Source organism: Odocoileus virginianus, chromosome 15 (assembly GCF_023699985.2).
Source record: "Odocoileus virginianus isolate 20LAN1187 ecotype Illinois chromosome 15, Ovbor_1.2, whole genome shotgun sequence".
Lineage (NCBI taxonomy): Eukaryota > Metazoa > Chordata > Mammalia > Artiodactyla > Cervidae > Odocoileus > Odocoileus virginianus.
Window position 1 is genome coordinate 27,210,674 of NC_069688.1, and position 72,089 is coordinate 27,282,762.

General features: G+C 39.9%; 1 protein-coding gene across 2 annotated transcripts; it reads right to left on the reverse strand.

The window, feature by feature from the left end:
* Positions 1 to 23,674: 23,674 nt before the first annotated feature.
* On the reverse strand, positions 23,675 to 38,834 carry PEX2 (peroxisomal biogenesis factor 2). 2 transcript variants are annotated; one of them, XM_020916417.2, is made up of 3 exons: positions 38,697 to 38,834; positions 27,471 to 27,664; positions 23,675 to 24,968 (listed from the first exon to the last, which is right to left on the reverse strand). In XM_020916417.2, exon 3 carries the CDS (start codon positions 24,950 to 24,952, stop codon positions 24,035 to 24,037), a length of 918 nt encoding a protein of 305 aa, XP_020772076.1. In that variant the 5' UTR covers positions 24,953 to 24,968; positions 27,471 to 27,664; positions 38,697 to 38,834; the 3' UTR covers positions 23,675 to 24,034. The 2 variants fall into 2 exon arrangements, with proteins under 2 accessions (XP_020772076.1, XP_020772074.1); XM_020916415.2 differs by lacking the exon at positions 27,471 to 27,664.
* Positions 38,835 to 72,089: the final 33,255 nt, after the last annotated feature.

The window sequence follows — 72,089 nt, forward strand, 5'->3', positions numbered from 1 at the left end:
TTTGAATCTTACTATAAAGCTCCCAACAACACTTCCTAGGTGGGAACACAGTTTTAAGGGCATTACTGCTGTGACTCCCTTTCCCCTATTGTTGTTGTTAATCAGTCACTCAGTTGTGTCTGGCTCTTTGCAACCCCATGGACTGCAGCACACCAGGCAAGCCATTCTTTTCTACTTCCCTGCAAACTCTGTCTCTGAGGCTCAGTTCTCTATGGGAGGGTATTGAGGCCGAATTTCAGCGTCAGTCTCAGTCCTACCACAGCAGAGTGTCATCCCATGGTATCTCCAGGGATTATTTCCACCCACTTTGATTTTGCCCTGGTGAGACCTGTCCTGGGCTTATGGTCTCTAGAACTGTGAGATAAAAGACTTATGGATGATGCTTAGGCCACTAAGTTTGTGAGCATTTGTTACAGTAGCAAAAAAAAAAAAAAAAAAAAAAACCCATTCAGGGGCCATTATCGAAATAAAGACTTCATAGCAATTTTCTGACCAAAAAATGGAGATTTTAGAGAAAACACAGACAATATTTAGGAAGATAGGAAGACCTCTCAGGTTGCAAAAAATGCATGAATAATTTACTTTTTAAAAATCATACACTGTTTCACAAAATTATACAGAGGTGAAGGATCTCACATTATATGCTTTAAAATAGATATTTATATATATATATAATGAATATATAAATTATAAAATGTAAAATGTCAGTTTGACAATTAGTCCTAAAACTGTTTTTATAAGCTAACATGAATAATATTTTATATTAAAAAAACTGCTTTTTGTAAGTAAAGAAAGACTTTTTAAAAAATAAAATGGGGTGAATTTCCATTGCAGAATATACGTTTTGTTCCCTATAATCTTAAGTCTTATAGGACCGATGGAATTAAAAAGGATTGACCTCTTGTCTACTCTTTAAATCTAGAAAAAGTCCAGAAAAGGCTTGATCTTAACACTGTAGTTTAGTCTAGCTCATAAGATAGTTAGTCTTGATAATTGTTCAAAAAAAAAACAAGAAAGAAAGAAAAAGAAAGCTACCTCTTTCGCCTTTTCAATTTCATAGCAAAGATAGGTTTAATCCATCCTGTTTCCATTCCAGTCTACATGCCCCACTGGTCTGGGAAAATTGTTCCTGACAGAGGGATGAAAACAGATGGGAACTTGCCTGCATTTTGCTGATGTGCAGGCGAGATCTTTCCCAGAATTTCCTTTTGGCAGAAGAAGATCTTTCAATTTACATAAAAGTGACTGTGTTTTTCCTTTAACTTGTACCCTTTTGATTTACATTCTTCCGTATTGACTCACTTCTTCCTGGCGTGTTAAAAATCACTCCTCAAATTCTAGAATGACTAAGAGCCCTTTTTGGCTCTTCTTCAGGCTGTGCTTCTTCATGACCACACTCTCTTTCTAATCCCAGCTGTTTCACCCCCACGACTGGCCTGAAGAATGGGGCTTATCCTGGGGTGGTCCCTGAGGACCGCCTCTCTCTGCATGTGGGGGAAGTAAAAACACATTTATGGCACAAGACCTTGTATGGTATTTCAGTGCTTAAAGTACTTTTTCAAAGTATTATTTTTGTTAAAGACAAAAATGTGTTAAAGTTTTGGTACACAAGATAGCAAAAGGTCTATTAGGAATAATGAATAAAAGTGGTGTGAGGAAGACTTGGAAACAAAATTAATTCAGTTAATTTCTGTCTATTTAAACTGATAAAGGAAAGTAGAAAGTTATAATAGAAGGACCATAGGTTTGGCCATTAAATATTAATAGAACTACCTTTGATGTGAATGTAAGTTTTATAACATTGTAATGTTACAAGCGACTGTAACATTGTAATATATTAACTCTGTGAACTTGGACTTAACTATTTCACCTTTCTGAGGCTTTTGTTGTTCCCATCTGTAAACGGGGATGGTGACAACTGCGCTACAAGGCAATTGGAAGGATTCAGACACAGTAATTCCTGATGCATTCAATAACGGTTTGCCATCTTGTGTGCTTGTTTAAGTTGGGAACAGTGTCTTCTCATTTTGTTTTTCCCATGCTAAAGACAGCAGCCAATAGATACACAAAAGATATACATTGAATGACTGAGCAAGAGCAGCAATAATCCAAAATAACAAATTGTTGGAATGAATGTATTCCTAGTGGGGAAACTTACAGGTGTCTTTCCAAGGAATCAGGTTCACATGATTCATGGATAGCCAATATTTGCAATTAGACTGCATTCCATGGGAACACACTGGTTGAGCAGAAAGCCACCCAAGACTTTGCTGAGCAATTAAGGGACAACTGGCCTGGGACTAACAACCCTTGTAAAAATAAATAGAAGTCAATAACAATGCCAGTCCCTTTATATGCATTCTTTTCTTCTTTTAAGCACCAGAATCAATGGATCTAGGCTGTCATCCACTTACTATTATGCCGTATTGGGAGCTTAGACCATGGAACTCATTGTTTGGAACACTCAAATACAGGGGGTGTATTTAGTAGGGTAGTTTGGTAATTTGGGGGTTTAGATTTTTTTTCTCTCTCTCTCTGAAATCTCTGATCCTAGAGTCTGGAAAAAACTAAAAGTTAGAATTGAGCAGAGATTAATTGGAATGGTGGCTTCAATTTATTCTGTCTTGTTCCCACAGTTCTTACAACAGGCTATTAACTTTTTTGGAATCCTGTAGTGAGAACATCTTTGAGCTAAAACTTGATATCTCTCTAATAAATAAAGATGATAACTAAGAGTAAGAAAACTATTGTCAGTGATCAGGAAAAGACTTATCTTGAAAAGAATATTATGGATTGTTACTCATATTATTTTTAGTGTACTTTTTGTAACCTATATGGCTTGCTGTGTTTGCATTCAATGAAAAATGACTAATAAATATTTTAAGGCCATATGCTTTGAGGATAGTCAATCAAATTTAAATAAAGCACTTGTTTTAAAATGGCATAGTTAAACGTTTAAAGGTGGCTCAGTGGGTAAAGAATCTGCCTGCAATGCAGGAGACACATGAGATGTGGGCTCAATCCCTAGGTTGGTAAGGTTTCCTGGAGGAGAGCATGGCAACCCGTTCCAGTATTCTTGCCCAGAGAATCCCATGGACAGAGGAGCCTGTACAATCCATACAGTCGCAAAGAACTGGACATCATTGAAGCAACTGAGCATGAACACACAAATGTTTAGCTGAAAGAATGAGGGCTTCCTTTAACCCTAGAATAGCATCCTACTTTTTTAAAAAACATTTTTTAATGGAGTATAGTTACTGTACAGTGTTGCATTTGTTTCTACTGCACATGCTTCCCTGATAGCTCAGTTGGTAAAGAATGTGCCTGCAATGCAGGAGACCCCAGTTCAATTCCTGGATTGGGAAGATCTGTTGGAGAAGGGATAGACTACCCACTCCAGTATTCTTGGGCTTCCCTTGTGACTCAGCTGGTAAAGAAACCCCTTGCAATGCGGGAGGCTGGGTTCGATCCCTGGGTTAGGAGGATCTCCTGGAGAAGGGAAAGGCTATCCACTCCTGGAGAATTTTGGCCTGGCCTGGAGAATTCCATGGAGTGTATAGTCTATGGGGTTGCAGAGTCAGACACAGTGAGCGACTTTCACTTTCATACTGTTGTACATATATACATATATTCCCATTTAGGTCATCCCAGAGCACTGAGTAGAGTTTCCTGTGCTATGTAGTATGTTGTCATTAGTTATCTATTTGATACATAAGAGTGTGTGTGTGTGTGTGTGTGTGTGTGTGTGTGTTTGTGTGTGTGTCAATTCCAACCTTCCAAATCTTCCCATCCTCCTTTTCCCCTCTTGGTGTCCATCCATTTGTTTTCTATGTCTTTGTCTCTGTTTTTGCTTTACAAATAGGTGCCTTGTGCTTCCTTTAGTGAAGCAAGTTGCACCAGGGAATGCATATGAATCACTCTTAATTTCATTAATGTATTTATATTACTGCTCATTCTCTGAATCATCAAAATATGACACTCCTCAGGCTTTTAATGAGCATGATGTTTTGTACTCTATTTTGCAGTACTTTAAGAAATTCATATCATATATTACTGTGAGTGCCTTGTATGAGTGGGAAAAGTAATTAAAGACTTGTGATGGAAAACATTTCTGTACCTGATGGCATAATCTCCATGGATTTTAGTTATTTAAAGGACTTAGCTTGTTATTTTGTAGAAATAAATATGATGAAGAAGAGAATTGGATTATAGTTTTTAACAGAAAGCAGAATAAACTTGTTTATATCTAATTAAATTGATTCATTAGCTATGTTATAATAACTATCACACTAAGGAAAGCATTGTTAAATTATTAAATATAGAGACACTCAATATTACAATATTGCATTGTTTTAATCAAAGTGTCAGCTCCAATAATGTAGATGGCACAGGGTTGCGGACCTGGGACAAATAAAACTGGAGGAATTTAAGGGACAGAGATGGTGCAAAAGCAGAGAAGTAAATAATTAATGGATGATTTCATGGTCAGGGCTGAGCTAGTGGTCTGAAACCAGGTCCAAAAGTTTGGCAAGATAGGAGGAAAGGGGAGAGGAGGTTTGTAACTTTTATTATTAAAAGAAAATGTGCCTTGGAGTTTGACCTCCATTGGTTGAAATCTTAGTTCCACTAATAGTTTACAGCCTGACCTCAGGGTCATATCAAGGCCAGTTTTCTCATTTGCAAAAGGGAGATAACACTTGCCTCTGATGGTGGCTTCCTGTGTTCCCATTATGAGGCATTATCTTTGGAGTGATCTTTCCTCTCCAGGAACTTACATTTGAAGAGATGTGAGAATGTGCACTCAAGTAAAGACAAGTGAGTGTGGTGTAGGCAATGTGTATGCAAAGTCCTCAAATGATTGAAAGATTGCTTGGACAGGTGAGGGCAACCTGCACAGAGGTGACATTTAATGCTATGTATTATTATTGCTTATCCAAGGTAGGCACCGGTCTTAGTTTCTTGGGCTGCTGTAACCAAACATCACAGGATGAGTGGCTTCAACAACAGAAATTTATTTTCTTACAGTTCTAGAGTCTGGAAGCCTGAGATCAGGGTACCAGTATGGTCAGATTCTTGTGAGAGCTTCTCTTTGTAGCTCTGGGGCTTCTCATTGCAGTGGCTTGTGGAGAATGGGCTCTAGGATACATGGGCTCAGTAGTTCGGACCCATGGGCTTAGTTGCTCCTCAGCAAGTAGAATCTTCCCAGACCAGGGATCAAACCTGTGTGCCCTGCATTGACACGTGGATTCTTATCCACTATACCACCAAGGAAGTCTCTCACATTGCCCAGATCATGCTGGAAGGGTTCTTCTCCACTGTCTCTTCCTCTTCTTGTAAGGCCACTGGTTCCCTGGTGGCAAAGATGGTAAAGCGTCTGCCTGCAATGCCGGAGACCTGGGTTCAATCCCTGGGTCAGGAAAAAATCTGGAGAAGGAAAAGGCAACCCACTCCAGTACTCGTGCCTGGAAAATCCCATTGACAGAGGAGCCTGGCAGGTTCCAGTCCATGGGGTTGCAAAGACTTTCACTTTCACTTATGACCTCGTGGATGTGTGCATGCTAAGTCACTTCAATTGTGTTTGACTCTGTGAGACCCTATAGACTATAGCCCACTAATCTTCTCTGTCCTTGGAATTCTCCAGGCAAGAATACTGGAATTGGCTGTCGTGTGTTCCTCCAACAGATCTTCCTGACCCAGGGATCGAACCCACGTCTCTTACATCTGCATTGACAGGAGGGTTCTTTAACATTAACGCCACTCCCTTAAAGGGAAGCCCCTTTCTGACCTCACTTAACCTTAATTTTTTCCCTAAAATCCATACCTCCAAACACAGTCCCATTGGAGATTAGAGGATCAACATAAGAATTAGGCTTGGGGTGGGGTTGGAGAACACAATTTAGTTCACATCAGCAGCTAGTTAGAGGTAGGTCCGAGGCTGTAAAGACTGAGGGACAGTGAATACAGAATCCACCGAGAGGCTGAACTAGAGGAATTTGAAGTTCAGACAGGTAGGCTAGTCCACTAGCAGTTCTTCACCAGAGTTGAAGTTCTTCACAGTAAGGTAACAGTTTTTCTCAGATTAGGACATTTTGCATTTTGGCAACTTTTTAGGACAAAAAGCAGTCTCTAAGTATGACTATGTCAGGCCTCTGTCATAGCTCAGTGGGAGGATGAGGCTGAAGAAATGATGCTGATACAGAAGCAGATGACAGGGAAATGGAAAGAACCACCCTACCCTCTGTCTTTGATTCTTCCATAGGCCAGAATACACACTCTGATGTTCAGTTTGTGTCTGTTTAATTAACTTGTTTTAAAATCCAAAAACATAGAAACCAACTTGTGTTTTTGGTCCAGTGATGACAGGAAGTACCTATTTTTTCAGAAAAAGAAAATAAAATTGCTGCCTAATATCCCTGAAAGAGTGCGGTTTTTGCTAAAATACCTAAAATACATATACTACAGAAGCTCATCCATGCCAAACTCAGTGAAGCATGGGTGTAAACAGAGTGCTGTGATATAAATGTCATTTCCACTGTCTCTTTTTTTGGAGACTTTTTTTTTTTTTTTTTGGTATATGAACCTTTTGTGGGGGGTTGCATTTTTTTAATTTATATTTTAATTGTAGTATAATTACTTTTCTGCCATACATCAACATGAATCAGTCATAGGTATACATATGTCCCTTTCTTGTACTCCCTCCCACCTCCCTCCCCCTCCCACCTCTCTAGCTTGTCACAGAGCACAGGCTTCAAGTTCCCTGTGTCGATGATGTGGACCATTTCAAAGTCTTCATTGAATTTGTTACAAGAGTGCTTTTGCTTTATGTTTTTTGGCCACGAGGCATGTGGGCTTTTAGCTCCACAATCAACCCCACCGCCCACTCCCCTGGATTGGGTCCTAACCACTGGGCAGCCAGGGAAGTCCCTCTGCTGTCTCTTCTAGATGCACAGGAGGACTGCACTGTACCCCCTTCCAGCAAGTCAGATTGTGGCCACGCGACCCAGGGCAGCTGTGATGCGAGCTGCTTCCAGGCCTGGAGCTTAAATTCTCCTTGGGTGGCCCTCAACCTCTCTCTTCATTGTGGCAGCTGACACCCTGACCTGGAGACCACGTGTGCATTGTGAAGTTGTCAGATAGAGGAGGCTCACCTAGCCTGAATTGGCTTTATATGAATGAGAAGAAAATATTTTATTGTATTAAAGCCACTTAGATAGCAAGTATAGGTTAGCTTATTGTAATACATGACCCCTCCCACAGTGAAGAAATGTGTTTTCTGCTTAGTTCTATTTTATGTTAGTTTTCCAAAACACTCATTCCAGCTAATTAAAAGGATTTAATGACCCCTAGTGGGTCCTGATCTCTAGTTTGAAAAACACCCTTTTAAAGAACGCTAGCATTCAGATAGGAGAAGGCAATGGCACCCCACTCCAGTACTCTTGCCTGGAAAATCCCATGGACGGAGGAGCCTGGTGGGATGCAGTCCATGGAGTCGCTAGGAGTCGGACATGACTGAGTGACTTCACTTTCCCTTTTCACTTTCATGCATTGGAGAAGGAAATGGCAACCCACTCCAGTGTTCTTGCCTGGAGAATCCCAGGGACAGGGGAGCCTGGTGGGCTGCCGTCTATGGGGTCGTACAGAGTCGGACACGACTGAAGCGACTTAGCAGCAGCAGCAGCAGCATTCAGATAAGGCAAAGCAATGCTCACCATTTAAACAGTGAAAGAAGTCACATTCTTTAAGACTTTGGGCCTATGGTTCAGACTGATCACAATTAGTTGGTTCCGTCGTCTCCTTAAGAAGCTAAAATCCTATAGCAGCCTTCTCATCAATTGCTAACAATAGGAAACACCTCTAATAACTTGCATTCTTCAAAATGAGGCAAATACTATTAAAACATCATGCATATTAATGACACTGTCCATAGAAAGGACAAAGGAAATGAGGTATCAATTTCTAAATGAATGTTTGTTTGTTTGCTTTTTTTCTTCTTAATCTGTGATGGCTCAGACTGCCTTACTGGGTTTTATTTTCATGCACCATCTTCTTCCATATAGGATTTCCAAGCTCTCACTCGTATCTACAGCTTCCTCGAGCAGCCTGGCTGGGCAAATCCCCAGGAACTGCTACAAGGCCAACAGCTCTTCCTCTTTGAGGCTTAAATCCTCCAGGATAAACTTGAAGCCTGTTAGGTCTTGACCTTTTAATAGCATTTGCCTTCAATGCAATGTTCAGTCCCTGAGTTGGAAGGATCCCATCGAGAAGAGAATGGCAACTCACTCTAGTATTCTTGCCTAGAGAATTCCGTGGACAGAGGAACCTGGTGGGCTACAGTCCACAGGGTTGCAAAGGGTTGGCCATGACTGCCTGGCTAACACACACATGCACACATAATTAGCTTCAGTACTTAAGCTCCAAGAAAGGTTGTCCACTCACTGGGGAGCCAAACGCTTTCTCAGTGTGCTCATGGCATCCTCAGCCATGAAACCGTTCCAAGAAACTTTGAAAATGTTTTCAAACAGAAGAATGTTGGCAAAGTAGCACTCTCACCCCTTTTGTTTGTTTTTGATTCTTTGTTTAAAGTAATATGTTGGTCAAGCAAGATGGTATTGGGCTTGGAGTTGGCAGGTCTCTATCACTTCTGAAAAATGTAGGAAGTCTGGATAGCCGGTGTATTCTAGGCTTAGACCTGAGTCAATCCACCCTTCTATCTGTCAGTTTCAAATGATTTTAAATGGACTTCCCTGGTGGGGCAGTGGCTCAGAGTCTGCCTGCTTATACAGGGGACATGGGTTCCATTCCTGGTCTAGGAAGATTCCACATGCCATGGGGCAACTAAGCCCATGCCCCACAATTGCTGAGCCCATGTGCTGCAGCTAATGAAGCCACTGCAATGAAAAGCCTGAGCATTGCAATTAAGAGAAAGCGCATGCAAAGCAACCAAGACCCAGGGCAGTCAAATATAAAAAATAATAAATAAAATTAAAAAAAAATTTAAACACTAAAATTTTTTTGGTCTATCCTGTCTCTACTTGAACTGTTGGGAAAGTTTGATAACAAGGAGCCAAGTAAACTTTCTGCTGACAAGAACTTTTATTCTTAAATTTTTTTCATGAAGCCATCTTAATATTTCAACATAACATATTAGGAGCAAATTTAAAACAGATTCTGACCTAACTTCTTCACAAGTTAAAATACTCTGATGTTACTTAGTTTGTGGGGGAAATGGTTAGTAAATGTTTTCACCCACATAGTTAAAAGCATGAGGTCATGCTCTTATGTGAAGATTCCACATTCTGTGGACTTGCCGTATATGAAAAGAAATGTAAGAAAATATATGAAAATCATAAAGTGTTAGATAACAAGCAAAGGCATAAATAATTAACACTCAACAGGGCTTCCCAGATAGCTCAGTTGGTAAAGAATCTGCCTGCAATGCAGGAGACCCCGATTCGATTCCTGGGTTGAGGAGCTCCCTTGGAGAAGGGATAGGCTACCCACTCCGGTATTGCTGGGCTTCCCTTGTGGCGCATCGAGTAAAGAATCCACCTGCAATGCGGGATTTGATCCCTGAGTTGGGAAGATCCCCTGGAGAAGGGAATAAATAGTCCATGGGGTTGCAAAGAGTCAGTCACGACTGGGTGATTTTCACTTTCACTTTGATGTTACCGTTTACAGCAAGACTAAGACTTCATTAAGAGTAAAAGTGATCACTTATGTCAGACATTTAAAAACAGAAAGGCAGAAATCATGGTAAAGTTAAAGTGCCACCTGGGAGGACTTATTCTAGTTACAATAAATTAATCCCTATCACTAGTTCCTATATGCACTGTGAATGATGATTATTGTTTATGGTCACTGATAACTGGGATGAACTACAAAGATAATTAGGCTGTTAGAGCCATGGGTTACTACTGTTATTTGGGGAGAAGTAGAAAGCACCAGGACTTTCCTGGTAACTCAGTTGGTAAAGAATTCACTGCCAGTGCAGGAGACCAGAGGTTGATCTCTGGGTTGGGAAGATCCCCTGGAGAAGGGAATTGCAACCCGCTCCAATATTCTTGCCTGAAGAATTCCATGGACAGAGGAGTCTGGCCAGCTATGGTCCATAGGGTTGCAAAGAGTCAGATGCTACTGAGCAACTAAGACACACATTTAATATGTATATATATATATATATACATATAACTGAATCACTTTGCTGTGTACATGTAACGTTGTAAATTAATTTTGCTTCAGTTAATAAAAAAAAGAACACAGTAAAGAGATGGATTTGGGGATAATGATGATCAGTTCAGTTTTGAACCATTTGAGTTAAAATTTTAAGTTAAACCAAATTTATGATAGTCTTTGAAAATCAGGTTCAAAAGATTTAACTTTGATACTGCAATTAGACAAGGACACATGAGCAAAATTATGGAATTATAAAGATGGCATTAAAATATAATTGATTGTATATCCATGTATCACTTTTAAGAAAAAAATAGATTAAGAGAAATCTATCTTTGAGAAACTAATGATATAATCATCGTGATAGCAACAGAAAAATTGAGGAAGAGACCACAGAAGGCAGATTTGACATCATGTCATGTAAGGAACACAGAGTCTGGGACCTATGTAGCATCTGTACCTGAGGAAGAAGAAGGCCACTTCTCCAGGTAAAGTAAGTCCAGCAGGTAGAAAGCTTGGCACGTGGACCTAACTGGCAGGGTGGGGTGGGGGGGTTGGTTGGGAGCTTCGTGCATGTGTAGTCGCTCAGTCGTGTCAGACTCTTTGCAACGCCATGAACTGTAGTCTACCAGGCTCCTCTGTCCATGAAATTCTCCAGGCAAGAACACTAGAGTGGGTTACCATGCCCTCCTCCAGGGGATCTTCCTGACCCGGCTGTGGAACCTGTGTCTTCTGCATTGCAGGCGGATTCTTCGCCACTGAGCCATCAAGGAAGCTCTAATGGGGTGGGGGAGGGCTTCATGAAAATTGCAAAAGACACCCCTCCTCTGGTTGCCCACAGCCCCAGGCTGGAGCTCGACACCTAGCACAGAGCCTGAATTTCAGGCTCTACTCACCTGTTTGACCTAACTACCCTTTGCAGCGCAGGTGTTGGTGCTAGAGTGAGGGTAGGTAAGCCTGGAGGCATTTGATGAGATAAGAGAAAAGAAAGGGAGCCAAGTTTTGTTTTTATTTTAAGTAGATAAAAGGAGCTTCCCTGGTGGTTCAGACAGTAAAGAAACTGCCTGCAGTGCAGGACACCAGAGTTCGATCCCTGCATTGGGAAGATCCCTGGAGAAGGGAATGGCTACCCACTCCAGTATTCTTTCCTGGAGAAGTCCATGGACAGAGGAGCCTAAAAGGCTACAGTCCATCAGGTCGCAGAGTTGGACACGACTGAGCGACTAACACTTACTTGCTTAGACAAAAGACACTCTTGGGGGAGGAAGATTAGACTTTTTCAATTGGGTTTACTGGATGTAATCATGACCAGCAGACCACTATTTTGAAATAGCAGGTAAATATTTTAAGTAAATAAAACTGCTCAGAAGCATGACTAAATTTCTTGAGAGACAGTGAACTCAGTCATCGGAAGTAATAAAATGGACTCTGGATACCTAATTGATAAATATTTTATAGAGGAATTCTTCAAGAAAATTCTTTCAAGCCTGTGATTTGATGATTACTTGAGTGTTATGACCAATAAATCTGTGACCACAGAGGAGAGCTAACTGGCTGGAACGGGGGAGACAGAACTTGGTTTGGCCCTTATAAGAGGAATATTTTCTCAAATACAAAGATTCGGGGAAGAAATAGAAGAGCCCCTTCCCCCACTCCTCAGTTATTTTTTTCATATTTGTATAACTGCATAATGTTTGTTACAGTTGACTATGATTTAACAGATCAGCTTCATCCTAAACGTCCTGGATTGGATTGATGGATTATTCTAGTAGAAGCTGGTGTGGATGAAATCTGGATTTAGCTTGGGTTAGATTATGTGTCTATATCCCCCAGACTTTCTAATGTAGATAACTGGATAGCTAATGTTGTTTGCTTTCTGTTTCTGCATTCAGTTGCTTTTGATTTGGTATATCTCACATCTAATACATTAATTTTATTTCAAAAGGGAGGTCTTCATTATGATCTAGGTGTAAATAAGTATATAGGTATCAAGTATTTGTATTTAACTGAAATAAGAAAGCAAGAATAATAAATATCAAAGACCTAGTTTTCATTGAATATTAAATTAATTGACAAACTAACTTAGGGGAAATAAACTGTTTTTGTAAAAAAAAGTATAAGCTAATAAAAATCGAGTTTTGGGACTTTCCTAGCAGTTTGGTAATTAAGATTCCACACTTCCACTGCAGGGGCCAAGAGTTTGATCCCTAGTCAGGGAAATAAGATCCAGCTTGCCAAGCAATATGGCCAAAAAAAAACTGAAAAAAATTGAGTTCTGTTCAGACTTCAGCAGTAAAGAAAGTTGAAAGAAAATGGAGAAAGGAACACAACTCACTAAGAAGGACAAAGAGGAATCTGAACCAGCAGGTTAGTTTCACAGCTAATGTTGTTTCTGTCATTTTAAAGGATAAATAGAAGATCAGGAAGACAAATATACAGTTTCCTGATTCAGGGGGTTACTGCACATCTTGGAACATAGTCTACCCTCCAAATAACAGTTCTCACTGAAGATTAGAAACAGATTCTAACAGATCATTGTGTCTAAGAGTTAATAGTTTCAGTAAAGTGGAACATTGGGTCTAGTAATTAGGTAAACCAATGCTTGGCTGGATCATGGTGCCCAGCTAGTAGGTCAAACATTATCCTGGTGTTTCTGTGAAGGTGATTTGGATGAGATTAATACTTAAATTGGTGGACTCTGAGTAAAGCAGCCTGCAGTCCCTAATGTAGGTAGGCCTCATCTAATCAGTTGAAGACCTGAATAGACCAAAAAGATCAGCCCACTCAGAATAAGACAGAATTCCCCAGCCTGCTGACTTTCAGATTGGAAACGTGGCACTGGCTACGGTGAGTCAACAGCATACTGGTTTACCTGCAGAGTTTTAATTTTCCACCCACTATTATACAAGTCTATTATAATAAATCTCTTATATATATTTAAATATATTTATATCTATATCCATATTTATATACACACATCCTACTGGTTCTGTTTTTCTGCAGAATGCTGACTAATACACAGCATCATACTTATTTCGTGAGGGTGGCAGAACACTGGGCCATTCCTTCTCTCACCTTGGCTCCAGGGCATAAATCCTCTCCATTCTCTTCTTTGTCTCAGTTAAACTCCTCAAGCCATTCAATATGCACATCCCTAAAGTTTATTCTTAGCTGAAGCTGAAACTCCAATACTTCGGCCATGTGATGTGAAAAGCCAACTCATTGAAAAAGACTCCGATGCTGGGAAGGATTGAAGGCAAAGGGAGAAAGGGGTGGCAAAGGATAAGATGGTTAGATAGCATCACCAACTCAATGGACATGAGTTTGAGCAAACTCCAGTAGATAGTGAAAGACAGGGGAGCCTGGTGTGCTGTAGTCCATGGGGTCGCAAAGAGTCAGACATGACTTAGCCATTGAACAGCAACAACAACAATCCAGTTTGACTGGTGTCCTTATAAAAAGTGGAAATTTGGAGAGATGTACACAGTGGAACACCATGTGAAGATGGAGACAGAAGTCAGAGTGATGTTTCTCCAGGCCAAGGAAGGCATGAGGTTGCCAGCAAACCACCAGAAGTCAGGTGAGAGTCATGGAACATAATTCAAAGTCTTTGGAAGGAATCAACTAGACTGACACTTTCTGATTTCTGGCTTCCAGAGTTGTGAGACAACAAATTTCTGTTGTGTCACCCAGTCTACGGTGCGTTTTGAAGGCAACCCTGACAAACTAATATAAGATTGCAGGAAAAAAGACAAATGTACAAAGGATAGTTGACATTGACGTTGACTTTTCCTCTCAAGTATCCATGCATCACAAGGATACACTGAACCTCCCCTATTTCTCCATTTTGGTATAGGTACTCAAACAGGACATGTTGAACAGGGTCTGCTCTATTATGGCCAATACTCTGAAGGATAGCTTCATCTGAGTAACTTTTTATTCTGATACATTCTTAATTTTTGTTGAGATCCATGTGATACAGGAGGCATGGGCAAGCCAGTTGAACAATGAGTCTCTGGGAGAAGCTGAAAGAAAATTGAAAGGCAGTTTCACATATAAAGAGAATAGATTTTGAGTAAGAAAGATATTGGGGCTTACCTGGTGAGTCGGTGGTAAAGAAGCCACCTGCCAGTACAGGAGATGTGGGTTTGATCCCTGGGTCAGGAAGATCCCTTGGAGAAGGAAATGGTAACTCACTCCAGTGTTCTTGCTTGGGAAACCCCATGGACAGAAGAGCCTGGCAGGCTACAGTCCAAGAAGTCACAAGAGTTGCACATGACTTACCAGCTAAACCATCATCACCAAGAAAGATACAAGTTCTAACACCTGAACTGTAACTTTGGGCAAATTAGTCACCAAAGTTTTCTTTCACTAATCTCATCTGTAGTTTTGCTGCCCTGTGTCTTCTGAGAAATCCTTAACCCACTCTGCTGGCCCTATAAATTGCAGATCTCCACTTGAGATTATTCACCTGTGTTTTCTTCTCTAGATGATGTCTTATGTTGCAAACCTGTCTTCACCTCGCTCATATGCAAGCCCCTGCTCCGACCAGACTCTCTTTTCCACAGAGATAAAATAGTTTCAGGGAAACCTATGAGTTCCTTGTGCACAGAAAACATGGCCTGTGGTTTCATCCTCAGTGCTTACCTTGTACAGTATCTGGCAGCCTACAGGTCCTTGATGATTACTGCCGAATGACTTTTCATCTGATCTTGGACATGAGGGGTTCATGTGTTAAATCTCAAGAGTAATTTTATTTTTCTCATTTTAGTGTTCTTCATTTGTTTCATCTGGAGACCCCACTTACCCATCAAGACTGAAACCCTATGTCACCCTTCCTGGGAGGCCTTCCACAGGTCCCTGATGGAACAAATTACTCATTTCTTCATGTTCACCAAGCACTTTGACTATTTACTCTCATCATCTTCTCCTTGGGTAGTCTATGATCTCCTATTCATCATTGGATTCCCAGTGCTCAACAGATTGAACAAAGTGTTCAGTAATTGTTGAACACTTTCTTCAACAATCAAGTTGAATGGGAAGGGAGGCTATATTTAATTATTCCCATGACTTTCAGTTTCAGATTGTTTCAAGGAGAAGCTGATTTAAATAAAGTTGAAGGACAGTCAGTAAAATAGGCATGTGCAATAATTGGGACACACAGGGGATGGAGGGATAGACTAGGTTTTATTGGTGGTTTTGAAGTTTACAGGTGTATGTACTGAGACCAACTTTTCCCTTTCTTGGCTGCCTCTGATTTCTGCCTGGTACCAGAAGGAAAACCACGAGAGATGGCAGCACATTCCATAAAAGTTAGCAAATTAGAAATCATGCTCTAAGTTTAGAGACATCCATTGATGATGGAATTCCAGGCCCCATGGCCGACTTACGCCAGATATTTATAACTTTTCAAAACACACTTGGAAGCCTCTGAGTGGAACGGTCCTGCTGAGACAAGTCCATGGGCCTTCCTTATGTAACTCATTAAAGGAAATATGTGAGTAACCAAAGCTGCAGTGGAAGGCAGAGGGGTAAATAAGGACCAGCTTCAGAATCAAATTGGTTATCTTGAAAATCTGTCACTTCACCCTTGTGATACCTCATAACTTTCTGTTATTCATAAATTTAATTATCATGCTTTTGATTCCACTTCTCAATCCAAAGATTGAGGTGTTTTTAAAAAGACTGGACTTCAGTTTCCTAAGTTTTGTTTTGAAGATATTTAACCTTTTCCTTTTTTAGCATTTCTGAGAAATGTTTCATTGATCATATATGGTCTTAATCCATCACAGAATCTGCAGGCATTTTCTTTTGCTTTTCACTCCTTATTTTAAACTTGAATACCCTAGTGGTAAAGAATCCCTCAGCCAATACAGGAGACATAAGAGACACGGGTTCTATCCCTGGGTTGGGAAGATTTCCTGGAGAAGGAAATGGCAGCCCACTCCAGTATTCTTTCTTGTCTGGGAAATCTCATCGACAGAAGAGCCTGGCAGGCTATAGTCCATGGGGTTGCAAAGAGTTGAACACAATTGAAGCGACTTAGCAAGCCCATGTGCACCCATTTTCTAGTTTCTACTTTGAAACATTGAACAAAACTAAACTCAAGAATTGGTGGATGCAGTTTTTCCAAGGATCACTGTCAAGAATTTCATTTTTTAAAAAAAATTTATTTATTGATATTTATTTTGGCTGCGTTGGATCTTAGTTGTGGTTACTGAGACTTCTTAGTTGGGTATGTGGGATCTAGTTCCCCCATGAGGGATGGAACCTGAGCCCCCTGCATTGAGAGCAGGAAGTCTTACCCACTGGCCCACCAGAGAAGTCCCCAGGAATTCCATTGTTAATAGAAAGACCCCTAAACTCCTCCTTCACTGTGGGGTTGAAAAGAGAAAGTAAACATTGTTGAGGAAAAAGGATTTAGTCTTGGAAAAATTTTGTTTCTCTCCGTATGTCTGGTTTGACCTCGGGAAAAGGAGTAAATGTTATTGTTTTCAGACGTCAAGTAATCTGTGGGTTTTGAATTTTCTGCCAGTGACCTATCCAAGTGTGGAATCAACATATGAAGGAAAGGGAAGAATAGGAGACTGAATATTTAATTTTTTAAAATAAAACTGATGAGACAGCAAATGATATTCAATCCTATTAAAGAGACTAAGCACAGACCTTAACAAAAAAAATCCTTACATTCCTCGCATTGGGATTGTGTGATATGGTTCCACAATTCAGGGAGATTGGAAATTACAGAACATCTGCAATGAAATTGGTTTTCTGTGGAAAACTGATGAATCACTTACTGCCAATGACTAGAAGGAAAAGCACTTGTTTATGCCCTTATGTAATGAATTTTTATGAGGTGAAGTTTGCTGTTTATAAAAAATACACTTTAAGCTGCTGTAGATGTAAAATAATAGAATTCAGAATTTGGAGCAATGCATTACTGCAAAGACAGTCACTAGCAGAATATTATCTGCTTACAAAACACCAAAACAGGGCTATTACTTCTATAATGGAATTAAAAAAAAAATCTCATCTACCCAGTTGGATTCTAGAAGAAAAAGTATTTAAAGAGACATAGCTGAAATTGACAGCTCCAAAATTGCATGCATTTTCAAAGAAAAGTTATTAATTCTTATTGTGCTCCTGAATTCCAACTGTTTCCCCTCAAAGCAAGAATACCACAGAATATTTTAAATTAAAAATGGTACTCCTAAGATTCACCACAAAGACAAACTGGGGGTGCTGGCCTCTCTATGGTGTTATAGAAATGTATGTAGAAATCTTCTCACAATAACACCATTAGTTGTTTAGCTCCATGCTTGCGAAAAGCATGATCCAACCCCAAAGTCTCCTGCCTTCTTCAAACACTGAGCATTTACAACGTGCCAGTCACTATTTTTGGCTGCGGTGTCACAAAACAATGAGCAAGATACAGTCTCTATCCTCACAGTCTATTTTGACATTTGAGAAAGTCATCTGACTGAAATTGAGGACTATTCTGGTCGCTTTGAGAAGGGGCACTAAGAAATATTGCATACAACATTAGATGGGGGCTTTCCTGGTGGCTCAGATGGTAAAGAACCTGCCCACAGTGCAAGAGATCTGGGTTCAATCCCTGGTTTCAAAGATCCCCTGGAGGAGGACATAGCAACACACTCCAGTACTCTTGCCTGGAAAATCCCATGGACAGAGGAACCTGGTGGGCTCAAATCCATGGGGTCTCAAAGAGTCGGACACGACTGACTTCCAATTCTTGCTCTCAAAGAATTTATCTGCCTTTTGTATTTGGTCTGGAGCTAAGCATTTTTAAAACAATTAACTATAATTTCCACGAGTGGAAAACAATTGTATTTTAGAATTTTGTTGACTAAAAAGGCACTCTTACAAATTGATAGGGGTTTGAAAGGAAAGAGGCTGTTAGGAAAAGACACTATTTCCTGAGTGCTTAGGGAATATGTTTATCAGGGAATCATCCTTGACATCTTACAAGACAGTAAAGCCTCTGGGTCCGCTAATTCAGGACTGTGACTATTTAGATAAAGTATGAGCAGAAGTTCATTTGTATTATGTCTTATTGGCAACCAGATCATAAAAATATCTTAGAAATGCCAGGATTTCTGTGTCCACATTTGGAAGGAATACAAAATCCTGAGTCAGACTCTGTCTTGACTCTTAGTTGAGGACATATGGTCATTTTACAGGCTTAGGTGAATTGCTAATATATTTATGTCATTTGTTTTGATCTGCTGTACTAGTTCTAGATATTTTAAAGTAACTGAACCACTTTCATTTACAACTACATTACATGTATTTATAAGTATCATACAAACACTTTTGGAAAAGGGTGTGGGGAACTTTTTACCTTTTTGTTGCCTACATACTTCTAAGTGGTTGAAAAAAATGTATATGCTATAAGGAGTCAGAGATTTAATATGTAATTTAAAATGTATGAAATAATTCAGACTATTTTAAGAGTTGCGGGTGGTTGGCCATAAAAAAAGACAGACATTATTTATTGTAATGCAAAAATAGGTACTCTAAGGTTTTTAGGATATCTCCTAAATTCATATTGTTCAAGGATTTGTTTACAAGCTGTTTACAAGGTAAACATCTGTTTACCTTCAAATTGAACTGAAGCAAAGCTGGCCAGGAGATTTTAAAGAAATAAGTAACTTGTTTTGGTGTGATGAAAAAGTATTACATGCTCCTTGTAGAAAATTGAGGAATACAGAAAAGTATTTTTTAAAAAAAGCAAAAACTGAATTACTTAGACACTGATTGTAAGATATATGTGCATGTTTATCTCAAAATTGAGATCACATTATACTTTATATCCTCCTTCTTTCATTTTAATAGTATACTGTAAGCATGTTCCCATGTAATAAGATTATTTGGGTATATTTTTACATAAACTTTTTCCCATGGTATTTATAACACTGACTTATTAAACAGCTATACCATTTTACTCATTTCCTTATTTTTGAACATTTGTGTTATTATTATGAATAGTGCTATATTGAACATCATTTAAATAAATCTACATCTAAAATCTTATTGTTTCCTTGAGACAGATTCTTAAAGTCAATGGTATAAACATGTCCATATCCATTTGATTTTAAATTCAGCTTTACCTCAATAGATTTGTTTTATTGGTTTGGGGAATTCAGCAGTGGCATGACCCAAAACCTGTTAATGTGAATTTACTTTACTGCTGAGAAGGAAAGAAGAGTACTATCCACTGAATACTGTACACATGGATTTCCTGGCTTCAGCAGTGACTTGGTTTAACCTCATTTGACTTGTTTTAATTGCCAGAATAACAATTCAAAGACAGGTTTCCATGAAGGCCCTTGCTCAAAATGGTGCTTCCTTTTTTTAAAATGACATTTTAAAAACCATAAGATTTAAAAAAAAAAATCCAGAAAAAATAAGAGATGACCTGCAAACATAAAGGCCTATTTTGCCTTGTTACATGATTTACATATTCTTTGAAGGAAAAAAAAATACACTCGAAATACTTGCCAACTTACTGGTGGCGATGAATATAAATTTACACAGTAATTTTAGCTGCAGAGAACCATGGAGCATCAGTTCTATAGACAATATGGCCTATTGGCTTGGCTAAAAAGTCTGTTTGGAATTGTTCTGTTGCTGAAAATATCTTTTCTTAATAGAGTAACATTTCACTTAGGGAGTGCTGTTAGGAAAAACAGCTTTTTAAAAGCAAATGTTCCAAATGAATCAAGTTTTTGCTTTGAGTACCAACACATTTTGAAGGCTTCTTCAAATAAAACAATGCTAATGTCATTGCCTTCTTAATCAAATGATACAGATTATATGGTAGTTTTTATCGGTGATCTAAGGTAATTTTAAGCCACAATTTTGCCGTTGTTGTCGTTTAGTCTCTAAGTCGTGTCCTACTCTTTTGTGACCCCATGGACTGTAGCCCGCCAGGCTCCTCTGTCCATGGGATTTCCCAGGCATGCATACTGGAGTGGGTTGCCATTTCCTTATCCATGGGATTTTTGCACTCAGGGATCAAACCTGCATGCCCTGCACTGGCAGGCAGGTTCTTTACTGCTGAGTCACCTGGGAAGCTCCAAGCCAAAATTACTATTCAGTTATTCTTCAAAGTCCATGGGTCCCCACTCTAAATATTACCAGATTGGTTTTTAAGTTCTTTTTTCCCATTGATATCAAGTTTTCTATTATTTCTTGTTATTGTAAACAGGCCTGCGTTTTACCAGTGTCCTCTGTCTCACATCTCTTAGTTTTCACCCGTTGGTGAAAGTTCATAGAAATCTAGTTAAAAGAAAGCAGCCTCTAAATGGGGATTCAAGGAACCACCCCATAGGTAGAACTTTGGTGCATGAAATCTATCAACATTTATTTTAGTTTCTCATGGCTTTGCTGGTTTCCATGTCTGTGACCATTTCAGAGGGTGATGCTGTTAATGTACCACAAGCCTAATAGAAATCGTAACAATTGTGGCTTGTTATTTGCTGTAGACTTTGAACTGGTTTTCTTGCTTTTACTCATAACTCTACACACATCAGTCATTGTGATCCTTTAAAAGAATGTGTTTGATGCCATTTCTTGGTTTAAAGTCTTCTGGTGGTTTCCTCATACTTAGAATGTGTGTCTGAAAGTCACGCAGTGATGCCTGACTCTTTACAATCCCACAGACTGTAGCCTGCCAGGCTCCTCTGTCCATGTAATTCTCCAGGCAGGATTATTGGCGTGAGTTGCCATTCCCTTCTTCAGGTGATCTACCCAAACCAGGGATAGAACCCGGGTCTCCCATATTGCAGGCAGATCCTTTACTGTCTCAGCCACTAGAAAAATCTCATACTTGGAATAAATTCAGGTACTTTTTCACCGTGGCCTGCATGGGCTGGCCCGGCATCCCCTCGTCTCATTGCCTCATGTTCCAATCTTGCTCGCTCTGATTTCTTGCTTTCTCAGAACAGGTAATGGATGCTTATCTGAGACCTGGGATACTTGCCATTTTCTTATCCTGGCACCCTTCCTCTGCTTGGCTTTCTCTCTCTTTTCATTCAGATCTCTTCAAGCTTCAGCTTCTCAGAGAGGACTTCCAGGAGCATGTAATTCAATACAGCATCCCTTGTCACTCTCCATTCTCTTAGTCTATTTTATTTTTCTCTGAGTATTCTAACATCTGAAACGAACTTACAACATGTGTTTATTGTCTATCACCCCTCCAAGAATGTAAACTCCATGAAAGCCAGGGTTTTGTTTTATTCATGAATGCATCTCTGAGTACCGAAGAATGCCTGTAGGGCCTTGAGAAATAATTTTTGAAAGAATGATATGCTATTTAATTCCCCATTACAGTCTCAGTGAGGTCACTCAGTCGTGTCTGACTCTGTGACCCCACGGACTGTAGCCCACCAGGCTCCTCCGTCCATGGGATTTTCCAGGCAAGAGTACTAGAGTGGGTTGCCATTTCCTTCTCCAGAGGATCTTCCCAACCCAGGGATCAAACCCCGGTCTCCCGCATTTCAGGCAGACACTTTACCGTCTGACCACCAGGGAAGCCTGTTACAGGCTTAAGAGGTCAACATGACTGAATGTCCATTTCATAGGTTGGGCAAATTGAAACTCAGGAAGTTAAATAAACTTGTCCAAACCCCACGGACACGAAGTGCTGAAGGCAGCGGAGCTGAAAATGAGGGAACAGGTCATGGCTTGTGTTCCCCTGGACTGATGTCTTCCAGGTCAGGTCACTGAAGCCACCTGGACACAGCAAACTCACAAGGAGCAAACCTGACTTGAGAACAGGCTGCACAGGAGGGAGAAGAAAAATGTTAGTGGAGAAGTTATTTTCCCAAAGGAGGACACTCAGGGCTGAATACTGGGTTCTGAATGCTGAAGTGGAAACATATGATGTAGCTAGATTCGACCCAGTGGTCATGAACTTGGAGCCCTGAAGCCACTGGGGAGGGGGAACGGAAGCACCAGGGTTCACCCGGGTCCCCTGCCAGCAGGGGCAGCAGGGACTCGGTGGCATCGGGCTCACCGCAGCTTGGCCAGCAGGCCTGTCCCTGGGGCGAGGGGAGACTCCCTCAGGCGGCCCTCAATGTTCATGTCGCCCACCAACGAGAAGCTGCATACCAGCTGCCCTCAGGGTGCTCTTTGCCAAGAATCCTCACAGGCAGGAAAAACAAATGTGGGCAAACTATGAAGAAAAAGGATGGAGAGACAGGGTCAGGTGTGATACCCAGCTAGCCCTTCTTTTAGGAATGGCTTTCTGGCCCAGCTGTGTGTGGGGGGGGGGGGTGGGAATCAAGGCAGCAGGCTGCCTTGGGGACAGAGCTGCCAGGCCTGAGGTCATGCCCTCCTGCGTGGCCACCGCCAGCATCTGACAGGTGGAGGTCAAAAGCCTAACTGCTCTGGCTCCACCTAGGACATCCAGGCCTTCAAAATGCTCCAGGGCTCTCCTCTTGGGTGGACAAGGTTCCGTCAGCTTATTCCTGCTCTTCACCGCTTCCGTTCACAGGCATGGATTCCCTAGTGAGTATCTTGCACTTCAAACCCTTTCCCACCACAGAACCCAATGTGATAGGTTTCGTCACTGGCTCACAAGATGTCTGTCTTGGTACCCAGGAACAAGCGGCAGGGTCTCGCTATCCAGTGATTGGCAGAAGAGCTCCAGTCTCTGACCTCATGGGGGGTTATCTCTTAGTGGGGGTGGCAGATGTTAAAAAATATGTCTTGTACTAAGTACCATGAGGGTCTGTAGAAAGTATCCGCCCCCATCCATAATACTGACAACTGTTAGCATGTGTGTTGTGTTTTCATGTTAAAATTATAATGTGGACACCTGCTCGGAAACTGCTATCAAAATAACACTGTAACAAAATTGTTGGTAGAACAAAATCTTGTTGACCTTATTTCATCCTTTCAAATCTACAGTCTAAGATGACCATTCAGCTGCTTAGTAATGTACTTGTCAGATTAGATCACTGGTAAAATTAAGAGGCTGGAGTAGACCTCCAGGATAGAGGGCAAACGGAGACTGGTCAAGATGTATCGCCTCTCCCCGGCCTAGTGGCCACCATGCTCCTAACTAGCACCTGTGGTCAGCTGATCCTGTCCTGTGTTAGGTTCATGGGGTGTTTGTGAGGGTGCATCATCCACAGTTGAGGGACTGGGACTGGTATTTCTCCACCGTGGTTTAGGAATGTGTACACAATTTCAGGCTGACCAATGACTGTGGGCTCCTGGATTTTGCCAGACTATTAGGAGAGAAGCTCTTTGGCTAGTGGGATCAGGAAGCTGGTAGGATGGAAGTCTTGAGCCTCTGGTGGCTGTCATTAGCCCTGAGAATGAAGCAGAAAGAACCCCTTAAAAGCTGGCTTCAGAGAAAAGCTTACAATTACAATTGGGACACTGGGTCTGAAAGTTTCAAACAACAGGTCTTACTCTTGTTACTGTATAATGTTCTGGTGTCATTTCTGAAAATAAATGCACCCTCAGCCCAGAGTTTCCACAATCTTTTATTTTTAGTCTCACCTCTTTCCAAGAAGTGGCAGAATGGAGCATTCTTAGTGGTCATTTATTTAAAAACAAAAAACAAAAAACAAAAAACTGCCCATTATTCTTGGCGTTAAAAATTAAACACAATGATTAAAAAAAAAAAATAGCATGTTACCATTTATATCACATATTTAGGATCATGTGGTTTCCAGTACGAGTAGAATGTAGTTGTGCCTGGGAAGGAACAGAAGGCAGTGGCTGAGAAGCACATGTCCTCATAAAACATATCTAAGTAGTACACTCAGGATGACTCGTGCTAAGGAGTTAGACATAATACGGTTCTCGGAGGAACCAACTTGAGTTTCTATGGGACACTCACTTCTGCCATCTCGATGCCTGATTTCAAGGGTTGCAGGCTATGGACTTCTGTGCCACACTTGGGACAAGTGAAGGACATGTCAAATAAGAAGCTACTCTTCACGCAGTAGTAACAGAAGACATGCCCGCAGCCAATGGTGTGAGGCATGGTGGGCCACTCCCCACACAGAGAACACTGTCTGCCACTGGCTGCCAGCGTGCTGTTGCTGCCTGGGGCTCCGGTCAGTGGGACACACCATGAAGACAGCTTGGCTCTCAACTTCTGGACATTGACAAGGGGGAGGAGAAAAATCAGAAACTCCGCAAAGCCATGCCAGAGGAGTTCCCTATTCATATACTCAAAGCCCACTTCTCGGACACTTTGGGGCTTGTGAAAGACAGAACGGATGCCCAGCAGACGTTCGGTCAAAGTTGCAAACTTGCCCCTTTGGAGGAAGATCAAGAAATTAATCAACCCGCCTAACTTCAGAAGTCCAACCACCAGATTCACACACTGCTTGGCTTTCCTGAAGGATGCAATGTGATGGTTCCGAAACAAATCATAGCATCGTTCTTCTAACCACTTGCCACCAATAGTACAGAGAGCATACCACAGCTTCTGATTTCTGCTCAGTGGCTGGTAGCTCAGGTTTGGGGATAGATCGTTCTGGTACTGAATATTCAACACTGACTGTCCCACTGTGGCATTTTTAGAGTAGATGGTGAATCTCCACAAGAAAAGCCCCAAGAATGCTTTCAGCTCTGGTTCAAAGCGGGCTAACAGCCCTGGCTTAAATCCATGAAAGCACTGAGTAAACTGGGACCAAACGAGCTGCTCCAGGGCCTTGTTTAGTTCAAGAGCATCCAACTGGCTGATTCTCAGCACTCTGTCTGTCCGCTCTGCACTCTCGTCTCTGGAAGCCATGCCTCTCTGAAGGTCTCTAGGAAAAAGTACAATTAGAAACCATCACTGACGGAGCAGTTTCTCAGAGCTATCTAAAATGCTGTCTCCCGGGCCGCAATCCTCATTTTGCCCCAGAACTGAACTCCCCCCAACACAAAAAGAAATCATCCAACAGTCGCAATCTTGTACTGTCTGCCCAACTTAGAGCTGCAAAACTGTGACACACACGTGACAATGGACAGAGGAGACAGGCATTCTGTGAAACCCTTGCCTCACACTAGCCAAGAGCTGCAGGGAAAGGAAGAAACGGCTCAGGACAGAGTCCCCCTTCATTTTTTTAATCCACTCATGCCTCTACCCCTCCCAGCCTTTCCTCACTCTGGCTGCTCTGAGCTCCCCACTGGGTGCTATCTGATGGGTCTGTCTTCCCTTCTGCCTCCTTCAAGGCCTGTCCCACATTGCCACACTTTGAAAACACAAGCCTTCCCAAGTGGGCCCCGAGGCTGCTTTCCTCAAGCTTCACCCTCTAGTTATCACGTGCTCCCTTCTCTTGTTCACTACTGGACATTTGTTGTCTGCTCCCTTCACCTGGAACAATCTGCTCCCATTCTCTAACTGGAGAGCTCACATTGCCTGGAAACCCCATAGACAGAGGAGTCTGGTGGACTATAGTCCACGGGGTTGCAAAAGAGGTGGTTGTGACTCAGTGACTCAACAACTAAGTTTTTAAGTACTAGCTTAGGGACCACTTCTAATTTAGCTGCCTCTCTAGCTGTTTCTTTAGCTAGAAAGAAAGTTCTGTCTCTCTGTCCTTCCTCTTTCATGATTTTATGTCCCTACTATATATAAACTACTTTTCGATTGTCTATTTCCTCCACTAGAGGATAAAGCCTATGGCAAAGACTGAGTCTTTTTACAGCTGATTCTTAGCAAATAGCCCAGTGCATGGTATAGAGAATGCTTCCCACAAATTTGAGATGAGTGGACAAGGAACAGGATGAAACTCTGGAGTGGGTGAGTGGTAGAAAATACAAATTCCCACCCAATAACCTTTCAAACGATTTTGAGTTACCATATCTCGACAGCTGACTACCACATCTTTCAACATGTTTGTTGCTCACCGGCTTTTTCCCAATGAATGTGTCAGAAGCCCATGATAAAACGGGAGAACCCAGTCCCTACCCTTGTGGAGATCATAATCAAGTGACTGGGAAGAGGGATGAAGCAAGAGTGTACTGCAGAAAATTATAAATACGCAATTACAAGATGTGAAAGGTGCTGTGCAAGGGGAACAGCACCTAAGCAAGGGAACCGTGCTTACAATTAGACCTCAGAAAGTCCAAGAAGCCTTCATGGAAGAGGAAAGATCTCCTGAAGGTAGCCGCCTGAAGAATCAGCGGTGTCAGGGGGTGAAGGTAAGTAAGAAAACCACTCCTACAGAGGGAGCAGCGTGTGCCAAGGATAGGAGGAGCCAGGACAAAAGATCAGGCTGGAAAGGAAAGTGAAAGACTGATGCTAAAGGCACTAACAGCCAACTTGAGGAGGCTGTATTTTACCAAGAAGGTAATGGGGAGACACTGTAGAATGGTAAGGAAAGAACCGATCAACTCTGCACTTTAAACAGCGAGTTCTGGCCACACGGAGAACGGATTAGAGGCTGAAAGACTGGAGGCAGAGAGACCAATTAAGATGACTGTTAACATGATTTAGTGAGAAACTAATGATGGTCTAAATTAGAAAGGTATCAGTGGGGATGGAGAAAAATAGGTACCTTTGAAAGCTAGGAGGTGGAAGGATGGACACGACTCAGTGAGAAGTAAGCCAAGAATAACTGACTTGAGTAATGGAATGGATGGTAGTCCAATTCTCTGAAATAGGAAACATATGCAGAGATATAGGTTTGAAGGGAAAGATAATAAATCTGGGCTGTTTTAGAGAGCTGAGGCCCCTATGAGACAGCGAAGTGGAAATGCTCAGTCGGAAGTTCTGAGGATATATGGGAGAGAGATTTGGGGAGGAGATTTTGTGTGAGCCCCTCTGATGGGACTGATCTATTTTAAATCTACTTGATCTATTCAGATGCTAAGATCAGGAAGACAGTTGTCTAAAGATAGGCAGGTCCTGCCTATTCACAGCACATCCAACTTTCTTTGTACAATATAATCTTATTCCCCTGGTTTCCTTCTCCAGTCTCTGTGGCATTTCATGGGTCACGTTCACTGCCATCATCAACCTTTGACCTTTCAATCTTTCTCTGCTGGGGTCTGTGTATCACAGTCCTGTTCTCTCTCCGTGCCTGTAGTCTAGTGGCCTTCACACCTGAGCATTAGTCACCATCACATGTAGGACTTGTTAGACTGTGCCCCTCAGTTCCAGAGTTTCTGATGTCCTCTGGAATGGGCACCAATAATTTGCATTTTTAGCAAGTTCCCTGGTGATATTGCGAATTACTGGGCTAGTCCACTTCCAGGCAAAATTCATGGTTTTGTGGGCATATCTATCACCCACACAGCTCAATGCGGCATGCCAGTCCTCCTACCTTTGTTGCTTGGTTATCGTCCATAGATCTGCAGAGGCTCTTACAGATCTCACCCTGATGTAGTTTTCTCTTTTTGCTACTATGCAGTCCTTGTGAGACTGAGACCACTCAGAGATTTTACAAAGTTTATGAGCATCAATGTATCCTAGCTCTGCAGGTGCTTGGAATGCAAAGATGAAGACGCCAACCTGGGTCTGCATAAGAAAGCAGGCAAATGGATGGACAAGTCAGGCAGCAGCAGAATTACATGGTATTGCAAGATTCTCAAAGATGCTGCATAAAATTTCAGCACTATCTCAACAGAGAAAGACTTTCAATATTTATGCAAAAAAAATCATTAGTGATTATTTTTCTCACATTTTATGCAATTTAAAGTCTTCTTTAAACTTATCATTTATGTAATTAAATAAAGGTCCATATAGTCAAAGCTATGTTTTTACCAGTAGTCAAGTATAGATGTGAGAGCTGGATCATAATAAAGGCTGAGCACCAAAGAACTGACACTTTCGAACTGTTGCTGGAGAAGACTCTTCAGAGTCCCTTGAACAGCTAGGAGATCAAACTAGTCAATTCTAAAGGAAATCAACCCAGAATATTCATCGGAAGGACTGATGCTGAAGCTGAAGCTCCAGTACTGTGGCCACCTGATGCAAAGAGCCAAATCACTGGAAGAGACCCTGATGAATTTAAGAAATGTAATTAAGGAAAAACAAAACAAAACAAAAACTCAAACATCACTTAAAAAACCTCATAGGCAAACCAAAATCTATAAAATTATTTGTTCAGATTTACCAAATCTCTTACCTCACTGACCCCAGGATAAAGCACAAACTTCTTAGATCTAGTCTAGCCCAATTCTGTGTCCTTCTTAGTAACTATGTAATCAGTTATTCACTGAAGTCTTTATTTTACTTCTAAAAGATTTTTTTGATGTGGATAATTTTTTAAAGTCTTTACTGAGTTCGTTACATTATTGCTTCTATTTTATGGGTTTTTTTTTTTTGGGGGGGGGGGGCTCAGAGGCCTGTGGGATCTTAACTTCCTGACCAGGGATGGAACTGCACTCCCTGGGTTGGAGGATGGCAAAGTTTTAACTACTGGATCACCAGGCAAAACCAAAGAAATTTTAACTGACTCTCTTTCGGTCCTGCCTCTATGCCTTTTCTCACGTACCCGGAACACTTACCTTTTCTACCATCTCCTCCTGCCACCCTCAAGTACACTGCAACCCTATTTGAACATTCTGCTTCACAATTCTCTCTCCAATTCCCACTGTCACCACTTTTAACTATAGCAGCAGCTGCCTGGGCCATATGCTGGAGTCCTCATCCGTCGTCTGCACACACCTTTCCCGAACTGAACCGTAAACTAGCAAAGGGAAACTGCCTCACAGCTGCTTCTCAAGGTACCTGCCGTCCACAGAGACTCTGACACCTAACTCATTTCTCATGCAAAATTCTATCATCGCTCAGGATAGGTGAAAACATGGTATACACAATTCCTCTCCTGTGACAGTCTGGACAACTCGGCATGCTTCCCAGGTTTTGTACCCTGTGGTCAACAAGATAAAGGAAGTTCTCTTGTTTGTCAAAGTACTCTTGAAGAGCTCAGGCTGTGCTGGACCTCAACGCCAACGCTTCGGCCTTCTCCCGTCACCCCATCGCGCCTACTGAACCGGATGGATCGGCAACTTTTTCAGCTGTGCACTCAGTGTCTCAGGAGTGTTCAACTCTTTGCGAGCCCACGGGCTCCCATCAGGCTCTTCTGTGGAATTTTTCAGGCAAGAATGCTGGAGTATGCTGCCGTTTCCCTCTTCATTTCAGTTGAGTAGCAGATGAAATTTATGGTGTGTGTTAAGAGGGCCAGTTGTGCCAACTTATGTATCTTCAGATATCAGAGTCACAACCAGTTCTTGGTAATCTTTAGAGAACTTACTGCAAAGATGGGCCAGCTGTAGCAGCTGCTCAGTAAAGGTCTGCTGAACTCACACGTGGTGGAGTGAGTAGTTTGGTAGTGAATCAATGTTCAGACTGAACACTGCTGATAAACTGCAGTCTGAGGGCAGCTCTCTCGTTTCAGGTTCCTTACTTGTATGCAGGAAGAAACTGGTCAGAGAGACTGGCTTCTGAGAGGAATCACTGATCTCAAATCCCTCATTTCTGGAGGAATTATACTTAAGTACAGTTAGTAAAGACAGGAATTTTTAATGGCTGCCAGGAAAGAAGACTTAACACACTCTCTAACCAATCCAATATTTAACAATCCTTATCATCAGAAAATTCTTTCTTATACCTTCTGTTACAGTTTAACTTTTTTTTTTTCTTTCCTCTTCTTCACCCCAGGCCTGGCCTCGGTGTAGATTAAGAACAGCTGGGCCCGATCTCCTCTCTACAGAAGACTCTTTACTAGAGCAAAAGACTATTATTAAACTGTTCTTCCAGATGAATAATTTCTTTTGTTTTGTTTCAGGTTTCAGTATCCAACATTTTAGTCATTTTTGTGACTTCTTTTCATTGTAAACATAGAACAGGCACTGTCTATTATGCATCAGAGTGTGTTAGTAGGAGCATAGGCTTCCTATTGCTCTGTAATCCTGTTCAGGCGACGGGGACAGAGTACAAAGACCAGGTTTAAAATCAGATAGACTTAGGCTCAAGCTTCAGCTTGGTCTCTTGGCTGCTAAGTCATCTTAAAAAAATCATTAGCAGCAGATTCTTCTAAGAGTTGGAAATGAATGGCTACCTCAAGATGTTGCTGAGATTAAAGCAGACAATGTTGTGTAAGTGGTTTGGAAACGGGCAGGCAGTATTACTATCACATTATTGCTACTTTGGCTAGGGATGAGCTTTAGAAGAAAAAGACTCGGTTGATTTTGCCAAATTTCATTTCACAAGACTGAAATCTTCATTATTACTAATCTAATGCCTCAACCAACCTGTGGTAAAAGGATTCCCCCTGTCCCCCCAGGAAATACTGACTACACCATTAAAATATAAACTGTGGCAGTCATACAGTGAACACTATGTCACCATAGTGGGCTTGTGTGGGGGTCAGATGGGAAGGGGCAGAAACATGGTCTAGTGGAACTCATGCATCATATCAGAGGAGATGCTGGGGTGGGAATCCTGAGAGGATGGGGGGATCCCAGCATGACCTGCTCTCTCGGTTGTCTCACCTCCATCCACATGGCTGTGCCTGTTTATCTGGAAGCAAAGAAACCTCTCCAGATGCACACTGATAGCCTTTAACTCAAGGGGGCTTCACCGAACAGGGCCTGGTACCGGCAGTCCGAAACAAGCACCCAACCTTGGTTTACCATCAACGTGCTCCGTTCAGTTCCTCCTCCTTCCCCCTCCTCTTTCTGGCAGGTACAGGTTTTCTAGGATATTGGCTTTAGAGAAGGGCACTGCTCAGGAGTAGAAGAAACTGATGAGATTGAAGTAACTACAAGTTTAATTCATCTGATTATGGAACTTCTTCCCTCCACTGCTGGACAATAATATTTGGCTGAAGTAGGTGTAGGACACAGAAAAAATGCCATAAGTGCTTTTAGATCACATAAAGTTATTCTCAATCTAATGGAAGAAGTTTGTGTTTCAGTGAATCTAACTCTCTGACAAATCACTACTCAATTTAATATTTATTGAGTGCCCATAAAATGTCAGGCATTCTCCTACATTTCAGGGGTTCGATCCAAATAGTTAACTCTTAGTTAACTTTCTTTTAGTAAGGCATTTCTAAAGAAATAGGATGTTACAATAATCAAGACTAGCCACTTATCTCTGAAGAAAAGAATGGATCTTAAAATACGAAAACACTTAAGAAGGATCACAAAACTCCCTGGGGCAGAAAAGAGAAAACTTAGATTTAATACTGTGCAAATTGCAGAAATATGCAAGCACTGACCCCAGCCATGGTCCACCTGGGAAACACGGGGAGATGGTTTCAATGGGAGCTGTGTCCTCATGAAACCCCACTAACGTGGTTGCGCTTGTTTGGAAGTAAAGAAAGAAGCTGTCTGCTGTGACCAGAGCAGAATGGCTTGGCAGGAGACTGCTGAAGAGTTAAACCCCTGCAAAAAAGACTCTGTTTTAAGGAAATTGCATTGATTTTGTAGCCATGAGTAACTGAAGAGAAGGGACTGAACCGGATATAAATTTTAGAAGATTAACCTGATTGCAGAGTTTAAGCAAAGGAAAACTGCAATTCTGCAGGACCAGCTCCAGCAGCTGGCCCCCAACCTTTTTGGCACAAAGGACCAGTTATATAGAAGAGTTTTTCCACGGATGGGAGTGGGGATGGTTCAGATGGCAAGTGATGAGGAAGGATGAGGCGCAGCGGCAAATGAAGCCTCACTGTTCACCCCGCCGCTCATCTCCTGCCACGCGGCTGGGTTCCTAACAGGCCACAGACTGGTACCAGTTGGTGGCCTGGGAGCTGGGGACTCCTGAGTCATACGACTCCTGCGACCTTTCCAGGACCTTAACTGAGGTGTTGATTAATAACTTTCCGAACAAGTCTGGTAAGTTGACCTGCTTCACTGACAACTATGAAAATAAGAAAGATTACAGCATCCTCACGTTTTTGAATCAAAAATCCCCAACTCTTCTGGAAACCAGTGCTTTCCTGACTTTGCTACACTTCTTGCTATCCAAGGCCTATTACTGGTCGGCCTACTTCTACTTCCAAAAATTTAAATATTAAAAATTCTATTATAATTGGTTCTTGTAGGTTGGTATCTAGTTTCACAAAAGTAGCTCAAACTTAAATGGTTAAAAAAAAATACAAAATAATTTTTTTTAAAGTTGGGATTGTTTTGAATTGAAACAAATACCATCAGATTTAATTCAAATTGATTTTTCCAGAAAGACAAAATCTGGTGATGCTTTTTCCTGCTCTGCAATGAGGTCTGCTTCTTTTAAAGCACAATGCTATCAACCTCTCCCTCTCCACCCCCCATTTCCCAAACCGTACTAAGATTCTGAAAAGTTAACCCAGGGAAAACATTTATGGCCATGCAAAGAGACTTATAAAAACAATTAAAAGTATAATTGGCACTAAGTAAATTCACGTTCAGTGAAGGATACTACTATGTTAAGGACATGTGAAGAAGATGCTTAAGGCAAAATCAAGACCAGATAAAAAGTATAGCATCTACGAGGGTTAGTGTGATTAACTTGTCACATAAATATGTTTAAGACAAAATGATCGAGCACTAAAAAACTATTAAAAAGGTCTCCTGCTGACATTTTATCACTAGACATGTCACACTGCTTTTCTTTCACAGGGAAAAAACAACTGAAAATTCGTTTACTGAGAGCGGCGATATATAACCTTATCCCTCAAATAACTCATGCTTTCCTTTTAAGCTTTTCATTCCCCAAATAAAACTTTGTCATCTATACTGCATTCCAAAACCAAAACGAAGGACTTTTTATCTCACTACAGTGGGAAGAATTTCTCAGGACGTCTTCCAGTGCCTTTATTGAGTATCGTACAAATTATGAATGAATATATTTTATTTAAAAACATGTTATTGACAGAAATCTATCAATAATAATGTGGGTATTGTCAAGGGCCTGTCAATATTAATGTAATTATGATTAAGGGCATAACATGGATTTTTAGCTATAATACCAAGTAACATCTCCTGCATTACTGCTATCAATAAACACATTATTATTGACCTGTTTCAAGATGCTCAGTACTAGATGAATTACCATTAGGCATGTTTGTCAATGCATACTGCCGACAAAAATTCTACATTTAAATTTACAGTCTTTGCAAACTTTCTCAGCAGAAACATGTGATTCCCAAGCAATTGCTAAGGTTTCAAATCCATCCACATATTCTCTGCCAGGCTATTCTTTTCCAGACCCACAATCATCGACTGATTTTCAATACGACAATGCTGCTGCCACACTGTCTTAAGAGTTCTGGTGATATAAATGGATGAGACCATTTCTGCCTTTTAGTTTTTTTTTTTTTAATCTTAACTGGCACTTCACATTAGGAGGTTATATGAATAAAGTTCTACAACCTGAGATCTTAAGCTTTGAACGTCTACCCTACTATTTTATTTCCTTTGTGTAGTCAGATAGATTTACTGTCCATTGTATTGAAATCAATACTAATAAATGGGACATGCATCAAAGAGAGATTTTAACAGGACGTTGATTCCCAGAACGCACTGCAAACATAAGCAAAAGAGGAAAAAAGCTATGGCTGGGACCCATTAGACCCTTGTGACCTCTGGCACTGTGAACAGGCCTAGAAATCAACAACTATAAGTTCAAATCCCACTTCTGCCACAGCCTTGCTAAGTGACATGTCACTGCTGTTTCGTTCATCTCTTTCATCAAATATAAATGAAGTCACAACAGCTTATAGGTATCTGAACTGTGCTCATTTGGCAGAGAAGGCAATGGCACCCCACCCAGGGACTCTTGCCTGAAAAATCCCATGGATGGAGGAGCCTGGTAGGATGCAGTCCATGGGGTCGCTAGGAGTTGGACATGACTGAGCGACTTCACTTTCACTTTTCACTTTCATGCATTGGAGGAGGAAATGGCAACCCACTTCAGTATTCTTGCCTGGAGAATCCCAGGGACGGGGGAACCTGGTAGACTGCTGTCTACAGGGTCGCACAGAGTCGGACACGACTGAAGTGACTTAGCAGCAGTAGCAGTGCTCATTTGGATACAGACAAGACATGCGGAATTTAAAAATTCCCTTATGAACATTAAATTACTCGTAACTTAAATGCAATCCTCATCAAAATGCAAACGGAATTTTTCTTTTGGGGTGTGGTAGCGGGTACCTAACAGAATGTCTCCACAATATAGCTGAAGGATAAACTTCCAAATAGCACACATTTTTCAAACACATGAACAACGATAAGTTATTCTTTTTATCTGGAGAGAATTGGGAATTCAACTCAAAGACTAAAATCTTCACCACTATAATCAGTCTTACACAATTGAGCACCTTACCTATTTCACTTATGATGTATTTACTCAAGTATATAAAAGTAACACAAACTTATTTTTTTTAACCTGGGGACAGAATCTCCCATTACCTTGGCCTTGCTTCACAAATACATTTTAAGCATGGCACTCATCTTTTCTCTCAGAAAACTGATACTTCTGAGTCTTTGAGGGAGAAAGCACACTGTGGAAATAAAGGGCAAATGTCTGAAGGAGACTTAAACTGCTTCTGATGAGTTCTGTATTCTAGCCCAGGTTCACCAACAGCCTGTGTGACTCTGGACAAGTCATTTTACCACACTATACTCTTCAGCAGTTAAAAAAAAAAGTCCTATAAAAAGCCTACCTCTCTAGACTCATCATGGGAATTATTTTAGAAAACCCTGGAAGAGAAAAAATAAAAGTACAGTCATTTCCAACTGTAGTAATGGTTAATGTCAAACAAGAGTAAGGAAAAGGCTAGAGAAAGTAGAGAAATCAGAACAATAGTACCCATGAGACAGACTCAATCCTCACAGAAAAAAACAGAGAAGCCTGATGGAAGACAAACCCAAATGATCTGGGAGTTTACAACTGCAGTAAACCCATACTATTTACTTCCTGGATACCGAGTGCTAGTAAGCGACCACTACCGCTAAGTGCCCTTTGCAAAAAAATCAATTATTATTTAATCCTTACAATATTATGAAAGAGGTTTTTTTTTTTTTTTGGTATTTTGTTTTAAAGCAAGGAAACTGAAGCACAGGGAGATGACCTGTGTGAAATAACACGAGGAGGAGTGGTGGGACCATGCTCTGTACCAGCCTCCAATATGGACAAGCTAGTGGCAGACCTAACAGATGAACATAAACACCTTAGGATGGCACTGCAGGACTTGCAGATGGGGCTGTTTAAGAGGCTGAGTACGAGTGATGAAGAGTACCAGTATGAACTTCAGCAAATTGCAATCCAAGGATGAACAAACAAAAGACTTGTGAAACTTAGAGAGCGACTAGATCTTCAAGTACTCTGTAAATTTGGAAAAAGATTTTAGAATCTAACTGCCTAAGAAGAGAATTCTAAATGACTTCAAGATTATTGGAACACAGGTTTAATTGCACATTTTAAGAAATACGAGAGAATATGAAAACAGCCACAAGGGAACAGAGGTATCAGCAATGGAAGAGGAGGAATTACCACGGGATACATACTATGAAGAAGGCACTGGATGTTTTCTTTACAGTTTCATGACACAATGTTAAGAAGTCAAAAATTAAGAGGGGTCTGATAATGTGCTTAAGGTCAAGCTGGCGATTAGTAAATGCTAGAAAAATGGTGGAACACACAAAAGGAAGCCAGTATGGATATTTGCTAAGCGTGGATCAAATTCAACATCACAGAGCTCAAAACAAAATTTTTTCTCTCAAGATAATTCTGAAGACGAGTCAAGCTCTCAGGACTGTAAATGGGAGGAAGAAATTCAAGGAAGCTGGTAAAGTTGCCCATGTTGTCACTTTCCCTGCCTTTCCATGTGGTCAGAGAACCATTCGAAGAAACTGAATGTCAAAAATGAACCAAAGGAATATGGGGGTGAGAAAAGGAGGTACCAACAAATATTACGAACACACATAATATGGGAAGTAAAGGCAATGCCCGATAACATGACCCTAGAAAGGAACAGGTGTGCATAATCAAAATTAAATTACTCTAGAGCTTTTTTTTTAGGTTTTAATAGTTAAAAAGAAAAGATAACTGGGATGAAATTTTATCTCATGTTATTGACAAACAGGTAAAAAGGAAGAGCTCTGTTAAAAAAAAAAAGGAAAATAGATAAAAAGCAATCTAGGAAAGGGTATTTGATTCCAGAGATGAGAAAAGGTGTGAGAAATTTAGATACACAATGGGAAGGCCTCTAGGGTGGCTCCAGTGGTAAAGAATCCACCTACCAATGCAGGAGACAAGGGTTCAATCCCTGGGTTGGGAAGATCCCCTGGAGGAGGAAATAACAACCCATTCCAGTATTCTTGCCTGGAGAATCCCACAGAGGAGCCTGAAGGGCCACAGCCCGTGGGGTTGCAGGGAGCCAAACACAACTTAGCAACTGCACACACACACACACACACACACACACACACACACACACACGGAAGGACAGAGGGTGCCGGACACCCTCCTCCCTGCTCCCACGTGCAGAAATTAGTGCCAGGATTACAGTTGTGGGGCAAGTGGGACAGTCAGGGCTTTTCTCCTGAGGTTTCTTCCACATTCCAAAGGAACTGAAGAGGAACAGGGAATGTGTGAAAATGCTGTCATTTCACAGCAAAGAGAAAAGAGAACGTCCAATTTGCTTCTAGGTTGTTCAACTCAGATAATAAACTGAAGAAAGAAAGAGGCCAGTGACTCAGGGGAGAACCTCTGTAGTGAATAAAGACTGCTTTGTCTTGTGCTACAGGAACCAGAGCACAGTGGAGTGCAAAAGGCAAAGAAACTAAAAATGTACCTTATGCTTTAAGGAAAACCTGAGGCTAGGACTTGGAACTTTACTAGTAAAATTATGTTAGGTAAAACTGCTAACATCTTTAAGGTTCAGCTGCCAAAAATGGAAAATATCTGCCCTCCCTATTGCAAAGACTGCTATGAGCTTCAAAAATAAGCAAAAATTCTATGGCTAAAATTAAAAAGTAGGGGGAAAAGAGAAAAAGAATAACTGTGATCAAAAACAAAATATTAAAATTTGTATCTATTAAATAAGGTTGAATATGGACAGGTTTGTGGCTTTTGGTAATGAATTAACTGTGCACATATGCATTTTATTTTTTAAAAACCTGTAACGAATGCAAGTTGAATATAAATGAATAATTAATCTATGAAACAAAATTTTAAGGCTACTAGGAAATGTATCATCTAGTCTCAGATACAAATTTAATTTTCTTAACAGACTACTGTTTTTCAAGCAGAACAAAAAATAATAGTTGTTCTTGTAAAATACTGCTGAGGGCCAGCTTGCTTTGTTTCTCTTCCGCATGACTCCAGGACATTCCTACAGGAGTTCTTCTACAGAACAGTTTTAAAACCACAGATGGGAGTGCTCCTCCTAATTTCTAAAAATGAGGAGAATAAGGCCAAGAGGTAGAGCTGGTCAGGAGTAGAAACTCAACTCTCTGGACTCAGTCTAGCATGTTCTTTGCTATGTCCCTCTTACTTCTATTTTTTCCCCCATTTCTAAGGAAAATAAGAGGTTCTTTTTCACTTGTATTGTCAATAAAGAATTCCTAACTCCACTCTTTCTTGTCTTCCAAATCTCTTTCCGGCTCAAGACTATTCAACTTTAATGTTTCTGGATACAAGAAATGGATAATATGGGCAAGACGAGGGAGAAGATACAGTGAAAAAGAAAGAGTCGGTCACCCAGAGATCATTCTGCCAAGGCTTAACGAAAGGTAACTCATTAGGGGAAGGCAGTCAGACTGTAAAGTGGTGTAGATGGAACCTCAGCCTACCTGTAATTTCTACTATTCAGATATAAAGTGTTCCAGGGACATGACAGAATCCCAATACCGTTAGATGTGAACCGTCTACAACTTAGTCTCATTCTGTCAACAGCCCTTTCACTAAATGTAGTATTTTCGGAAAATGGGACCTAAAGATAATAAGTAAACAGTGAGTTTTAAAGCCTCACAGGAAAAATTACTTTTATATTCTATTTATCAGGTATCAATGTTAAATGTAACTGACTCATCCTAAGCAATTTTCTAAGAAAATTCTCGGTAGTTTTTTCTCCCCAAGAAAATTAAAACTGCTTTTGAGTTTATAGGCTTTTAAAAATACTGGAAACTTAAGCTTACTCAACTTTTTGGTACCAAACAGCGCTATACATGAACCATCAGATATTAAGAAAAGTTTGGACCCTCAGTAATTCTTAAGCCGTTCGAAAGGGTTAAATCTCACCACCGCCAAGTGACAGGAAACGATTTCCAAGTGTGTTCTGGAAAATCACTTCCCAGAACGCAAAGGAAGCTCAAATCTAGCTGTTCTTTTTTTTCTTCTTTTTTAAATAGTGCCATCCTAAAACTACTTTTAGGCGTTTAGGTTTGCTCCACTTCCTTTCCCAAATTCAGACTTTGCCTCTTCCAGGAAGACAGGAAGCCAATTAAACAGGGAAACAAGCAAAGGGCGACAATTACAAGGTCGTGAAACTCCACGCCCTCCCAGTTGTTAGCAAGACCGCAGGTCCACACTCCGACTCTCGGGCGACACTGACCTTAAGAGTCTGCGAAACGCCCCGCTCCAAGTAACTTTTTCTGAAACATCTCTGGGAAGCTTGGCTTTTCCAAGCCGAACCTGCGCTCCACAACCTTCCGGAACTCGTGGGGTTGCGGAGTGACGCAGCACCCGGAAGTGCCTGGAAAAAAAAAAAAAAACCTTGAACCTAAACCAACGAGAACCACGCTTTAACGCTCCGCGAAACGCCGAACTCCGACGAGCCGAAGGGCCGAAGAGCCGACGAGCCGAAGGGCCGAAGAGCGGACGAGCCGAAGGTCCGAAGAGACGACGAGCCGAAGGGCCGAAGAGGACACCTGCGCGCTGATTGGTCTGCTGGCCGTGGGGGAAATCCGCATCTGATTGGCAGGAAAGTCGCGAACCCGGCAGCCCGGGTCCCGGGGCCGCGCGTGGAGAGGCTACCGGGTCAAGGGGCCGCGGGGAAGCCAGGGCTCTGGAGGGCCGGGCTTTCCCTGCCTTCGGACAACTGCAGCAGGCCTCTGAACGAGTGCCGCCGAGTGGCGGCGGGGCGCCTCCGCGTCTTGGGGGCTCTTCGCTCGCCAGGTTGGAGGGCCCACTGCGAGATGGCCGGGTGGGGACGGGAGCCTCCGGCTGGAGCTGCAGCATCCGGGCTGGGGCAGTTTTTGCGGCTCGTGGCTGCCGTGGCGGGAGGGGCGGATGGCTGGCTGGCCTCTGCAGGCTCAGAGAGGCAGGTGGCCTTCAAAGCCGCGGCCCGGGAGGCCTTGCGGACGAATTGGACCCTCTCTCGCTCGCACAAATCGGGGCCGTGAGCTCCCTGCCGCGGGGTCAGTGTGAATCATCCCAGACCTTTAGAAACGCGGACAGTAGGGTCCCCCAGCCCTGGGGAGCTGAGGCAGTATTTCTAGTACTAAGGGCCCGAGGGAAGGTATTTTTTGAGCATTGATCAGGCAATTATGTGTAGCAGTCGTTGAGAACCGCCGCTGCCTATAATAAAGGGATGCCCTGTCTGGCGTGTTTGCTCAAAGGTTTTAATGAAGTCTTGTGGGTACAAGCTCTCTGCACTCAGTAGGTCTTAAAAATGTTTGAGCGCATGTCTCCCCCGCTGCGCCTTCTCAGAACCCAGGAGCACGCAGACCTGCAATAAATGTGTTGACAGACATTGGAGAGCTCATGCTCAAAAATGTGTTGACAGACATTGGAGAGCTCATGCTGTAGATGCAGTGTTTGGTTAATTATCCCGAGGAACAGTTGTTACGAAGAATTTGAAACATTATGGACAAGATAAAAGAACATTTATCAATGAAGTCTTACATTGTTCAAGTTTGTTTTTACATTGAAGGTACACAATTAGCATCACTTATACCTGGAATTTTGTCCTCTTTCATATATTAAGGAGATCTCAGAAAGATCAGGCCTGGAAGAAGATGGTGGTGGTTTCTCGAATTAATGAAATTCCCACTACAGGAACCAACATTATAAATGAGATTGGCTTCTCTGATGGCTCAGAATGGGTCTGCCAGTGCAGGAGATGCAATTTCCATTCCTAGGTGGGAAAGATCCTCTGGAGGAGGACATGGCAACCCACTCTAGTATTCTTGCCTGAGAAATCCTATGGACAGAAGGAGCCTGATGGACACTCCATGAGGTCGCCAAAAAGTCGGACACCTGGTAGCTACTAACAGCAAAGGAGCTCCAAGTTGAAAGGATATGTAGTTCACTTAGGTACAGGAGGGAAGGTGTCTCCAGAGCTCCAGTTGGCCAACTAGTAGCCACTAGCCACCTGAAGCGTGAGTAGGCTGGATTGATGTCTGGTCTAAGTGTAAAATGCATACTGTATTTCTAAGATAAAAGGTATGAAAAGAAAAGAATGAAAACGACCTCGTTTGTTGCATTGGCTACATGTCAACATGAGAATGTTTCAGAAAATGTAAAATTACATATATGGCGCCTGTTACATTTATGTTGGGTAGGGCTGTTCTAGAGGGTAAGAAAAGCTCTTTGAAGAAGACCAAGTCTTTTATGTAGCAATTGTAAAGGAAGGTAACCATGTTGAGCCTATATCTGTGCTTCACTTAATTTTTATGAAAAGGAGAAACTAGGACCCTCCTCCCCCCCAAAAAAGGACTAACACGGGACATTTTTTAGAATGCAAGTTCTAATTCATGGAGCCTTATGTATGTCACATGAAAATATTGTGATATCAGTTGATAATAAAAAGATACCAAGCTATCAAGAAATTTGAATTATGTTTTAAGGAGTCTGATTATGAGGGCAAAACATAGAAAATTTAAGATTTCTATTGAAAATGTTTCAGATAGCTTCTGGGTTTTATCATTTAACTTCTAGATATGGTGAACTTTTTTCAGTTTTCCAGTGAGGTTTCAGGTAAACTTTTCCAATACATTTATTTTTCATTCATTTATTTAACAAAAGCCTGCTGAGGGCTCTGGGTATTGCAAGGGAGTGTTATAAAGGTGAACACTCAGACGTGGCCCTTACTCTCTCATAACTAACCAGTATCAATTCAGAAACAGTGAAAAAGCACATAATAACCAAGGCATAGTGTCTTGTCTTTGAGTGAGTGCTTTACCTCGGTAAATTCAGCACATTAATTGTCTTCAACCCGGTATTCATATATTACTGCTCATGTGTTAATGAAGAACCTTACAAGGACTAGATAGGGGCTTAAAATATGTTGGTAAAAAATCTAAGTATACTTAATTCATCTGTTAATTGTCAGAACTTAAGAAAAAAAATTAAATTTGAGTACTCACCTTTAAATAGAAAAGATGAAAAAATTACAATAGCATCTTATTTATGATACCTTCTTTTAGCCTTTCAGCAACTTTTAGGTTCTAGGGAATTTAATAATAGAAATGTAAAAGAGACATTGATTTATGCCCCTAACGTAGTTTAAAATTGCTGACTTAAAAAAGCTAAATTTATTTTAGCATATTACAAAGTTCTTAAATCAATATATTTGAGTCTTTTAGGAAAAAGGTAAACATAAATCTTATGTTAGTTTACTACTGCTGCTGTAACAAATTATTGCAAAGTTAGTGGCTCAAAACAACACCAGTGTATTATCTTACAGTTCTGTGGTCCCAAGTCCAACTGGGGTCTCCCTGGGCTAAAATCAAAGTGTCTATGGGTCTGTGTTCCTTTCTAGAGCATCTGGGGAAGAATTGGGGTTTTTTTTGTTTATTCAGATAGTTGACCGGATCCAGTTGCTTGCTATATAGTATTGAGGTCCCTGGTTCCTGGCCAGCTATTAGCTGAGAGATGTTCCCAGCTTCTAGAAGCCATTCACATTGCTTGTGTTGTGGCTCTCCTGCTCTATCTTCAGAGCCACCCATGGTAGGTTGAGATCCTCTCATCCTTCTGATTTCTCTTACCTTTTCTTTAATTTCAGTCTTTTAAATCTCCTGTTAGGTTGAGCCTACCTAGAAAATCCAGGATAATCTCTCCATGTCAAGGTCTGTAACCTTAACCACATCCTTCAAGTCCTGTTTGCTGTAGTGAAGTGACGTATACATGGGTTCCAGGGATTAAGGCATGGACATTTTTAGGGGTCATTATTCTGCCCACCAGAGATCTTAATTGGGTCCATGCAGTATAGGCATAGTTTTCTTTTTTTTTGGAAATATTTTGAAAATTTATTAAGGTACATATACAAATACAGAGTATCCGTGAGGGTAAAAGCAGCAGGGAAAACTGTTAATCTTGTCATTCTGCATACCACAGATCTTAATTGGGTCCATGCAGTATAGCCATAATCTCTTAGCAGTACTCTTAGTACTTTAGGATAGAATAGCAATGTTTATAATAACAGGTAGACTGATGCTGAAGCTGAAGCTCTAATACTTTGGCCACCTGATGTGAAGAGCTGACTCACTGGAAAAGACCCTAATGCTAGAAAAGATTGAGGGCAGGAGGAGAAGGGAGCAATAAAGGATAAGATGATTGGATGGCATCACCAACTCAACGGACATGAGTTTGAGCAAGCTCCAAGAGATAGTGAAGGACAGGAAAGCCTGGAGTGCTGCACTTATGGAGTCGCAAAGAGTTGGACATGACAGTAACTAAACAACAAACTTTATTGAATGTTTGATATATTCCAGGCACTATTCTAAACCCTTTTTCTGCATTTACTCAGTCCTCAGAAATGGCCCAGGAGACAAGCGCTGTTGTCCCCACTTATAGATAAGTAAACAGGTTCATAGTAGGAAAGTGACTTGCCTACTTGTCACAGCTGTTAAGTGGTAGAATGAGGATTTGAATGTACATGGTCTGTCTGATTCCAGGGCCTTTGCAGGCTCTGACCCACAACATAAAAGAAATAATTTTGAATGTTTGGATTTACTAAACATGCTTTAGTGATATAGTGACTATGAGTTCAGGCTCTAGTATAACAAATATGTGGATTTATATTCTATCTTTACCAGTTACTTGATGACCTAGACAAGTTACCTAACCTCCCTGGGTCTCAATTAACAATAAACTAAATTCATAGTAACACTTGAGAATTAAATGAGACACTACATATAAATTACGTACTTATAACAGTGCCTCTGCATGAGCTATTGCTAGCTATTATTATTGATGACAATTCAACTTTTAAAAACAGCAGTGTATTGTAAAAAGTAATGTTTCCTTTATGAAAATTCAGTCGCTTTATAAAATAAAAACTGAAAGTTAATTATTTTCCTTTTCAAAGACCACACTGTTTTCTCCTTCCCCAGTCTCTAATTACTCTCCGTTCCAACCCAGCTGCCATCTTTCTGGCAACGTTACTTTCTCCACTCAGATGTTACGCTGTTGTACACTTTAGACACTTTGTCCAGTCTCTAGTTGCCCCAGGTTAACGTCCAAATTCCTTAGAAAGGCACCAGGACTCAAACTCCAAGTACCCTGTGCTGCCCGGTATTTACACAGCCCCCATTTCTAACTTCGATTTTCTTTTGCAATTTTTGTTCCTGACAAAAAAGACATAGTGTTAATATACCACTCCAAACCTACTCCCTTTTCCAATAATCTTTGCTGCTGTTGCTTCAGTTCCAATCGTCCTGCTCTCTGCATTTTAAGTCATCCCCAACAAATCCATGGCCTCCAGTCTTACCACCCTTCACTTTTACTCTCCCCCCAGTTCACCAGAATAGTCTTTCTAAAATACAAAATTCCACATTACTGTCCTCCTTCAAACCCTTCATTATCTTTTCCAGACCCCATTCCTGCAATTATTCCTTTCCTTATGTCTTTTAACACCGATTAAGTGCTTCAACTGTTGCCTTCAAGGTATGCTTATTTAAGAACTTTCTTCTTGCCTTCTAAATCATAAACACATTGATAGGGATTAAGAGATGCTTTTGCTTGCCTGAATTTATTGCATTATTTTACTACTGCCTATGTACATGTCTGTCTGTTGTCTCTGAACTGTGAACTCTTTGAGGGGAGGCTTGTGGTATTTTCTCTTTACCTCTGTGCCCAAGAAGTAGAAGGTGCTTAGTCATTGTTGAATGAATGAATAAAGAAAAATAACCCCACATACATTTAATTGAAAAAAATGCTGCTTAAATCCCCAAATGTGTTTATTGAGACTATATAAGGTCCTTATTTTAGAAGCCACATAACTGGTGGTTAAGAACATGGACTCTGGGGTCAGAGTGTTTGGCTTTGAATTCTGACTCTGCCACTTACTACCTGCTCACTATGAACCTTGAGTCTATTCTTTGTAAAACAGGGATGATAATAGTATAACTATCTCTTTGGGTTAATAGAGCCAAATTAGTTCTTGTTTATGAAGTGTTTACACTAGCATTTACCTCATAGTAAATATTTTGTAAGTGTTGCTTAAGTAAAAATATGACAGTTTATGCTCTTATTACTCTTGTAGCCCACCAGGCTCCTGTGTCCATGGGATTCTCCAAGCTAGACTACTTGAGTAGGTTGCCATTTCCTTCTCCAGGGAATCTTCCCAACCCAGGAATTGAACCTTGGTTTCCTGCATTGCAGGTAAATTCTTTACCAACTGAGCTACAAGGGAAGCCCTGATAATAGCTAATGTCCTTATAATACAGTGATAAAATATCCCCCAGTGTTTTGTAATTGTGATATTTAACTAGAGATTTCTAAACTTTCAATGATTTTTGATATCTTAAAAATATATAAAAATATATTTTGATGACTAAAGTTGTGATGTTGTATGTTGCCCTGTAAAGAGGCCAAGGAACTAAGGGCAGCACCTGGCCAAAAGCCAGAAAGGAACCAAGGCCCTGAGTCCAGTAGCTTGCTAGGAACTGAGTCCTGCCAAGGACCAGATCATCTACTTAGAAGCGGACCTTTCTCCGGTTGAGCTTTGAGACGCCTGCAGCCCCAGTGAACACCTTGATTGCAGCCTTGTGAGAGATCTTGAGCCAAAGGACACTGCTAAACCTCACCCAGATTCCTGATCCATAGAATTATTAGATAATGAGTAATTTTTAAAGCCATTACATTTGGGGGTAATTTGTTACACAACAGTAGATAGCTAACGTGTGTCTGTGTGTGTACTCAGTCACGTCTGAATCTTTGTGACCCCATGGACTGTAGCCTACCAGGCTCCCTGTCCATGGGATTCTCCAGGCAAGAATACTGGACTGGGTTGCCATTTCCTTCTCCAGGGGATCTTCCTGACCCAGGGATCAAATGGGTCTCCTGCGTTGCAGGCAGATTCTTTACTGTCTGAGATACCAGGGACTAATATATTAATGCTGTTTCAGTATAGATGTGTAACAAAAAACACTCGGAATGAAAAGGCAACTTTGTGGGTTTCCCAGTTATTAATCAAAGCTCTTTCTACTGAAAACATTGATGCTAATAATAATAAAATTAGAATATTGGTAGTAATTTACATTTTTTGAATGCCTACTAGGATATAAGCCACCTTTCCAAATTTTATATATATATATATATATATATATATATCAGATCAGTTCAGTAGCTCAGTCATGTCAGACTCTTTGTGACCCCATGGACTGCAGCCTGCCAGGCCTCCCTGTCCATCACCAACTCCCAGAGTTTACTCAAACTCATGTCCATTGAGTCAGTAATGCCATCCTTTCTCTTATCCTCTGTCATCCCCTTCTCTCTTGCCTTCAATCTTTCCCAATATCAGGGTCTTTTCCAATGAGTCAGGTCTTCACATCAGGTGGCCAAAGTATTGGAGTTTCAGCTTCAGCATCAGTCCTTCCAATGAATATTCAGGGCTAATTTCCTTTAGGATGGACTGGTTGGATCTCCTTGCAGTCCAAGGGACTCTTAAGGGTCTTCTCCAACACCACAGTTCAAAAGCATCAATTCTTCGGCACTCAGCTTTCTTTATAGTCCAACTCTCACATCCATACATGACTACTGGAAAAACCATAGCTTTGACCAGACAGACCTTTGTTGGCAAAGTAATGTCTCTGCTTTTTATATGCTGTTTAGGTTGGTCATAACTTTTCTTCCAAGGAGCAAGCATCTTTTCATTTCATGGCTGCAGTCACCATCTGTAGTGATTTTGGAGCCCCCAAAAATAAAGTCTGTCACTGAAATGCTGTTTCCCCATTTATTTGTCATGAAGTGATAGGACCAGATGCCATGATCTTAATTTTCTGAGTGTTGAGTTTTAAGCCAACTTTTTCACTCTTCTTTCTCTTTCATCAAGAGGCTCTTTAGTTCTTCACTTTCTGCCATAAGGGTGGTATCATCTGCATATCTGAAGTTATTGATATTTCTCCCAGCAATCTTGATTCCAGCTTGTACTTTATCCAGCCCAGCATTTCTCATGATGTACTCTGCATACAAGTTAAATAAGCAGGGTGACAATATACAGCCTTGACTTACTCCTTTCCCTATTTGGAACCAGTCTGTTGTTCCATGTCCCATTCTAGCTGTTGTTTCCTGACCTGCATACAGATTTCTCAAGAGGCAGCTCAGGTGGTCTGGTATTCCCATCTCTTGAAGAATGTTCCACAGTTTATTGTGATCCACACAGTCAAAGGCTTTGGTATAGTCAATAAAACAGAAGTAGATGTTTTTATGGAACTCTCGCTTTCTTGATGATCCAATGGATATCGGCAATTTGATTTCTGGTTCCTCTGTCTTTTCTAAATCCAGCTTGAACATCTTGAGGTTCATAGTTCATGTACTGTTGAAGGCTGGCTTGGAGAATTTTGAGCATTACTTAACTAGCGTGGGAGACGAGTGCAACTGTGTGGTACTTTGAGTATTCTTTGGCATTGTCTTTCTTTGGGATTGAAATGAAAACTGACCTTTTCCAGTCCTGTGGCCACTGCTGAGTTTTTTAATGCAACAACTCTGTAAGATTGTTGTTTGTTGTTTAAGTGCTAAGTTGTCTCCGACTCTTGTGACCTCATGTACTGTAGCCTGCCAGGTTCTTCTGTTCATGGGATTTCCCAGGGATGAATACTAGAGTGAGTTGCCATTTACTTAACCAGGGGATCTTCCTGACCTACCTGAGGTTCCTCTTGTGTCTCCTGCACTGTAGGTGGATTCCTTACTACTGAGTCACCAGGGAAACTCAATAAGATAGGTATTAATTATAATTATCTCCATGTTATAAGTGATGGAATTAAAGGGAAGAGAGGTTAAATAAAGGACATGCCCAGGGTCCCCAGTTGAGTAACAACATATTGGCAAGATTTGAATCCAGGCTGTGTGACTAGAGTTTTCCGTCTGAACCACTATAATAAATTGTTCCCTAGACATCCATGCTCTAAGGCAAAGGTGATGGGTGTGGCAGGAAGAAAGGGCAGCACTCCAAGAGTTCACAGGGAAATGAGCTTAATCCTGATCTAGGAAATGCTGGGGTGCCAGGGAGGCATCTGATCTGACTCTCAAATGCTGGGTGGAATTTAGGTGCATGGCTCTTAGAGGAAGGAGTCTATCAGCTGAGCAAAAAGTTGGAAAAGCATGAGACACAGACAAGAAAACAACATTCACAATGTGTCTGGAGCTCAGCTAGTGGGAGATAAACTTATGTAGTTTGGAACTTGGTTATCGTTCTGTGAAACATTTTGAATATTTTTAATTAGAAAAAAACCCAACTAGCTCTTGAGTTTTTTTTTTTTTTTATGAATGAATTCCAATAAAACTTTATTTATAAACATAGGCACTTGTTGAATTTGGGCTATGTGGCATAGTTTCCCACCTCCTGACCTAAGTTATAAAAAGCTACTTACATACCATTATAAAATTTTTGATGTATATGTAGGAAGATACAGCTAAAGTCTGAATGGAGGTGGTGGATGGCACTTTTTTTTTTCCATTTATTTTTATTAGTTGGAGACTAATTACTTTACAATATTGTAGTGGTTTTTGTCATACATTGACATGAATCAGCCATGGATTTACATGTATTCCCCATCCGGATCCCCCCTCCCACCTCCCTCTCCACCCGATCCCTCTGGGTCTTCCCAGTGCACCAGGCCCGAGCACTTGTCTAATGCAGCCAACCTGGGCTGGTGATCTGTTTCACCCTAGATAATATACATGTTTCAATGCTGTTCTCTTGAAACATCCCACCCTCGCCTTCTCCCACAGAGTCCAAAGTCTGTTCTGTACATCTGTGTCTCTTTTTCTGTTTTGCATATAGGGTTATCATTACCATCTTTCTAAATTCCATATATATGTGTTAGTATACTGTAATGGTCTTTATCTTTCTGGCTTGCTTCACTCTGTATAATGGGCTCCAGTTTCATCCATCTCATTAGAACTGATTCAAATGAATTCTTTTTAATGGCTGAGTAATATTCTATGGTGTATATGTACCACAGCTTCCTTATCCATTCGTCTGCTGATGGGCATCTAGGTTGCTTCCATGTCCTGGCTACTATAAACAGTGCTGCGATGAACATTGGGGTGCATGTGTCTCTTTCAGATCTGGTTTCCTCGGTGTGTATGCCCAGAAGTGGGATTGCTGGGTCATATGGCAGTTTTATTTCCAGTTTTTTAAGAAATCGCCACACTGTTCTCCATAGCGGCTGTACTAGTTTGCATTCCCACCAACAGTGTAAGAGGATTCCCTTTTCTCATACACCCCCTCCAGAATTTATTGCTTGTAGACTTCTGGGTAGTAGCCATCCTGACTGGTGTGTAATGGTACCTCATTGTGGTTTTGATTTGCATTTCTTGTTTTTTTTTTTTTTTGATAGTAGTTTAAATCAAGTACCTCTTAGTTTAAACTATACGGCAAACCTGTTAGAGAGAGGATATTCTGGTGAATTTGAAATAGAGAATCTGATTGTATGGGTTGTATGAAAATATGAAATTTAATTACCGTGAAGTGCAAAAGAAAAATAAAAATATACACAGAACATTTCATGTGGTTAAATTTCTTAACACATTAAAGATGTGTTCAGTTTGTATTTAGTTTCAGTAAAACTGCAAGGATATCAAAATTTGTGGGCCTTTTTATTTCCTTGTAAAAACAATACTATTGGTGGTTGCATTCAAAGCACATTAAGTATTTCACTAAAAACAGCCTAGAGAAGTTTAAAAAAGTTATGATTGTGTTTTTAGTTACCTGGGAGTGGACCTTGAAAACAGTACTATGTAAGGCATTCACATGAGCAGGGCTTAAAATATTATCCTCTCTTTTTGTCAAAACATCATTCAAGTGCACTAGATGGAAATTTAATTTTGTAAGATGTCTGTACTGTTCAAATTTGTTTATGGTGTGAGCTTTCAATTTAGACAATTTATCATTACTTGGAGAGGAACTTTTTCTCTTAAGCCAGATTGAGTTTCCTTTCCAGGGAATAGATGAATCCAGGAAAAATGTTTCCACAGCTCATACCTAGCCAAAAGCCATGGCCATGGAGGAATGGAGAGCTCATTGAATAATGACAAAAGGAAAATATGTAATCCCCTTTCCCGTAGCCTCTCGTGCCCTTGACTTGTCTCAAAACTCTCCAGTCCATAGATTCAAGCAGTGTCTATTTTGATTCTCAAATTTAGGGGTTGAACTTCTGCTTCACAATAACATTAAGCAGGCAATTACAAATATGATATACCTACAGAGGTCTGACTCTAGTTTGTCTGACAATCGTATAATCTTTGGAAGGTCTCTTTATAACCTTTGGAAGGTCTCTTAACTGTCTTGAGCATTGATTTCTTATTCTCTCATCTGTTTGACATATCCTCAAAGATTCCTTTTGGTTTTAATGGATTAAGATTCTAAAGGCCAATTTTGCATGACTGCAGTTTCACCCCAATGCTACATTTAAACACTTGGGTTTCCATGCTGTCTCCATGTATTTTTGAAGTCATCTTTTCTGTGTCTGCAAGTTTTCTGCAGTAACATAATTACATGCATAAGAGAGGCTAAGTCCTAAATTTGTCTCCTCTTCTGGTTATTTTTTGATCTCATAATTTAGAAGATGATACTCCTTCCATCTCAAGGGCTGATAGATTCTCCACCAGTGCTACAGAAATAAGTTGGAAGTCATTTCCTTGTAAAATATCTCTCTTTTCTGTATGTATTTACATGTTTTTACTGTATATCCTGGCTTCCCAGGTAGCACTAGTGGTAAAGAACCCTCCTGCCAATGCCAGAGACCTACGAGAGATGTAAGGTTTGATCCCAGGGTTGGAAAGATTCCCTGGAGAATGGAATGGCAACCCATTCCAGTATTCTTGCCTGGAGAATCCCATGGACAGAGGACCCTGGAGGGCTATGGTCCATAGGGTCGCAAAGATTCAGACAGCACTGAAGCAACTTTGCATGCGTGATCTTACTGTTATAACAGAGGAAGTCAGCGAGGACAAGAGAAAACAATATATGGCAATAATTTACCCTGACACCATTCACCTTAGCAAACTCAGCATCCATCCAGCCCTCCAGCTTCTAACCCAAGAGGATTGCAGTGAGCCTGAGAGGCAGGGAATTTTGTCCAAAAGAAGTCTCTGAAACCATGATAAGCTGTTCTGAACAAGAGCTATGTACTCATTACATGAGAAATTTGGACTGGCCTGCAAGCAATATTCTTGTCTCCCTCAAAAATGTAGGGAGTAAAGGTTTATATAGGTGAGTTGAAATTTCACATAGTTTCTAAGAAGTCTGGAAAGCATCTGAAAGTCCCAATTTTTCTTGAATTTCTGGATTAGGGCATTATTCTTTCTGTGACTCACTTTTGAAGGCTCTAATAATGAAACATTTCTCCTGATTATCTCTAGGTCATAGGAATCCCCTGTAAGTTGGGTAAAGGTGACCTGTAGAATTACAAGATCTGAATTTAGTGTTAAGAAGACAAGATTGCTTATGTCCACCATGTATATTGAGCTGAGTGCTCTTAGGCAAATGGCAGTATTCTTGATGGTCTCAGTGATGTTGAAGAGTATGGGTAAGATAAATTTTGAGGACTATTTTAGTTCTAAATTTCTACAGTTCTCAGAGTAAATTGCCACATGCTTGTAGATATTTTGGATTAGACCCAAACAACAGGGCAAGTAAATGTCAAAGGTTAGTGCTACTTAGCTGGGCTTTGATATTATCCAGAATTGTAGAAGCTTTCATTTATCTACTTTGATTCCAAGAACTGCTGAAGAGAAAAGTAGCCCAGAGTGAATGTAAGGCTTGCTGTTGCTGTAGTTAACTTAAATTTAATAACTTTGAGGTGTTCTTTTTAGCCATCATTATAGAACAACAATGTAAAGTATATGACTTTTATATTTACTCCTTTTAAATTCTATCATTTAAAAATTATCCTTATTATCTTTAGTAAAATCCTACCAAGTTTCCCTAATCCAGTGACAATCAGTGACACAAGATTTTTACTGTATATACAATGCTATGTTAGTCACTCTGGAAGGAAAAAAACACCTATGGCAAAGCACTTGCCTGTAAGTTCTAGGAGAAGAGAAAAACCATTAAGAACAAACATATGAATAGGAGTGAAAGAATCAAAAACCCCAGGACATTCTGCAGGAGGATGGATTTAACCAAAAAGGGAAAATGCATGCTTTGGTTTTCTAATAAAATAATTTTGTGAGCACTTTGTTCAATTAAAGATTATTATACTTAGAAGCAGGTTGAAATCTTTTTCTTCCCAGCATGCAAAGCCTTCTTTAAAGATAAAGGTTGTCGTGGTATTTTTAATTATTGAGGTTGGGTACTTATTTCCTTCTTACATTCATGTGCTTCCAAAGGGATTTGGAACATGAAAGAGTTTCATAGCTGTTTAGAGAAATGAGAATTTAGTCCTTTATATTTATAGACATTACTTTCCAGTTCTATCTAAGTTCAGACTCTATTCTCTGTAGTATTGAACCTTCCAAGTTGTGTTACACCAATATAATGTATGATCTGTGTGCCTGGAACATCCAAACACTGATGAGTTTCTAGAATACATTAAGGCAAATTAGTTTCAGCTAGCTTTGTCCTGAGTGATTTTTTTTTTTCTATGTGGTTTGTGAATTATCAAATAAACATATCATTTAGGAAATACAATTTTATAACGTACTTCTTATTCCCAGTAATTGTAGCTCAAACATGATATAGCAATAATGCAATTTGGCTATCATGGGTTGACTGCCTGAAGCAGTGTCTGGGCGTGTTATTCACGAGCTTAAGATGACCAGAAAATGATAATTTTGGGGGTAATTTTGATGGATCCTTGCTCACCTATCAAAATCTTATACTATAACCATGTATGTTTGAGTAGTGTTTAGTGAAGGTAAATATTTCTGTCTTGTCATGTATAATTTTTTTTTAAGTAATGCTGATCTATCATAAGGGCTTTCTAGGTGGCTCAGTGGTAAAGAATTCGGTGGGCAATGCAGGAGACATGAGACAATGGGCTTGATCCCTGGGTCAGGAAGATCCCTTAAAAAAGGAAATGGCAACCCACTCCAGCATTCTTGCCTGGAAAATTCCATAGACAGAGGAGTGTGGTGTGCTATAGCCCACGAGGTCGCAAAGATTCGAACACAACTAATGACTGAGCAAGCAAGCAAAGCACATCTATAATAAAGTACTAATTTATAATAAAGTATTGGCAGTTTTATTTCTGATTAAGGTTAGACCATTTCCCTCTATTTTTGAAAAAAATGTTAATGGCTAATGCTTATATAGTACCCACTATTTGCCAGACACTACGTGTTTTATAGGTGTTGGTCCATTTCATGTCCAAAACAACAACATGTATGTAGTAGGCATTGTGATGATCACAGTCCCATTTTACAGGTGAAGAAAATAAGGCAGAGTGATTCAGTAAATTGCCCCAGATCATAAAGGCACCAGTTCTGAATTTGCACTCAGGCACCCTGACTCCTGACTCTTATTATCATGCTGTACTTCCTCTCTTCAAGTCAGCCTGCACCTCAGCAGCCCTTAATTTCGAGGCCTGGAGCCACAGTATGGGACTTGAGCAACTGTAGCCAAATCCTGTTTTTCACTTAATCACTCAACAATAAATGAGTGAGATGGGAAGAACTAGCTTGCAGCCAGCTCTGGCTCCATAATTCATAGAACTCAGTCCAAAATGAAATTGTGGGGCCTCTTGTTCAAAAAGTAGGAAAAAAAATAGGATTAATGACACTAAAATATAAAGCCTTTCCCTTCTTTCATGGTTTCCCTCTTGTCATGGAATTTTTCATCTGCTGTTGAATGTTGTTCTAAGTAAAGAAAATTAAAAATTGAAATTATTAGCATGAATTTGCCATTCATCTTTGTGTTGTGCAATGTCTATTTCAGGGCAAATAGAAAAGCATTTAACTTTTATGTGGAATCACCAAAATCATACAGTGATTTTTTGTAACGTACCTGAATATCTTTTTTTTTTTCTTTCTTACCAGAACAGTGGAAACTCTGCATAAAACTAATTCAACTGTTTTTATTTCACTACTTGACATGCACATTTCACCAACACTTTCTCCTTCTGGCTTACTGAAGAATAGGAAGGACTGAAGGGAATGTGAGTTGTCCTGTTCTTTTTCCATTGCTTCTGTGTTATAATTTTCAATGTAAAATAGTTCATCAATAGGAAGGAAGTAGGTTGCTCGGTCGTGTCTGACTGCAACCCCATCAGGCTCCTCTATCCATGGAATTCTCTAGGCAAGAATACTGAAGTGGTAACCTAGCCCTTGTCCAGAGGATCTTCCCAACCCAGGAATGGAACTGGGTTCTCCGGCATTGCAGGTGGACTCTTTTCCAGCTGAGCTACCAGGGAAGCCCAAGTTCATTAATAACTGGAACTAATATTAGTAGGAAAGGATATGATAAAATTCCTCAGTTGTTCATGTTTCTTATAACACCATTGCTTTTCTTTCTTTTATAAGCAATTCTGTTTCAGACAGGAAGCGTATCCTCTTTGGGTTCAATTGTAGAAGCAACACACTGTTTACTTGATTAGCATCTCTTTCAACCTTCACTTATGGTGGGTCCCCTGGAATCCAGTGCCCATGGATACACAAACACTGTGTGTGAATTGGGAGGTAAGGAACAGTGCAAACTGACATGCATTTTGCTTGTATCTCCTCTGCTCATGTGTGTGTTCCCTTGTTCCATGGGACTTTGCTTAAAAAACAAAAGTGCAAAAATGAGATTTTGGAGTATGTCATGATGGCAATAGCAGAGGTTTTTGAGGGCAAGGCTCTGCATAGGTTGTATGCCTGAAGTAAGCCTAGCTTTGGGCCGTTAGATGAGATGGAAGCTGAGTTGAACTAAAACCACTATTTCAAGTTAACCCCAAACATCATGCTAAAGATTGGGATAGATGTATGTTCACTGTCACAGGTAAACTAGATGGCTAGTGTGAATCTGCTGTACAACATAGGGGACTCAGCTCAGTGCTGTGTGGTGACCTAGACAGGTAGGATGTGGGAGAGAGGGGATGTATGTATACATGTAGCTGATTCACTTCATGGTACAGCAGAAACTAAACCCAACGCTGTTAAAGCAGCTATACCCCAATAAATAAATCATAATGAATAATAATAATATATTTTTTTAAATGTAAGAGATTGGCCTGGGACTGTTAGGTGTAGTCACAAGTGATCAAACAGGCCACTGTGCCTACAAAGGCAGTGGAGTTGGCTGACCACTGCTCTACTGACATGAAGCCCTGCTGAGTGATGATAAAGATGGCCTACCATTAACAAATGCTAAGTGTAAAAACTGGAGAGCCTGGGTGGTTTCAGCATAGTTAAAGGGCAGGTATAATCAAATGGTAGGGAGGAGAATTAATTAGGAGGGTTGCTGAGATGTTTGGACCCTCGGCCAAGGCAGATCTGCCCTGCGAAGGTCAGAGTCCTAGAAGGAAAAACTAGGAATTCTGAGAAGTGGGACAGGGCTCTGTGGGTGTCCCTGAGGATTTTGACTCTACAGCCCCTCTGAAGCTTCCAGATGTGCAGAGGTGGCCACCTTGCCCTTCTATACAAAGAGCTGGCACTGCAGCTATGCTGGAAGATGCTGCAGACTCTACCCACAGGTCAATTGGTACCCTGGTCAGATTCAGCCCTCATTCATCTCTTCTGGCTGCCAAGCCAATAACTACAGATTGGATTTTTAAGACTGCTTGGTCAACAGACCAAAATGTAAGCCTGAATAAGCAAGAATGTATTAACCTGAGGGCACTTTCTTGGGAAATAAGGATTAACACCCTAGCAAAGACTCTAGTCATGGGGCACATACGCTGCTGGGTGGCTTTTGGAAACCTAGAAAAACAACGGCCAACTCTCAGTAGGTTAGGAATGCCTAGGTTGACCTGGCTGGTGGTGGATGAAGGGAAAAATTATGCTTGAGAGAAGTGGGCATGTTGGAGTGGCTATATTAAGGAAAACCCACAAAAACCATCATGAGATATATCCCATGAGAGGGCCGAGAGAGGACGGATCATATGTTAAAACCACCAGGAATGTACTGGAGAGAGATGCAGGCCAGCAATGATGACCGTTATCAGGCTCCATTTCAAGGTAGTTGCAAAAGAATATAGTTGGTTGGTCACCTGGGTTCTAGTCCTCATTCTAAAATAACTGGGCGATGCAGGATAGTTGTAAAACTCTCTAGGCAAAGCATTCAGAAAGTTTCATTTTGGAAAAGAGAAGTATGGTTTCCTCAGATCCATATAAGTCTATGCCTTCCTGCTCTTGGCTCTTAACACTTCTCTTTGGCTGTGTTGAGTCTTTGTTGAGGTGTGCGGACTTTCTCTACCTGCAGTGCTCAGGGTTCTTTTTTGTGGTGGCTTCCCTTGTTGTGGAGCACAGGCTCTAGAGGGTGAGGCTCAGTAGTCATGGGCTTAGATGCCCCTAGGCATGTCCCCAACCAGGGATCGAATGTGTCCCCTGCGTTACTGGCAGATTCTTAACCACTGGACCACCAAGGAAGTTCCAGAGTTTTATTTTTAAATTGAATTATTTTTCCCTAATGTCTGAAGAGGTAGATAATATCATTTAAGTTTTAGGGATTAGGAAACAAGAGTTGAGAGTCTAGATGATTTAGCATGTTTTAAAGTTGACAAGAGAGAGATAGTTACTTACTATTGCAAATCATGAAGCAGAGTGGTCTATGTTTGAATCAAGGCTCTGTAGCTCACTAACCCTGTGATGTTGGGCAGTGACCTAAATTTCAAACTTAGTTACTTTAACTGCAAAATGAGGTTAAGGCTAAAATTTGAATTATAGATTATTTGGAATGTTACCTGTGATAATCCAGGTAAAATGCATGTAGCATATATTTAATAAGTGTTAACTCAAAATGCATTTCCTTTACTGTTGCTGTTGGGCTTGCCACTTGCATCTGCCTGCCTGATCTTTCAAACTCCGTTTTCATTTTGGAATTCCAAGTACAGGAAGATATGACAAAACTCTGTTTTTATTTAAAAAACAAGCTAATATACAAGTAAGAGGAATTTATCACTCTCTCATTTCCAATATCAAAATTTAAAAATCAATGGAGCCCAAATTTGAAAATGTGCAGAGAAGTTCACCATTAAATCACTTCACTTATTTTCTCTTTTCAAAAATATATATATATATTTAAAACAGCAGGATAAAAAAAGAAAATCATGCTCAAGAGAGGGCTGTTACCCTACTACATTTCTTCAATGATTGATTGTATTTTCTCCCAGGACTCAAAGAAAAGAAGAGAACATGAGGGTTGATTGCATCAAAAGTATGTCACAAATAAAGGAATCAAGAAATCACATATGTCTGCACAGAAGTCAACTAATAAATCAAAAGCATGTTCTTAGCTAAGTCAGATGTTTCTTTGAAAACAGCACATGGTGCAATTCTAACATACTCTAGATTCAGCTACCTAACAGGCTGTTGCTTTCAACTAGTGAAAAATCTAGCAGCGCAAATGTTTATAAGGCTGGTAAAACATTTTAACTTTATTTTATGCCCTGATTAGCTATTACTGGTCTGATGATTACATTGTAAAAGCTAAAATCATAAATGGAGAAAATAACCTTTTGGCAAGAGTGAACCCTAATTGTTACAACGTCCTATATTATGTGTTCATCATTTCTCTTTAGCAGTTATTTTGATGTAAAATTTAACAAGTTTTCTTTCATCCCATATCAAGTCTGTATTTTTCTTTAAATTGTGGATTTAAATTTCCACATCACTTTTTAGAGTTGAGAGTCATAAAATTAACATATGTCATAATCATTTTAATCAAATCCTCATGATAGTATCGTGTCCTAATCAGGGAACAATAAAAATTATAACCTTTAAAAATGTTAAGATGACTGTATCTTACAACAAAGAATAAGTCAATCCCATTATAGTGGAAGAAAACTAGTTCACATAGAGTTTTACACTTTCAATACTAAAAAGTCCCTGACTATGTGAAGGTTGCTGTGGGTGTGTGTAACTTTGTAGTAATGAAGAAACTTCTTAGACTATGATTAATTGACAGAGGTAGGAGGAATTGGCTCAGATGATCATTATTCTATTTTTCAATGATATTTAATTGCTTTTATATTGTAATGTCAATGATAGTCAATGTCAAATCTGAAAACTATATTCTACCCCCATTCATCCTTTGACCAAAAAAAAATGCAGCTATGTGTGTTTGTTGGTTACTGATACCAAGGAAGGACAGTCTTCCAGAGGAAATTATTGAGCACTGTATTTTATCAGATTTAAAAGGGAAGGAGGGTCAGTGGATATTAATGAAAAATTGGGGAATAGAAAACTAAGAGAGGAATCATTGGTGTAATTTTCTAACCAGTAATCAGCTAATTATTCTGAATGGAAACCAATCTTTCATCTTGAGTGACCAAATTCAGCAGCAATGAGAAGGAAGAATGGCCTCCTTCCTGTATGTAGAGCTACTTAAGTGCAATGAGAGGGCCCTGGAGTTGCTTTGCCAGAATTCTGAAATCCAGGGATTTTTTTGCCTATTTCTTCCTTTCATTAAATCTACTCATTATTTTCCAAGGCTGCCAATTCTGTGTGTAGTGTCTATTCACAGCACTTAATATTTCATCAGAGCCTAGGGCTATCATTAGGAGCCAAACAAATAATGGAAAAGCTAGGCTACAAAGCCAAGTGGTCAACAGGGAGGGAATGGCTATACGGTACCAAAGTACAGTGGCTGTTTCAGTTGTGTGATTTTTTCCCCATCTGGCTCCCAAATCAAATAACTGAAGAACATAAAAAGAGAAATGGCACTAGTGAAATGTTCCCTCTCTGATAGACACTTGGCACCTGCTGCCTTCATCATGCTTACACTGATCCAGGCCCAAGACCAATTCTGTTCATAGTGAAGAAATATTAATGAGGCTTGCAACAGTAACTTGCTGACTTAGTGTCAGGCCATCCCATATGAAAGACCTGGCCCCTTGCTTGTGCCCCAGTTGCAATAAGGGGTGTTGTAAATCCTTTGAACACAAATGTGACCTTTCCCAGTCTCCTGCTTAATTTCTCCATGACTTGTTCTCCCTGAATCTTACCCAATTCTACCTAATAACAGGCTTCTGGATCTCTCTGTCTCCTTTCCCGTTTGCTTGCTTATTCAGACTTCTAATCGCCTGCATGTGCTTCCCACTAATAATCATGCCCCACATTTAGCTGTTGGGATCTTCCTGCCATGTATTGCCTGATCACTTAGATTTGCTGTTAATCCCTGGACATACCACATGTGGAATCAGAATTACTCCCTTTTCCTACTTTGGCATCCATCTTCATTTGCCTCCTCTTTTCTTTCAGGTCAACCTGGCTGGTCTGATATGCCCTGTGTGCTGTGGTTCTTTGATTATGGGAAACAGGAAGAAATACATGGGCAGAGGGCCTAGAAACATGGCGGCAGTGAGAAATCTAAACTTCAGAGTTGTCTCTGCCTTGCTGCTATCTTGGATAAATTTTTCCATCCTTTGTTCCTTTCGCATTGTATAGAGAAGGCTTTTGTGAAGTCTTGATTAATCTGAAACTACAGTGTGCGACAGCTCACAGGTAGTGATTTTGGCAGCTATTTTGAGTTTATCCACATGTCAGAAGCAGTAATTGCAAGCTTCTTTTCTTGTTAATTCCTGCAGTTGCCACTCTTCTTCCCCTGCTGTGAAATTTTGTCCCTCTCCAAAACAGAGCACATTTTTTTTTTTCCTGATGTGCAGAGCACACTCATTAATTTCTCACTTAGTGATGATTCATTAATCATGGAAGGGCATGTGAGCTGCAGTTAAAGCAACTCCTTTAATTTAATTTAACAAACATTTATTGAATGTTTAATGTGCAGAGCAAAGCGCTAAGCATGAGACCCGAAGAGACCCAGTTTGTAGGATATGTAAATTATCTCTTCATCAGGATAAGTATTTAATAAACTTATCTGAATGAAAATCGAATTAATATACATTATGGTGTTATGTTTAGATAAAAATTTAAGAATAAACTTTATTTATAAAGAAACATACTTGGATTGTTTCTATAGAGAATGAGTGTGTTTTATTTAAGTAACTTACCTACAGTTCATAGTCTTATGAAAACAGTGCCAAGTCAAAAACTAAATCCTTCAAAATATCACAGCTTATGCTCCCTCTTGTACACCATTTCTTTTCTTCTCTGTTAATTCCGTTGTGTAGGAGTAATACAGAGACAGAATCACGAAAATGGTTATAAAAGAAATGATCTTTGAGCAAAACTAGGGTACAGTGTGAAATAGTCATTTTATATAATTGAATTATAGAATCATGGAATGTTAGAATAGATAAGATCCAGTCATCAATTTTATTTCAATCATTTTACAGGTAAGGAGGCTCAGACCCAGGAAGAAGGAATGGTTTGCCCACGATTGCCCAACTAGTTGGAATCAGAAACCAGCTTTTGATCCAGGTCTAAAGTATTAATCATGACTCTCTGAATGGTGGGAACCAGAAAACAAACTAACTTGGAAAATTGTTGGTCATGCGTTTGAGAGGTGGGTGGATCGCAGTCATGGCTTGATCTAAGCGTCCCAGCTGTTTTAGTTTCATTCATTCTCCAACTCCAGAAGCAGCTTCTCTCTTTGGTGGATTCGGTTCCTCTGACTGGTGAAGATATTCATGAGTAGCCACAGGATGAAGTGTTCCTGGCTTACCGACTTAATGGAAAACATGAAAAGAGAGTCATTTCTATTATTTGAACAGCACTCAGGATCCTGATTGCCTCTTCTTGGCTCATGTGGGCACCACCATGACAGTCACCAACTCCCAAAACGTGGGGGATCGTGACTGGCCAGACATGGCTCACATATCCATTGTCTTTGGTCAGAGAAGCCCACCTGCTACCAAAATAAGGGCAATACTAGGGAAATAGTCTGGACAGACAAAAACAATGGCTTCATAGCCCACTACATTACAAAAACAATCTTAAAGAATTTAAACTGGCTCATAATTAAAAGAAAACAGAATTGAAACCCAATTTTATATTTTTGGAATATTGAAGAAAGTTGGAGATATTGATTAGGATATTGTTTGCTCTATTAGAGTTTATTGCAAACAATGAATAATTGTTATCAGCATAGTTCACTCTCCTTTTTCCATAACCTTCCCTTTTTCCATGGGAAGGTTCCCCCCGCCCCCACCATGATCTAAACCTATACACTAATAATTAGCAACCCCTACCTTTACATTCTCTCTTTCTCTCTCTTATTTTTAACTGTAAAACTCCAGGTAGACATCAGAGAAAATTCTTATGAAAAAAGCATTTAGGAGTTCTTGTTCATATTTTTGCTCATAATATGTTCATAATTGTTCAATATTGCTCATAAATTATTGTTCATAATATTGTTCTTATTATTTTGATTCTTTGATACCTCTTATGCCTATTACATTGTAATGAATACTAATGAGTTAACGAAGGGTGAATAATTTAATTAGGACATTGCTACATGCAGAGAAAGTGCTATAAGGTTTTGTTTTTAGATAAATTAAAGCTTTTTGAAAGTTTACCCCTCTGAATATAATTATTTCTGTCCCTGTGCATTATCAAATTCATTCACTGTAATTCAGTGTGCTAAGACTCATACAACACACATATTCATTCAACACTCAGAAAGTTCTTTCTAGAATGAATTAGCTAATAAGTGACTATTTATAAACACAAGCACACACATTTATAAACCACCTGACCTCAAGGCAAAGGGGATTAACAACACTCAACCACTTCTAGACTTTACTGATCTGTAATTCCACCGCTGTGAAGTAGATGTTATTCCTATTTAAATGATTATGTAATTAGACTAGTATAATATTAAGAGTAGCAGTTTTGTCAGATCCTGTGGGTTTTAGTTCCAGCTTTGCTTCTTACAGTTTACTTGCCTTTGCTAAGTCTTAGTTTCCTCACTGGAAAAATAGTGAGAAAAAATAGGATCTAAACAAGCTTGGCAAATAACACTTGGGTTTGTCTCATTCAAGATTTTTTGAGGAAAATAAAGTTAGTAAATGATTCCTGTGTTAAAAATCAAGTGAAACATAGATACATTATGGCTTCCCAGTCCTCTTTTACCCCAGTTCCTCCCATTAAGTTGGATGTTGTAGCCAGATTTAGACTTTCAATTCCTTGAGTTCTTTATTTCTAGTTATTTTCCCTCTTATTTCATCATGGTCATCCCACACCACAGAAATTCTCTGAGCCTGGGCAAATTTTGAATTCCTCTACCTCTGAAAGGCTACCTAATAATATTTCATTGTCACTGCCATCTCTTACTTTCCTAACACACATTGAAATCACTTCTCTCTCCCTATTAGCTTCCTTGCCTACTGCCAATGCTTTAGGCTTATTTTCTCTGAGAGTAGACACTGTCAATATACCCACTTCTCTTTTCCTATTATCTGTTAGTCTCTGTGACCTTCAGTCTTTCTCCATCTCCCCAAACTCTATAGTCCAGCAGAACTAAAAGGACTGGAAGTTCCCTAAATGTGTCCTGCTGTTACTAGTTTTTGTTCCTTTGCTCGTACCACTCTCTACTTGAAATACCTGTCATACAAAGATACATTTAATTTTAAAGTCTTTCTGGGAAAAAAATCTCTGTAAAGATTTTCGTGATCACCCATCCTAGGTTAAATCTATTACTCACCCATTTGGTGCCCCACAGTGTTCTGTATCCATACAGGAAGACACATGTTCTACTCATTTACACTTTTGATTTTTATATCCACCTTCCATGGCTGCTTAATTTCTGTATGCTCAGCATTGGTGTAGTGCCTCACATGTAGTACGCTATTAATAACTATTTATTGGATGAATTTATTAAATGAATTAAGCAAGGGGAAATACTGTCTCCCTGGAAAAATTAAAGCTTTTATTTTTCTAGTATTAAGGCACATACAACTCTCCCTGCCTTTCTCTGCAGCTTTTAAGAAGTACAGAGTCAAGTGTGTGAACAAAAATTATTAGCTATGTTAACCCTCATTTTTGGTGTATTTGAATACTTTCTTTTACTTTATGTAGAGTTTCACATGAGTAACTTCAGATTATGTGATTTTAAAAAAGTAATGTATGTGTGTGTGTGCCTCTGTGTGTAGAAAGGTGGATAGATAAATAATTTCAACAAGTTATATTTCAGAAAATAACTGTATTTTTCTTGACATATTTTGAGACTTATATGTGCACCAGATTAACAGAGTTTTTCAACTTGCTGTAAAATAAATAAGATGAATGTTTTGCATGAAGAAAATCATATTCCAGCACCAAGAGTAAATCTCCCCTTTTTGAAATTTATAATCAATGCACAGAAATGTGAATATCTTGAATAAATATTCCATTTAAATCTGTAAATTTCAAATAGTTTCCTTGACACAAACATTATCTACGGCTCCTGAAAACATCTAGCCAAATGTTAAGATCAAATCCATAAATGGTATTGTGCTGAAGCCTAAAGTTTGTGATCTAGATTTCTGAGAAATATAGGGGAAACCATTGAGATATGCAAATTCATTATCGTATAAAAGAAGAATAACTAGGAAAGCATGTGCCAAAACACTCAAAAAAGTCCTCAGGTTTGGTAAACTGGTTTTCACACCAAAAATATTTAGTTAATTATGTCAAATATTGGAATGCATAATCTAACATTGTAGTTAAGATATGTATTCCCAAGTGGTGCTAGGGGTAAAGAACCCACTTGCCATGCAGAAGAGGTTAGAGACATGGGTTCCATCCCTGAGTTAGGAAGATCCCCGGAACAGGAAATGGCAATCCACCACAGTATTCTTGCCTGGAGAATCCCACGAACAGAGGAGCCTGGAGGGCTGCAGTCTATAGGGTCTCCAAAGAGTCAGACATGACTGAAGCAGCTTAGCATGCACATCACTGTACTAGAATTTGCAGTCACTATCTTAAACTAATAAAATATGTGTACATGTAATTTGGGAGGAACTTTTGGAATGACTGAGTTCATAATTTATTATACAATTCATTTGTCAAACAGCATAATTTATAATTATTGATATTGACATTGTCGTGTTTTGCATAATTACAGAGGTATGCTGGTATATGTTTAATAACTATTCTCTGAGGAAACAAAGTCCTGATTTGCAATGTTTGCCAATTTCCATGGTATAAATTCTCCTACTACAGCCAACTTAAAGCCACCAACGTGAGGTCACCTAACACAGTGTTAGGAAGAAGAGCACACAGTTGACTCTCCTGAGGCGTACAAGCCAGCTCCAGCACACCAGTGCCAAACTCTTTTGTAGGTTTCTAGTAGAAGCTCACTGTTTCTATGTAGATACATGTTTAATTAAATGATAAAGGAAGCCATACCAATGAGGCAGATACCTGGAAGAGCTGTCCTTCAAACTATTAAAGGCAAGAGAGTTCAAGTTGTGGTTTTTTTTTTTTTTTTTTTTTCAAATTAAGCTTGGGGTGATAATTTTCTAAGAATTGTATTGAAAATTTCAAATGCAAGAAGGCTTTACCCATCCATTCTGTTGTCTGGGAGGCTTGAATGTTGCTCTCAAATTGGGCCCAGAGTCTGTTGTTGATAGGTCTCAGAAAATGAGGAAATATCAACTTCCAAGCATGTTCTGTTTGAATGTTACATCTATAATTGATGATGTATTCACACATTGGCATTCGCTTTTCTTTCCTCAGTTTTTGAAATTTTTCCAGATGCCATTATGTGTTAGTTGTTAAAGATTAGGTCTCTAAAGTGTGTTTGTATAGAAAGGATATAAAATCTCTTTATTTGTAAGTTGGAAACAACATAATATCATGGAGGAAAATAAGTTAGATTTTTATGATCACTGTCTGAGTGAGTGAGTGAAAGTCACTCAGTCTTGTCCAACTCTTTGCAACCCCATGGACTATTGCCCACCATGCTCTTCTGTCCATGAGATTCTCCAGGCCAGAATACTGGAGTGTTGCCTTTCCCTTCTCCAGGTGATCTTCCCACCCAGGGATCAAACCCAGGTCTCCTGCATTTCAGGCAGTTTCTTTATCAGCTGAGCTACAAGGGAAGCCCATAGTCATTCTCTATTGTGTAGAAAATACCTCCTGCTTAAATAAGTGATATTTTAGGTAATATAAGTAAAAACTCTACACTAGTTACTTAAAACTTATTCAAATGTTTGTTTTTAATATTCAAATTGTTGCAGCTTTATCTCTTACATATACTTAGTGTCTTTGGGATTTTTAAGAGTGAGGTACCGGCCAAAGTATGAGTGTGAAAAATGTCTGAATCAAATAAAACCAAATGTCTTTCTAAGCCATTGAAGTTCATATAGTTTTAATGTATTTTTATGAGTTTTCTAGAAAAGATTGTCTTCCAGAACACTCTAGTTTCATCAATACTGAAAATATTTCTGCAATAATAACCTTGCCCTGCAGATTTCTTCAGATCTCTTGCCCAAATTGTGTACTAGAGCACACAAGTCCCATGGGATGGTCCTTGAAAAAAAAAAAAGGAATTTTTACAGTCAAGTATGAGAATGGTTATATTCACTGACTCCCTTTAAAGTCAAGATATACATAAGAATATTAAGGACTCTCAGAAGTGCTGCAGAGAAAGATATCATATTTACCCTAAATCATCTCCCAATTATATTGATCCTAGACTCTCTTTTTATGTTATCTTGAAACAGGGGGGAAGGGAGAATGGGACAGTCTTTAAAAGAATGATATAGCCATAGGATATTGACGAAAACTGGTTAGAATCAAATAGGTCCAAGATGGTGGAATATTCAACTTCCAGTGAACCTTGAGATGCATCATACAGTTCATTGTAATACATAAGCTGAGTGACACACCCCCCAGTGCCATGACAATTCTGAAGCTGACCATCAAAGAGCAAAAAGTGGGCCATGACCCAATTCAGGGAAACCTCTGCCCCATCCCCCAAATAATCGGAATAATCCTCCCACTCATTAGCCAGTGAAATTACCTAGTCCATAGAACCTAACTCCATGGTATCTTGAAGCCTCACCTTCTCTCTCTTCTCTCTCTCTCATCTTCTGAGATGGCCAATACTCTTGTCTGTGGAATGTGTTTCTTTCCAAATAAATCCATTTCTTGCTATCACTTCATCTCTGAATTCTTTTGCAGTGAAGTGGGAACCTTAAATTCACCAGCAACAATCCTATTAACATCCATGAAACATACTTTTGGCAATATCTTCTTTACAAAATCTTTTTGAAAAATATTGAATTTATACTTTTTTATCAATATTATGCAACACACAGGTAACTTCAGAAACAAGTTTCTCAATTTTCTAGAAATTGGAAATAACAAAAATTGACTCAAGAGACATAGATACACTAAACCAAACAATGATCATGGAAGGAATTCATTATGTTGTTAAATCAGGGCCTGGCCTGTAAAAATACCAAAGAATTTCATGGATGAATGTTTTCAAACCTTCAAAGAACAGGTAATTCCTATGCAATTTAAATTGTTTCAGGCATAGAAAATAAAGCATTCCAATTCATTAAAAAAAATAAAAAGCCCAAACTACTATGACACTGACTCCAAAATCTGAGAAAAACACCACAAAAAAGAAAGTGATAAGCCATCATATTTATGAATATTAATGAAAAACAATAAATAAAATCCAGCACTACATTAAAACAGCAATATGCCGTGACCAAGTGGGGATTATTTCAGGAATGCAAGATTGTTTAACAATATGAAATCTTCTAGTAAATTGACTACACGTCAAAGAAGAAAAATCTTTCATAAACCAGTAGGAGAATAATACTTCTTTAAATAAAATGATATGCATATCTCAAGCCAGTTTCTAGAATTGTTCTTGGTGATGAAACACTTCACGCTTCTTCCCTGAAGTCAGAAATAAGTCAAGTGTCTGCTGCTTTCCCATTATTATTTACTAATTATTTGGAAATGTTCTAGACAATGAAATTAGACATACGGGTGAAATAATGATGATAAACATTGGAAGAGAAGGGTCAAGATTGTCATTACTTACAGATAATATGATTTTATACATTTGAAAAACTCAAGAGAATCAATAGGAAAAAGTACTATTAGAATGAATAGAAGAATCCAATAATGTGGTCACAAAATATTAATATATAGAATGGGTTTGATACAACCATAAGGAAGAAAATGATATTGGGAATATATTCCAGTTATAACTATAAATAATAAAAAAAGTAATAACAAGCCAAACACTTCAGAATAAGTATAACAAGGAATATATAGATGCTAAATGAAGAATGATATTTGAATAAATGGACACATATACCCTTGATAACAATATGCAATATTAAGCTATGAAATAGTTATTCTAATTAATGTATATATCCATTGTAATTCTAATTAAAATTCCAACAGAATAATTCTGAAGTTCACTTAGAATAATAAATATGTAAGAATAGGCAATATCTTTTTGTATTATTCAAGCTTCTATAATAAATAATATGAATGGGAAATAACATTAGTCAAACAGCAGAATATTCCTAAGATCTCATTGACTTAATGGAATAGAAATTTATATGTCATTTAAGTCAGTCAGCGGGAGTTTGCCTTGTTGGAGATATCTCTTTGTTATTGTTCAGGGGTCCAAGCTTCTGTTATCTTGTGGCTCCACCTTTGTTCAAGTCTTTTGGGTTCTACCTCTTAAGAGTTGCTTCTTGATGTTTTTCCCCATAAATGTGCATTTCTTCCTGGCCAGATCTCAGACACATACTCTTAAGTGTTTGTGGAGCTAAGAAATGAAATCTAGCTGTGTATACCTAAAGATAATAGAATGTATTTTGAATGAGACAGAGAAATCTGACAACATTTTTATAATCAGAAACCAAAAAGCAGATTCTAAAATACATAATGTGCATTACTGTGTCTGTCTTAAAGAAAGAGTGACGATCCAAGTAACTAAGGCTATCAAGTAACTAAAGGTATGCTTTTTAAAATAGAGATTTTCCTTCTTAGATTGAATAATACTATCATTTTTAAAAATTTTATTCTTTTATTTATTGCTGCCTGGGCTCTTCTCTAGCTGCAGTGAGCAGGGGCTTTCTACGTGTGGTGCATGGGCCTCCCATTGTGGTGGCTTCTGCTTTGCAGATCACAGGCTCTTGGGCACACAGGCTTTGGTAGGTGCGGCACTTGGCTCAGTAGCTGCAGCTCTTGGGCTCTAGGGCACAGGCTCAGTAGTTGTGGAGCACAGGCTTAATTGTTGCAGGGTATGTGGGAGTCTCCTGAATCCAGAATCAAACCGTGTCTCCTGCATTGGCAGGCTCTTTGTCACTGAGCCACCAGGGAAACCCCAAACAATACTATCTTGCAAAGAGAAAGGAATTGTCTTTAGCCTTCTATTGTGTAGAAACATGCTTTATCATTTGTGCACAGCTGGGCTAATTGGAGAAACTAAGTGGGTGGATTTTCTTGTAGTTCTCAGTGCTTCCTACTGTTTAGGAAACAAAAGCCTCACCGAAAATTTGTGTGGGCTTGCTGCTTGCCCCTACATCTGGAACGTAGAATGAACAAAGCAGACGGAACTCAATCTGGCGAACGTGTAGCACTGAAGACATCTTGAGAACACGGGTGTCTTTCAACAAGTATTACAGTCTGTGAGCACTGATTTTATGTTGTGTGAGCTATGAGCTTGGAAAATCATATAAGGATGTTTCTGAAACATATTCTAAGTGTAGCCATGTCAAATTATTTTCATGAGAATCAATTGCAATGATATGTGCAAAATTACTGTTTTATGTTAACAACTGTGGGTTTCCCTGGTGGCTCAGAGATAAAGAATCTGCCTGCCAATGCAGGAGACGTAGGTTCAATCCTTGGTTTGAGAACATCCCCTAGAGAATGAAATAGCAACCCACTCCAGTATTCTTGCCTGGGAAATCTATAGACAGGGGAACCCAGAGGGTTACAGTACAAGAGGTCGCAAAAGAGTTGGACATGACTTAGCAGCTAAAGAACAAAAACAATAAGAAATGTACAATATGGTAGCTCTTTTAGAGTTTTATTTTTTCCTCATTATAAACTGAGCACTTAACAGCACCCCGACCCTGTTCAAAGCACCGAGGATGGTGGCCTTGATGAAAATGGACCCACTTCCTGCTTTCAAAGAGCTTCCAGTTTAGGGTGGATTGCAAGCAGGGGATATGAAATGAATATATAAAAAGTAGAAAAGATCATTTCAAATAGCGATTTGTTACGAGTGACATTAAACAGCCTAATGAGATGGAGGCTGGAAGGGAGCAAGGGTTGACCATAGAGCTAGGTAGAAGTGAAAGTGAAAGTCACTCAGTCATGTTCAACTTTTTGCAACCCCATGGACTGTCCATGGAATTCTCCAGGCCAGAATCCTGGAGTGGGTAGCCTTTCCCTTCTCCAGGGGATCTTCTCAACCCAGAGATCAAACCCAGGTCTCTCGCATTGCAGGGGGATTCTTTACCAGCTGAGCCACAAGGGACGCCCTAGAGCTAGGTAGGCCTGGTGTATTTCAGAAGGCAGTGCTTGAGATGACACCTTTATCATGAGAGAGGCAAGTTTTACAAAAACGTACACTCAGCAAATGTTTGCTAAATGAATGCATCTATCTATTTATTTTTGGTTCATCTTTAAATTCATTTTACACCATGAAGTAAAAAGTAAAATATTTTCAGCAGCTTAAAGAACTCTACAGTTCAGTTCAGTTCAGTTCAGTCGCTCAGTCATGTCCGATTCTTTGCGACCCTGTGAACCACAGCACGCCAGACCTCCCTGTCCATCACCAACTCCGGGAGTTCACCCAAACCCATGTCCATTGAGTCGGTGATGCCATTCAACCGTCTCATCCTACAATGAACACCCAGGACTGATCTCCTTTAGGATGGACTGGTTGGATCTTCTTGCAGTCCAAGGGACTCTCAAGAGTCTTCACCAACACAACAGTTCAAAAGCATCAATTCTTCGGTGCTTGGTTTTCTTTATAGTCCAACTCTCACATCCATACATGACTACTGAAAGAAACCATAGCCTTGACTAGAAGGACCTTTGTTGACAAAGTAATGTCTCTGCTTTTCAATATGCTGCCTAGGTTGGTCATAATTTTCTTTCAAGGAGAAAGTGTCATAACTTTTCTTCCAAGGAATAAGCGTCTTTTAATTTCATGGCTGCAATCACCATCTGCAGTGATTTTGGAGCCCAGAAAAATAAAGTCAGCCAATGTTTCCACTGTTTCCCCATCTGCTTGCCATGAAGTGATGGGACCGGATGCCATGATCTTAGTTTTCCGAGTGTTGAGCTTTAAGCCAACTTTTTCACTCTCCTCTTTCACTTTCATCAAGAGAACTCTACATCTGCATACAAATGCTTTTCCTGGCCTAATGAAGTTATGGGTTTGGACATTAAGCAGGATAATAGTTCAATCTGTCAGCTTTAAAAAAAAATGGGATATAGTTGCTTTACAATTGTATTAGTGTCTGCTGTGTAACAAAGTGAATCATCTGTGTGTTTACATATGTCCCCTCCCTCTGAACCGCCCCCCCACCATCCCATCTCCCTAGGTCACCACAGTGCACCAAGCTGCAGCTTCCTACTAGTTATCTATTTTACACATAATGGTGAATATATGTCAGTGATACTCTCCCAATTCATCCCCCCCCCCCCATATCCACATGTCTGTACGTTCCATCTCCATCTCCATTTCTGCCCTGCAAATAGGTTCATCAGTACCGTTTTTCTAGATTCCGTGTATTTTAAACGAACTAGACATTTTAATAGGAAATGGAATTTTGGAAGGAATGTAGCACTTAAAGTTAGCTACATTAGACAGATGTAAGTGTTATGGCTTCTACTTTTAACCACTCTCCCCCCATCTCTGCTTCCACACTTGCCCTGTTCTTTTCCAACATTGTTAGTGTCATTTTTCTTGGTTATTTTATCCATGTAGCTCCTCACCATGCTGGCAATTAAACAGCTATCCCTGTCTCCTCATCTATAAATTTGGACTAATTATTCCTATCTAGTCACTCAGAGGGCTGAAGTAATAATCGATTGTCATGATTTATGTGAAAATATTGTTATCATAAAACATTATTTTATATTTTCTAGGCTTATAGACCATTTTAAAGCATCAGTGCCATCATTTATTAAATGGGTATGTTGTTGACTTTCTCCATTGTTTCCTTCATAGGCAAGAATAAAACACTTCTTTAAAACAGTGTGTTAGTGAATATGAATGATAATTCTCAGATTTTTGTCCCCTCAGCTGATTATCATCACTTTTTCTGGCTTGTCTTTCATGGGAGTGTTTTAGGAAATTTTGATGATTATCATCCACTTTATGAATATGAATTCTTGGGGTTGAAAAGATCACAAAGCAAAGCAAAGCAAAGCAAATAGAAAAGAAACAAAGCCTATCTTTGTGTTAAAAATTCCCTGATAGAAGGGGATAAGCTGATCAAAGAGTACCCTAAAATATTGTTCTGTAAATAGCTAACATAATTTGATTTTATAGATAGAACATTCCAGAAGTTGAGTGATAAGGCTCTTGGCTACCCTCAATAGACCTTTTAAATGTGCTGTTGGCTTAGTGTTTAATATACTGTACAGGACAATTTAGTCAGGTAACATGAAGTTACTTTTAGTAAGGATTTTTTGGCAGCGTTAATGGTAACTTTGTTAGGAAAAACTCGTTAATTTCTCAATCCCGCTCTCAATTATACCAGAAATCGCTGATTTTCCACCGAAAGCTATTTAAAGAACCACTGGTGAAAGATTCTAGCATGGATGGAGAACTCTTACCCGAAATTAAGTCTTATGTCCAACATTAATATGGATTTATTTTAACCAAGGCTGCTTAATTCCTAGGAAATGGGACTGTGCGCATTTCCATTCTTTCCAAGTGGGTGTCAATTTTGGACTTGTAAGCATAAATTCAGGCCAATTCCTGGATGTGCTGTCTGCAAGGTACCTATGTGTCAACAGCCCTCTGGAAGAGTGGTTCAATTTCCCCCAGAAGAAGCATTCTTTTTAGGGAGAAAATTTATGTTGATGATTTTCAAATTATTGGAACTCCTCAGGCAACTTTCCAGCTGGCCAACCCCTATACACTGCCTTGAGAAGAAGTGCCAGTTTTGGATTTTTGGCAGTCACTAGCATGACCTGGTCAACTTCAAGAGGCAGCTCAGGGAAAGATTTCAGCATCCACATTTTAACGCAATTACCGGTTTACTTCTGGATGGGATCCAGCACTTTATTTCTTAATATTTGAAGCTCAATCTCTCTTTTTTTAGTGTGCAGGAATTTATTTTTTAAAGAAATGCTGTTTATTAGATGGTTAATTTTAGAGATCTCTCTTAGAATATGGAAATCATTATACTATGAAAGGAGTGAACATTTCCCAGTTAGTAAATTACATTTTTTTGAACTACATTCTTAATTTATTTAAAAAAATATATAAAAACTGCACTGAAAATGGTAACAATATAGGCACATACATATTTATCTATAGATTATTTCTGAAACCAAGATTTTTTTTGCCTTTTTTTCAAAC

Coding starts and splice junctions, on each gene's coding strand:
- PEX2 (XM_020916415.2), bottom strand. CDS start 24,952: ATGGCTTCCAGAGACGAGAGTGCAGAGCGGACAGACAGAGTGCTGAGA.